The following is a 72089-nucleotide window of genomic DNA, read 5'->3' as shown; positions in this document are numbered from 1 at the left end:
CCAATGTGAAACTTCGATTACTTTAAGTGGGGGCAGGGGTATTTAGAAATAATGATCATAGGGGGCGAAGACGTACCTGAGCTGCCGAAACCATTGGTTAAGTAACTGCATTTTCCCAAGAAGATTTTTGTTTCTTGACTAATTCTGTACTTGCAAACGGGGAGGAAGGGGAGGGGGAGGGGATATACTGACCACGCCCGATTCTACTATAAACTATCATTTCGAATCTTTCTTGAGAAAATCAATTCCATACGGTATCACCAAATGGGAAGACATTTGTCAAAATGGTTGAACATTTCAAACAAAAACATGCCCGGATTTACTGTTACCCCATATAAGGAGTTGCTGACGACACACAAAGGAGGAAAATACGTAGGAATGATGATCATTCAGCGTGATCTAGCCCATTCTTGCTTTTAAAAAAGACATCTGAGGATCGAAAGTGTTTTTTGATAACAATCTAGCGTCATCTCCGTCAATCGCATCTCTACACAGAAATACGTTTTTCTACAACTGTTGAATTACGTAGCATTGAGGTGGAGTGTGTCTTTTTGTTTTTGAATTACGTATTCTATTGCGTAAATCTGTCTATTTTTGCACCCAAAATTTGAATCGTCTGTGAATCTTCGGAAACGTTATTCTTGAGATTTCCTTTCACTAAACAGGTAAGCATTGTAGTCCTGCGTACAGGATGTACGAATGGCAGAACAAATAGATATTCAGTTGCTAATCACAATTACGATCAATGCAGACAATGAGGACAAGATAAGCTTTATTTCTTTGAGACAAGTAATCCGGTAAATATAAAACAGCTGATCGTCAAAACAATGAGGTCAACTATTATAAACAATAACATTTGAAGTCTGGGTGCGGTCGTGCCAATTTCTAGGTTATACATTTATGGCATGATAACCCCAAAAGAAAATAATGTTAGCATGTCATTTCGATTGCGTTATTAACTGCCCTAATCGAAATGGTTGGGCCGCAATTGGCGCATGTGCCAGTAACTGTGTACTCTGATATGGTGCGTCAAAGCGTGAGTCAGACACTGACGCAATCGTACGTCAAGCAACGGGTATGACAAAGTACAACGACAATGATTATTTTAGACCCAAACATGAACTCTTTGATCGATACTATTCATTACAGATTAATGTGATATATAGATAAATTAGAAAACATTCTGGCACTATAGTAAAGCAGAAAAAAGCAGCCCAATCTAATTAATTAAGTTTAAGGAACTTCTTAATGCCCTTTGACTAACTCTATGTGACGTAATCAAGCTGGCACGCCCAGCCTACACAGCACGTGCAAACAAAATAAGATGAACTTTCTACTCATTAAAACTGAAACATTGAAGAAGGAAAAAATGAGACGAACGTGAGCCCTTGGAGTATAAGCAAACAAGAAACATTAATTCTATTAATTTGGAGCAGGTATACTCTATGTGGAGAGGAAAGAAATATGAACGAAGTTGGCAGGTTAACCAGATGAAGTTTCGAGACATGGCCGAAACTAATGTATACACATTCGCTGAGTAATTTCCTAACCGCATCGACTTTCAAGAGTAGGGACATCGTTATTATTATCCAGGTATACTTACATCAAAACATGATAATAACATTTTTGCAGGAAATTATGAAAAGTATATTTCATGTACAGTATCTACTACTAGTCATTATGTTTCATAAAATGAATTAATGTTTTATGACACAAAATTCTCAGTCTCGATAGAAAAAAGTTGTGCCCGTTTTTGTTTTACATTTCACGCGCATGTTTAAAATTAATAATTAACTTAAGTTGTTCTGTACGAATTCTTTTCACTGGACGATAATTATCAATTCAGTTAAATTGAATATATTATAGGCCTATTATAAATACACGTTCTATTTGATTATGTGAGCATTCTTATGCAAACAAAACTCTATAAAGAAACCCTTGTCATGGAGAACAAAAAAAAATAAAAATAAATAAAGAATGTGGTTTTATAGGTCTGTAAAGTGTGCTTAATTTTTACATGTTAATGCTTTAAGTGACGTCCTTTTATTTTGCATATCAAATGCAAAGTCCAAGTGTTATTGGCTTTACAAATCAAGCGTAATGCATGCAAGCGTGAAAGAACTGTGCTCAAAATTGTTACAAGGCGTTTGCATTTTATATATTCAGTTTCTTCCTCAGGACTAATGTTTCGTTTTTTTTTAAATATTGTATCTTTATTGCTAGAAATGCAAGGTACACTATATAATAACGCAATGAAATATATCGGGTATGTTTGAATAAATGCAAAACCATGTATGAGGTGCATGCCATGGTGTGTAATACAACGTTAATACTCTGTAAGGTAGCAGCTATCATGATCAAATATAGATTGGCTTTGAACGAATTGAAAGTGTGCAGACGACCAGAATGACTCGAGCATTAATGTATCGACTAAATTTGGCGGGATTAAGAGGTCAAGGTAAAATCAAATTATGCACATTTTTACATTAATCGACACTTTGTTTCATCGACTCATGCCGGCTTTCTCATAATGATAAAGAAAATATCCATTAATAAGTAAGAACAATCTTTAACAATTCAATTTACAAAGAAAGTAGTAAAAATTAATGTGTGCGTTCAATATATTTTTAAGGGGTACGGATTTGTATAAGTTTAATGAATATTCAACGATTGTATTTACAAACTACAATGACAACTTTTTAAAACGTAAAAAGACCCTCGTACATAATGGTTTTCAATGTGTCTAAACTAAAAACTTAATTATATTAATGACAAAAGTAGAGAAAACGAATTACACTGTGTATATGATTTCTTGTGGCAATAGGTGCCTTTATAACAAGAGGACTTTCTGATCGAGTGTTAGCTTGGACTGTTCTTTTCCCTATTTGAAATGTTGCTTCGTACTTTTTAATACCTTTTGTTCTTCCTTGCATAAATACATGTGGTACTAGTTATATCTTTGAATTGATAAATAGAAAAAAATCAGATAACTTGACTAACAAACATGCACTATCTTCTGAAACAATTGGCAAGGTAGTTGGGATGGGGTGGGGGAGCCGTTCACATATTATAAGTGGCGAGGTAAGTTCATGCTCTACACGTTACCTTTGGATGACCGTTGATTAATCTCCCGAGCAGGGAGTATTGTCTCTCAGTTTCTAGCTTTCACAACGATAACAACATGCAAGATAACACGAACTAGGGAATCGAAAGTTAATCATCATCATCTTTACTCGTCGGGAAAAAAAATAACTTTTTTCATTCTTCTTCTTCAGAGAGAGATGGAGGGAGAAAAGATCGAGGGTAGCGAAAAATCTGCCAACTATGCTAATTACTGAGGGAATAAACATACTCTCTACGAGGGATTGTGCCCTTTTGCTTTTGATGCAAATTTAGAAATTAGGGGATTTCTCCATCTTGATCTCTATGTCTCGAATAGGGACAATTATAGAAATAGCTTGATATGTGAAAGTTGTATTCTGTTTTGTTATGACATACTAATGTATTTCTGGGTATCCGTCGAGAGCCCCTTATTTGCTGAGGTTTGAAAACGAATCTTGTTCTGTTTAGCAACGAATACAGACGCACTAAAGTTGTTCGTCTTGCACGCATCGGAGTAAATTGCAAGAATAAACAGAAAGCCGAAATGAGACAATATTAGCGGAAGCTATAAAGTAACAAAACTGCTTCTGTTTCTTTTCCATTCTTAGATAAGCAGAATTTTTATTCTTTAATTTTTATTATTTTAATGTCATCTACATACAATACCTAACATGAATATCGTCGGCGTATCCAGGGTGACGAAATAGTCCTCCCCTTTTGAAGAAAAAGGGGGAGTGGATAATGTGTACAACAACAAAAAAAATCTCCTAATAATAATGTTTTACTCCAACCGCCCACTAAAAATATGCCTCGGAGGGTTGACGAGATTACCGACAATCATGTTTCAGGGAAAAAAGATTCCGGCCCCCTCTTTGACAATCGTGAATCCCACTACTGGAGTATATCATGAAAAGAGATCTAGACCTAAAAACACTTTTTAGTACTTCTCCTTCAATAACTGTTGTTCCCATTTATCTCTTTTTAAACGCCTTACTATACCTTACTCTGTTGTATGTCAGTACTCTTCCCCCGCTTGCAATTAATGTTGTCATTCTGTGGTACAATGTAAGGATAAAAGCAAACGATTCTATTGTGTCTGTCATCTTATAATTTATTTTTTATTTCATTTCGTTGTCTCATATTACGGTTTGCCGTCAATCGGACAACAAATCATTTTCTTTCTCTGGTTTTCAAAAGTGTCTCTTTTTTGCCATTTCCCCTCTTCCCGTCACCATTTACGTCACCCTAATCCTCCATTTTCTATCCTCCTCCCCTTGTCTTTCTGCCTTTCTATTTCTCTCATCACTTTCCTCTTTCGCTCTTCAGCAACAATTGTCTTTTTGAGCTGCAGACGAGGAGAAGTATTGGATTAACACTTTAATGAAATGCGACGTGAGTTTCGGTTGTAGACGGCGGGAGTAAAGCGATACAGGTGCGTTATCGTGCGCTGTCCACGCTCTCTCCCATGGGCGCCCACGATTTGAGCGACAACAAAAACGGGAAAGTCATGTCATTAATGTTCGTCATTTCTTGCTCCCCTAAGTTTCATTGTTTTAAAAAGAGTGTGTTTTATTCAAATTTGTTCTTTAAAATTGATGAAGATTTGGAGCATGTCTGTCTTATCTGGCATTCTTTTTTATTTTGCATTTGTAGGCCTATCCTTGTGAGCCTATGCGAAAGAAAGCCGATTCTTTCATAACAGCAAAGTAGCTACAATTAGTATGGCCACGATCAGTTTTGAACAGCATGAAGATGACAGATGATAATCCATTGCTGTAGGATGAATATTTCTTTCAAAGTTGCATATCAAAATCAATTGTCTCACTGAGAGGTTTCCGAGAGCGTTTAGTATGATTATGAACGTGATGAAACGCGCATAAATCAAACTGGTACAGCAAGCAAGTTCAAGTTCTTGACATTTGCATTTACGTACTATTTTTAGCACTGTCACCTTGTTACGTTTGCACTTGAACCCTAACTCGTACCCCTCCTCTCGAATGACTCGGTTTATGATATCAGTTCGTACCAGGTGACTTGATAGGGCCGAGTCGTTTATATGACGAAATGAAATCAGGTGTAACGAACACCTGGCGAAAGTTTGTCGCTTGTTCTGACCTTTTCGATCACAATTTATATCACGTCTCCATTGATAAAATGAAAAAATGGAATGAATGTGACGAAAACAAGGTGTTTTTTAAACTCTGTGTTCAAAATATTGATCGGTGAATTGGCAACGACAGACATCCCCTGAGACTGGACAGTCGCTCATGATAATGATCTCTAATGGATTCCGGAACTGGCTTTTTCCTTTCAATAGCTTCTTCTTGTCCGTCATCGGCGTAATTCGACACCAAGATAGGCAACGTCGAAGATGGTCTCAGTCCAGCGTGCCCAGAAACCTTCCGATGATTTCAGGTTCAGTGGCGAGTACAAACAAGTGGCTACGACGAACTGAAGTTTTCAATCAATCGCTGCGGGCTGCCCGTGACGTACGGGGGTAACTGAACCGTGTCCAGTGTCGAAATGACATGTCGTCTGCTACGTTTTGAGCCAGCGAAGAAATAAACAAGATGGTCGACTTCTGATAGATCTTGGGTCCGTGGACAGCAATTTCAAAATGGAGGTGGCACAGTGACCTATATCGTAGGCCTATATAGCAATGTCAAACACTCGCATAACATTAGATTGATGTGATAATGTATAGACAAACAGATATAGGCAAAGTAACGTCCGTGACATCCATTCTAAATTTTGTTTTTCATGCTACATGTAACATAATTTTTTGCATTATGCGAGTGTGTGTTTATCTTCTGATTTTAAGTTTTATCTACTATAGTGAGAAAACAAACACGATTTCTTGCTCAAGGATGAACCAAATGTTAATAGTGTAATAGCACATTCTATGAAATAATAATATCTGTTCATTCGAAAAAGAAAAATAGCATATTTTATCATCATGTGTTTGAATGTCGTCATGCAACACGCCCAGTTTATTTAGGCATGCTGAATACCAAATATTACCATAGAGCGATTTAGGGAATCTATTTCAAAGGTAGTATTTCATTCTCGGCTTGCAAACGGGTGAGGGCGGTTCTAGAAGAATATTGGGGTGACTTGGAGTTCTCGCATTAATCGACTCCATGTAACTTCCTCAAAGAGAGAGAGAGAGAGAGAGAGAGAGAGAGAGGGAGAGAGAGAGAGAGAGAGAGAGAGGGGGGGGGGGGTAGGATCCGCTCGACACTACGCCAGTGTGTATTGCCTCCAACCATGATATTATTTAATGTGTTCCATTGGTATTGCAAGGCGAAAGTATACAAGAAATTACTATGATGTCTGTCCATCCTTCCTTTTCTCCCGCGAAATTTAGGATGAATTTCTGGGTATATCTTACGGAGGACAGACGGGAAGGTATTGGCAGCGTGTCAATCAACAGAAACCCCTGCTGAACCTCCTATCAATGCCTATATACCCTTTACCCCCCCCCCTCTCTTCTCTCTCTGTCTCTCTGTCTCTCTGTGTCTCTCTCTGTGTCTCTCTCTATCTCTCTCTCTTCGGTCTGTCAAGACCTCCCTTCTTTCCAAGCTACTCACGGCAATTCTGGCATCGATTCAACTTGGTGACGTAAATTCAATCAGGTCCCCGGCTAAGTCTTTCGTTGCCAAAGTCATGTCAAAAGTACATTCAAGCTCATACACATTACAAGGGTCTGGGCTCAAAAGGGTTAATGGATGTACGCGTGTACAGTGTACACACCTTCCACGGCCCTCAGAGAGCTATGGCGTCACAATAGTTTCGTTTCTCTTCGTTTTCAACTCATTTTCAACTCCCAATACTAGTATTTGTTGGTGTAATGTTAAGAAGGAAGGCGCAGGGAATGAATTTGAGCTTGCAAATGGAATATTAACCTGATTTCAAGGTCGTCAAACATTCAAACGTTATCCACTTGAAGAAAAAATGAACGTCAAAGATTTACTTCAATCAACGGTTAGTTTTTTAAATTTCACTTAAAAGACAACATTACCTCACAAGATATCACGGCTTAAGCAAATAATTCAATTTCAACGAAACAGTTTTAGTCTCGTATGCCATCTTTACTGATTTTCCAAAATAACTTAAATATATTTTACTGATGGCGAGACTGATATTCTGACGTAATGTCGTTTGATGCATCCTACTAAGTCCAAGGATACATTCATTTAAGACTATTGCATGGGTGTTAGTTGAAAATATTTTACGCTTCAAGATACGGTGTCGCGATAAAGCTCCAAACATGCTAAAAGTAAATATCGAAGTTTAGGGAAAAAATCAGGGGACTGCTCAGCAATGGAATCCTTGATTTAGAAGTTCATCTAAAAATGGAAACGTTTCATCTTAAATGACGTAGAGAGCTGTCAGTATTTTCTTCCTTCAATCATGAACCTAATACAATACTTGAACGGTAAAATTGACCCCCTTCCCGCTCGCATCGATATCAAAAATATATTTTCTTCTTCAACTCTTATCCGACAGTAAGAAAGTGGTACATATGAATTACAAACTTTTTTGTCGTTTAACCACTATTGATCATGTTTTTATATTAATTTTATTGGTATTACCATTTATTACCATGAAACAGTTATGCATAAATTATATACATCACGGTACATGTTCAATTTGCGTCCAATTGTTGGATTACTTAAATTATATTATTTGACTGTAGTTCCGTATCAGTATCCAGAACTCGATATTAATATCCAAAAATATAATTACTCATCCAAAGCTCCAAGCCTCTGGTCATATTGAGCAGATATGCAAGGATTGTATAATGTACAAGGAAATATGGCGTGTATATTAAAGTAGAAACATTAACCACTGGTAGACAGTATACGCGCCGATGTAACTCAATCATCATGATAATACCATCATTACATTACAGCGGTTGGTTATAACATGAATATTTGCCCCAACATCTTAAATAATATTTGAGTAATGGTCGATAATGGCCAAATAAATTGGCGATTGCAGACAAAATCAACAAAAGCTGTTTGTTTCAAATCCCCCGCTCAAAATCTCAGGTCAAATTTTTGCTCTACAAATGGAAATAAACTTATAACTTGGCACCATTGTCCGTTTTCCATAATTTCCATTTTCTCAAAATCTCAGGTCAAAATTATTTGATATAATTATACAAACAGAAATAAACTTATAATTTGGCACCATTGTCCGTTTTCCATAATTTCCATTTCTCAAAATCCCAGGTCAAATGATTTGATATAATTATACAAACAGAAATAACTTATAATTTGGCATCTTTTTCCGTTTTCCATGATGATAAGGGTGTGTAGCTTCATAAACCAAATTCAAAGAAATATTCCTTCTGGAAGCTAACCAAAACCCAAACTGAAGATTAAGGCCTTAAGATGATGTCTTCTCCCTGCAGTTTGTAACATCAAATTAATGGAGATGGGGAACCGATGAGTGAAGTTGGGAATAGGCAAGAGGAGAAGGGGGGGGGGGGACATATCGTCGATGCCCCCATCACAAGCCTCTTATGGTTCTGCTCAACATTTTTTATCAAGATAATTATTACTCCGTTTTAACGCGTGACCATGAACTGAGGTCTCTTCCCTCTTCATTGAATTAAAGCGGAAAACAGTTCTTGAAAGAAAAAGGAAACAAGATTGGTTTTAAAATACACACACGCGGATTTTATCAATAGGGAAACTCGGTGGGAGATCAATTTTAAGTAATTTAGTTTAAGACGAATTCCATCAGAGCAAGCTAGCTCTTAGGGTAGGTATATCCGCCTTCGAGTTTAGATCGATCAGGCTCTATTAATTATTGTCCTTGTCATGACGAATTTTTCTCCTTTTATTTCTCTTTTCCGTCAAGTCAAAAAGCTCAACCCTTCCAATATGACCTATGTCATGTATTAATAAATTTCTTTAAAAATGATAAATTTACATTCAAATTGACAAATTTCATAAATTTAGCAACACTAGTTCGAAATATATTTGTCGCTGATGATTCTTTTAATACAAATTTTAGACATAACAGATTTTTAAATACAATTTAGACCCTTTTTTTTTTTTTTTTTTACCCGAGCCGAAATCGATGCTGAAGAGATGTAAATGCAATAACTTGAAGAGTGTCTCAATGCTGCACTGCTAAAGCCAGTGAGGGTAATTATGCTGTATTATTGTAGAGCGCTTAGAGACTTCTGACAAAGTAAGTGTTAGGCGCTATATAAGCACTGTAATTATTATTATTATTATTAATGAACGATACTGACATTTTCAGAATGTTTTCGCTACCTATTGTGATGAAAGAATATTATTATCTCGCAAAAAACACAAATAAAACCCTTTCAAAATAATCATTTCAATATTCATTATGCTTAGGTTAACATTATTTAAAAGGTGTGAATAGTTGTGTTCTGTTGTTCTTGTACGTTGTCAGAAGCGCACAATAAGTTTACCGTCGTTACGGGTTCCAGGTACGGTGTTTTATAAGAGACAAACTCATGTGAACTTTTAGCTTGATTGTATGCTATATGACGTAACGTTACTAGGGCGACGAACATCTAACGCTCTATGTTTGCAGTCGACTTCCTGCTTATCTTTCTACTCTCTCTCTCTCTCTCTCTTTCTCTCTCTCCCTCTCTCTCTCTCTCTCTCTCTTCTGCTCTCCCCTCTATCCTTCCCATCTCTCTCTCTCTCTCTCTCTCTGATCTCTCCTTTTCTCCCTCTCCTCTCTCTCCTCCTCTGATTTTCCTCACATAATGTACATTACTTTTTCATAGCATCGTGATTAAAATATCCTTCTACTTTTAATTATCACAATGCAATCAATAATTCACATGTTCATTATTTCTTATTTTAATATAAGCCTACATGTAGCTTTCTATTCCAGTTTTCTGTTTCTCCTCCTTTCATTCACACTGTCCCAGATCCATCACCACGTAAAATACATCGAAGTCCTTCTAGGCCAAGAGAGCCTTGTCGTCACCAAAAATGAATCATAATGTGGACATATTCTTGAAATTGGCCCAAACTCATAAATGCACCTTGAACTATAAACAGAAAATGTTAGAGTACACCTTTGACGAAATGAATCGCCCTCGGGCAGATCCGTTATCGTGTTTCATTATTTTATAGGAGAATATTAATTTTGATCACAATTTCAAATGATCTTATCACATCATACGTTTTCAGCATTTGACAAGCCAGGACCACACCCTACCCACTTATACGATGCATATTCACCGAATCATGCAAACACAGCCTAGAACGTTAAAATCTACAGTCATGACATATCGGGAGAAAGTTTGTGATAGCTGAGTTATGAACAAATACATGGTGGAAAATAACTAAGTGATAGGTAGTCTCAAACAGCGGGCACGTTTATGTGTGCTGTGATAGCTCTTCACAAAGCAGCAATTTATTTTCGTTCACTATGTTTTAAATTGGTCCAAACATTAGAATTAAATGTAGCCAGTTTGGTTTCCCTCAAAATATAGTACAAGTATCTGAACTTAACCCCCGCCCCCCCCCCCATCATCGATGTTCATTTGAACCTTGGCTACGCCGATGATGGTCCAGTTACAAGCTGTGAAGTGATTGCAGATGAGTTTATATCATCAGGGAGACCGCGGAAGACAACTAAATGATCTTGAAAGTTGGACCAATGCCCACCTTGGTCTGATGACAAGAGATCTTACTTGGAGCTCGAATTAGGGCAAAGAAAGATAACGTGCACCATCACCTGTGGTTTTCTCCACCCACTTGCCACTTCCAAAATCAGCTGTCCGTTATCTTTGCTCGTTAATTTACCAAACCGAAATTACTCACTTTAAATCTATGGTATTAATTTAATGTGTTATGGCTCATGCGACATTTAGCATGTTTAGGACGCTCCAAATGATGCGCTTCATCCAAGTAGCTGACATTCGAAGATGAGAAGAAATATAAAGGAAATTAACAAGGGAAGGATCGGATAAAACACGAGAGCACCGAGATTAAAAAATCATGTTTGTAATTATTCATTAGTATACAATTCTCACATGCAGCGATGAGTGCCTAAATGCAATCATGTATTCATTCATTGATATAAATCTATAGACCTAAAATGCAAATTGATCCGTTGATGGGCAACGATTGTAAGGATCAGAAGTACATTCAAATATTATGGGTAATAGTTAAATGAATGGTATATGGGGTAGCTTGACGAGGCCAAGAGTGAAAGCTATTTTAAAGCTATTATGCATTATACTTGTCGGATTCCTTGTTTTGTTTCATTATAGATATTGCGTTTTAAGTATTTGCATCTAATTATCCAAAGCTCAAAATAGTACTGCCCTTTTCTATTTGTTTTCTTCATCTTTCACACTGTAGCACGTGCTTGGCCAACCTTTCCGTTCCGCCTATATATAAAAGAAAAACCTTTTTACTTCTTTCTCAAAATATCCTTTATTCTCTCCAGCTCAATGACATCGCAAAACTCTAATTGGAATCCAGTTTCCTCTATAGGTGCATAAGAACGGGTATAACTCGGAGCAAAGCCAGAACGTTAATTTAGCTTGATTTAAAATGAGGGAATGCAAAGCTTCAGCTCACGTTTCCCGCAATTTTGAGAGTGTAGATTCAAGTTGGTTTGTTGAAGAGGGGAGGATGTGTAGTTAATGTAGGTCCAGTCGGTTGATTTCCTGCCTGTTAGACTGGGCTTGATGTATAGACTTGGGAGGCTAAGATGCTAAGGTGATGCTGCCAGCACGTTTCTATTTTCAAAGACAAAATCTGGCTCTGATTTCGTCTTAAATTGAGTTTGTGATAACTTGAATAGTACTAAATACAGAAGTCCTAAAAGCTTGTGGGGTATATGATGCTAAGGTGATTTCTCATTTTCTTCAAGAAAAAACTATAATATCAATAAAGAATGTCAAGTCCAAGTTGAAATCCTATTTCATTACCAATGATTGGCACACGAATATGGCATTTATTCGGAATATAGTTTACCTTTATAGATAGATGGCGCAATACAAATTATTTATACCTTATTATTATTATTATTACTATTATTACTATCATTATTATTATTTAATCATTTTGGTGGTAATCTTTTGCTCTAATACATACTAAGAACTCAAGGTGTGTAGTAGTGTACTGCTATCTACTAAACTTATATCGCATAATCAATGCATGATAGATTAATACAGGCGCAATCTTTGCTCTATATATTTGACAATTCTGCGTAGTCATCAGTCTATGGTATACAAATCGAATGAGTATTTCTGACGTCTTTATTGTATTTGTGTATTCCTAGCAGCCTAATGCCATCTTGAAATAGAAGCTCGATCATACATTAATATATAGACATGTTTTCCAGTTGTTATTTGTTTGTGTGGCAACTGAAGGAAGGCAATGAATACATTCTTTTAATTTAGAGCTTGATGTCAACGTTTAAATAAACGCATTTCATGATCATCTCTCGAAGCGGGACACGAGCTCATATCAAATGCTTTCATATCAATAACACGATACATGAATGTTGCATCGGAGCGTAGCATCGGCTATCACGTGACTCGAATGACGTCGACAAACACCCACTCCCAGCATCCTTTTCGTGCCTCGGTGAGCGATGACAGTTTTCTAGGCTCTTTTCGTATTTCCTTATAGTTCCAGATTGAGCTGAAATTGAGCAGGCTTAACCTAAAACATCACCCAGATCATATTTCGCACTCTAACGAAGATGTTTTCATCACCGCCACATTTATTGCTGACTGTTTCAGCCCTCTTACACTTTTTCCCTCTCCTTTACTTTTACTATTTTGAGAAAAGACGGCTTCATTCATTTTGAGAAGTTTTGATGACGTCATTCGTAAAGAACGCAAACTAAATGACAAGGTACATGACTAAATGCACTGATTGGAGACGAATATCTTTGGATTCTAAGAAAGAAAGGAAATGCTGAATTATATAAGGGAAAATGTCAAATTCTACATGTAAAAAGATTAGTGGCAACAAACATAGGCCTATAATTCTCATGAAAATCATGAAATTAGAAATATAATTGCAGAACAAAATAATAATTTAAAAAAAAATGATTGTATAGCAAAATTTTACCCGTATATAATTCGACCCCGTTGGAGGTTGACAAAAGCCAATAACTATATCCATTAGATAAAAATAAAATATATTTTTACAAAGAGTCAATGGAGCAACTCTATTATTTGCTTGATGTTGATTATATTATTTCACAATAATGTATTTAGGTCAAAGCAAAGGCAAATTTCTAAATTTTAAGGAAAATAAAAATCATTAAAAACTTGAACCCTCAAACGGGTTACATATTCTGCAATCATCGCTAGTTGATAAAAGCTATAAGTTTTGTACCAAAAGTAAATAGCAATGTTTACCGAATTCTTACTCAAAAAAAGAAAACAACAAGACTTGATCTGTGTCGCTATACCTTCTGACAATTAGTTTTTGTTTCTTAAATGTTAAAGGTAATACATGCATTTAACATTTTGAAAGGGTCGTGTATGTAGTTGAATGGCTCATTAATTTAGCAATGTGAAGATTAACAATTTCAGACAAGTTTCTGAAGGTTTTCACTGTTCACAAAGGAATATCGTTGTTTGTTTTTTTTTACAATAAATTCTGATTGTACTGCGGCATAAATAAACCTACAGACATGTAGATATCAAGATAAGCAGATAAATCATTCCAAATAATATTATTTACTATGGTCGCCAGTGACCAGACATAATCTTCCCCCCCCCCTCACGTTTCGGATTAATTTTCCAACATGTATGCTAAAGAGTTAAACAACACCTTTATAATGGTAATAAAGACAAATTCACAGGCTAACTGAAGCCGGTATGTTTCTCTGAAGTCCTTCTTTCCTGTTTGTATCGATATCAGAGTGCATTGCGGAAGAATATCTTTCAACAATCCGAGGTGAGAATGAAACTAGGAGGGTAGAGAGGTTTGCTCAAAGAAAACATTTTATGTGCTGTTTGTGTCTTCCGTTACCATGGTTAGAAGTAATGAGTTAATTTACGGAATTGTGTAGTTCATCACGTCCACTGGAGCATCCCTTCATAAAGTGAAGAGTAATCCTAAGAATGCTGGCGAAGCTTTAGGACCCATTCTCATTTTTACATTTTCCTCATTTTCTCCTCCTTTCATTCTTTTTTTACTCGGTCTCTCATGTTTGCTACACCTCCCCCCCCCCCCATCTAATATATTCTCTATTACTCTAATTTATTCACTCTGCAATTTATTACTGTTAAACTTTCCTATACACCGCCCTCCTCCTTTTCCTTCTCATTCTTCTCTTAACTCGTTTGATGTACCCTTTATTGAATTTACAAAATATTTTCAACGACGCCAAACGAAAGCCTTCTTTTTGGTATTTCTCTTACACTGGGATATGTCTCGAAGCATAGCCCCCCCCCCCCACCTACACACACACACACACACGAAAAAGAAACTACATGTATAAACAAATGTCATGAGACTTCCCTTAAAGAATTTGAGGCATTCAAAGTAAAACAAACGTTTTTCCCCAAGTCAATGAATGATTTTAACAACCACCTCATTATTATCATATTTCTTTCCTTCTTTTTTCTTTCTTTATAAATTCATCCAATTCATCAATACCTCAGTCAGAGTCTTTTTCTTGAACCACTTTCCCGGAGCTCTCTCATCATTATGACACTCAATTCCATTAGTGAACAATTAAAAATGCTTTTAACTGGAGGTAACTCGTTTCATTCTTTTCATCACGGAAACTGCATAACGCATCGACAAATCAGATGAGCTGCATGCATGCAAAACCACAGAAGAAGTAATGAAACTATGAACAAAAATCAGAGGAAATCTTCTTTTTGTCACGACCGTTGCTGACGTCATGTGAAGCATGATTTAATCCCAACCCTTTTCTTTCAGCTAAAGACTGAAGGCCTTCCCAGAGACGCAGTCGTCTTGAATTGCAGACAATCAAAAGAGGCGGGATATTCTTTTTTTTTCTTTCAATACAATCAAAGAAAGAGTAACTGTCTAGGGAATCATCGCCCACACCGTGTTAACATCGAGTCGGAAAAAGGGGTTACTATACCTTTATTTTGTTTTACAAAAACTGAACTGATCCATGGGGAAATTGCAGCCTGAACCTTGCATCTTAATTCATCCAAATTGTGTGGTTGCATCCGTGTAAGAAGAGAGTTCTCAGGTTTCTTGAGGATTGTAATGAGTATTACGAAGGGGTATAATGAGTGCCCCCACCCATGTACATCAACAGGTCTGCCCCTCCCCGAATCCCCCGGGGATGAGGAAGTAAGACATCAGAAAGAGAGTATCAGGCAGATAAATGGGAGATGGAATATTGTCTATAGCCTATAGTTCTATGCCATGTTTATCGGTCTTTCACAAGTTGGATGAGAAAACAATCTGGGAAAAGGCGCGAAACGAGATCAACAAATTATCGGGTTACTATGGTGATCAGTAATATCAACACCTGATAACCTGCCACTGAGAAACGATGAAACATTGCCAATTTATGTTTCTCCTATAACGTTTGTTACTTTCTTAAAGAGATTATGTTCGGGGGCGATTTTCCCTCTCACCTTGGTATCTTCTGTCCTGTTCGTCTTGCCAGCGCCCCCTCGTCTTTTGCTAAACAAAAATGAAATGCAGATGACAAACAACATTTCCTCAATTCAAAGTGAAAGTCATTCGGAAAAAAAGGGTCGAAAACGTTTCCATGTGTGAAGTGGCTGCACATGTAGGAAACGGTGCGCTCATGTTGTCATAATAAACCCACCAGACTCAACATGTTTTTCGGAATTATGGGAAACAAATGTTTCTTTTTTGGAAGGAGGAGGGGCGGGTTGATAAGGCATGTAATGCGGGAAGTGTGAACCGAAAGTGCTCTATCATTCACGATGATTGCAACCTTCTATTATCCTCATGTAAGTTGTAAGATGTCGTCCAGACTGGGTGCCGCTGGGAAAAAATACCTGTGTTGCCAACTTTACATGCACGTAGACAAAATGTACAAGAAAAAACCCTCCATGGATAACCATCCGCATAATAATGTCCGTAGAAAATTAACCAGTACACAACGTACCCCCCCCCCCCCAGCTTTTCTTTTTGCCGCCCCTGACACGTTTGGCCCCGTCATCATCTAAATCAACCAACACTGTAGGCCTAATGGCTGTTGTTGTTGTTTTCTTCTTTAAAATGTCCAACATGAGGGTAATCATCTATCCGACAAGTTTAGCGCAATAATTGTAGGCCGAACTCGATTGATTTTTGCTCAATTCATACATAATGCAGTAGAAGATGATCGTGATTTAGCCAAACATAATCCAAGCCAGCGCCATATATTTACAAATAGTTGGTCAGACACATAGTTACCCTCATGTTGGGCTCCAGCCCCCCCCCCCCGAAATTTTTGATAGTGGGGACTGTGGAGTGTGGCTATATAAAACGACTAGATTGTTTGAATTTTTCCTTACTAGATAACAGCCCCTAGCATCAACTATCCTTCCTCTGGAAAACATTAAAGGTAAAGACCAGTTATGGTCATGCGATTGCATTGTGAAAGAAACGTTGTGGAATCGATCAGAAAAGGTTGATCATCTAGCATCTAGCATCTGCAAGGTTCTGGAATCGTCAAAATGATAAGAAATTTGGCCCATTCTTCGTAAAGTTACAAGCACTATACACAGAAAGATGTATATGGGACTACCCTATATCTCTCACAGACCATGAGAGAAACAAATTTACCAAATATATGAATTAGTAGGCGGTTTCCCGGCAAATTTTTTATCATCACGTATTAGTCAAAACATATTCTTTCACATGATTGGTAATTAGAGCTTCCATTTCATTTTTTGAAATTGGGGCGTTTCCAATTCTGGTCTTTACCTTTAACCTCTCGGACAACAACAAATCGATTACTATTATTGATCATTTTAAAAGGCAACCAGTACGTTCCTTGTCAATGGAAAGATATAAAATGACAAATGTGATTTTTATTAAAAGTTTAATGAGGGTAACTGAGAGAAATTATACGTTTGAGACTCCATCATCAAGATGAAATTCTTGGTAACCCCTTTGAACTGTTGAAGAGTGTTTCCACTTAAGCCTCTACAGATTGAGATGTTAATTAACTTAATGAAGAGAGGCGGGTTACTCTATCGGATTGTCACAAAGCCAAGATGCGTTGGCATGGCTACCGACTATTTTTTCTTCATTTTCTCATTAACTAAACAAACATTGGATGCCACTCAGAGATGTAAGAGGGGGATAATGCAGCTGGTAAAGGAAGAGCCAAAATTTAGTTCGGAAAAATAATAAAAACAGGAGAAGAAAGTAGACTTGATATTATTATGTGGATGGAACAGAAGAAAGGTGTTTTTGGCAAAAACAAGATTCAAGCCGAGGTTGTCAATATTAATCAACGGTTGATTCGATCACTTTCATTTATTGGAATTCTTAGTTTGAATGGTAATTTTAAAAAAAATACCAAAATGGTTGAACGATGAACTATACCATTAATAATTCTTAAAAGATTTAACTTGATGTTAATGCTGTTTATAACAGGTGAAGTATGATTTTCGTGATGAAAGCAGGGATAGTGAGATGAGGGTGAGGATTCGAATAAAACTGTTTGTAATGCTTTGTAATGCTACTATGAGGCCGAACTCACAATATTGTGCGCCAACTTGTCACTTCCGCTCAGCTTTAGCAGGTTAGGATCATGGCATTGTGTAATGTGACCAATTCTTCATATCAGTGAATCTCTTCAGTTATTGTTATGTTACACCATCTCGTACACCTTACACCGAACCTGGCATCAGCTGTACTCACCTGGGAAAGTGCACCATTATTTAACACCGAACTTGAAATCACTACTCAAAACTTACCTTTCCCCCAGTGATCTATGTGATCTACTTCCTGTGAGACTGTAAATTTGTGTCCTCTTTTCATAAATTTGTATTTGTAAGCGCTATGGTACTTATTGTTTTTAGCGCTCCTAAATATTCTATATTATTATTATTATTATTATTATTATTACCAGTCGTATTCATCACCGACTATTCACCATTTCTAACACCTAACACCGAACCTAAAATCGGTCGTACTCACTATTCACCAAGTTCATTTCCCTTGTGAAACCGTGAACTCTTACGCAGCGCATCCTCCTCCTTTGAAAGTGCATGTGGCTGCTTCCAATTTACCAATCGTCCTTCGCCACCAGAGACTAGATCCATATCCCGTCACCAATCCGGGATGAGTTAATGTCAACACTACCCAGAAACATCCCACCGAGTTCCCACTGCCCATATTTTACTGCTCATTCGTGATAAAGCATGCTGATATGCCATCAGTTCGCTTCGATGCTGAAGAAAGAGGAGAAGAATGAACGGCGCTGTCTTCTCTAGACAACTACTGGTTATTTTGGCAGGGAATCTGGGTTATGGACAACGATGATTTGGACAATTTTAGCGCTGATTTTAAATACCTGTAGCTCTAGATAATCCCTTCTTTTTAAACCTGATGTTTGTGTCAATAATAATTTCATCCGTCAATAAATTTGAATTACGGAGCTCATCTTGACAATGCGAATTTCCTGTGTAAGAAATGAGAATGCAGCGTAGGTAGTAAGAACAAAGCATGTCAAAATAATCACTTTTGATGTTCTGCGGATATCTGCGGATGCAAAACAAGTTTGACAAGGGAGGGATTGTATCAATGTGTTTTAAGTCAACCAGTAATAATGATTCAGTAAACTCAAAGTGCTGAGCTCATGACAAATAGTGCGACTCCTCCTTCACAATATTCAATGTTTCTCTTGAAACAATTTGGGTTCTCTTTGCGCCTCGGTCCGTCATTTGTTTCAAATAATGCCTCCCAAAGATTTGAATCTTCCAACTTGCACTTTACACCCGATCAGTGATTCAGCTTAATATCGGAGGAAATTAAAAGTGCGTTCCATCCGGGATATATTCAGACCTCCAAATTAAGGTCTCAATTAACAATGATCATTTGTAATTGGGAAAAGGCGACGGCCAATTCTTTCAAGCGATCTTTGTAATTGTAACCTCAGGTTTGTGATCAGTATGTGTCTGTCAACAAGTTACAGTGATGGAAAACAAACTTTCTCTGGCGATGAAGACAACATGATTCGGCAGAATTCCTTTTGAATGAAATTAATAAAATGAATTATTTTCAATTTGAGCTTTTGCATGATGTAACGAATTTCTTTTATCGGTAGATTACTTCACTGAAACGATTTGTTTTCAATTGGTGCCTAAAACTTGTATGGTCATAGTTCTGTCATAAAATAGTTACTAAAAATGTTTATCACCTTGGCGATAATGACCATGGAATTGAACCTGTGAATATTTTAGAAACTTCAGCTGATTATATATCTGTGACTGGTGAGTTGTAGATGTAGAAATAACTATAATCCTCTCCCTCCAGATTGGATTGGTCCTTCCTAATGTGTTGTTGTCAGGTATAATACTCCATCGGTCTTAGGCATCTTTGGTCTTACTCCAACGTATCTACTTCCCCTGTATTAAGTGCCGTTTGGTGGTTGGGTAAGTGTTAGAGTTAGGGATGGGTTAGGGGTAATTAGGTTTGCTCTTAACGTTGTTCCTTGACTCTACCGGCGCACTATGCGAAAAGGACCAGCGGGATATAGAACCAAAGGCCCCAAGGACAAATGATTTCATAGGACCAATGAGGTGTCATCGGTTTAAGCATAGTTCAAGCAGAAGTAATGGCTATGTTTCAGTAACCTTGACAAGGCGCATGGATTAAAAGAAGAGATGACTTCCATATTTGTGATGATGGGAAATACCGGAGACGAAAAGGAAAAACGTCTTGTCATAAGAAGGTCATCATCTGGAAGATTTTGAGGTCGGTGTCTTTGACGTCATAAGAATGATGTGATGAATCCATGCGAAAAAGGACACCGAAACCTGAAATGTTGCATTTTATAGTTTTGAAGTTTATCATTATTATTATTATCATGCACTATTTTGTTTTTCTAAAAGGGAGGTGGGGGCGACCCCCTTGCATATTTTTAAGTGTAAGGCGTCCTCCAGGGGAATCTGACCCTATAGTTGGCCCACATGAGGATCTTGTATTTCAAGTACTTGTAAACACACGTCTCATTACGATTTACCTATAGACACCTTCCACTGTATTCAATGTGATGCTAGGAGCGTAGAAAAATATAGAGAAAACTTCTTATTATGGAATGTTTTGCATTAAAGCCCGTCTGTACTAGTTTGGCCTGGGGAATTAGACCACCCTGCAAGGTGACTAACAGGTGGTTATCTCATCAAATCAGCTCTCAATTAACATAAGAAAAAGGGGATCATGGGGGACCAATAGGCACCGAATAGGTATTGTTTGATATATAGAGGGCGCAAGTAGCTATAAGTAGTACAATGGGGCTTTAAAGAGCATTTCGAAGCCTGTGACTTTATGTAGTTTTATCTCATTCTTTACTCATTTTGGCTTTCTTTTCCGAAATATTACCAGTGGAAGTCGGAAGGCACGATCTTCTGGTATTAATTTTGATACTGGGCTTTCAAACTGGGGTATAATGCGTAAGCCGGTTTCATTCTGTAATTGACATACACCACTGTTAGCTAATCTTAAACTATGTTCGTGAAACTAATCGAATTTTAACAAGAAGAAATGTTAAAAGTTATAATCAGATCTTTTACAAGTTCGATCTATACCAAAAAAAAAAAAAAAAAATAATTCTAACAGTCGATTACACGGATAGTTCATTTGCCCTTTCATTTTGGAAAGTTGTGGCAATCAGGAAATTGGTGGGAAACGAATTCCCCTCGATTGCCAGCTGCAAATACTTGACTGATTTGTCTTTCTGTTTATACATTGTGATGGAATCATTCACAATTACCATGCTCCACATTCATGCATTGTTATGATCATGTAAGCTACTAAAACATGGTTATGCAACATAATTCAGAATACTGTTAGGTTAATTCATACGCGGCTTTGAGACTGTTACAACAAGAGGACTGAATTATTACGAATTGATATCGCTGGTAGATGGCGTAGTGTAGAAGAGATATATATTCCATTCTAAAAAGTACACTTATTGTCATCAGTACGTAAATGGGTACTGTGTATATTCAAGAATGACAGATAAGTTATACATCATGATCAAAGTTATCTAAAAAAAAAGAGTCCTGGATTAAGGGGATAGGTGGCTTTTCTTAACACCTTCCCCCTCTCTCTTCCACTCCTCTCCCCATCTCCACCCCCTCCCCCTCTCTCCCTCTCTTGGCACATAGGTTTGGGCATATTGTCATGATTACCCTCTCATTGAAATTAAGCTGTACATTTATAGGGAAAAAAGGCTGAAAAGCAACAATTTATCTTTTCGGGAGTAGCCTATACAACATTTAAAAATAAATATATTACGACGTCACAGATCCCCCATTACGTTATGTCATAATTAGTTAATCAAACTCCTTAGATATATAGATCTATAAAGGTGAAGGCTTCCCTTCCGCAGACGATCCTAACACAAGCTCAAAATAATATTTGTAACGGTATACCCATCCCTTTGGCAATCGTCATGTGACCCGAGCGAGACAAGCATCTCAACGGGAATACGAGAACAAGGGCGGAGGATGTTCGTGCGATGACATCATAATGGATGATATATGACAATGGGTTATTATCTTGTCTGTTGTCCCCTTGAGATGAGCATCTACCTCGTAAAACATACACAAGGTCACCTTCATAGCCGCAGACTCATCTGAATCACAAGGCAAGAACAGACGTCCTAAGTTAGAGTGAAGCACCGCACTGTTATTGACTAACATGACTAAGGACTGCCTCTATGGTATTTCAGCTCATGAATTCGATATCGATTTTAGCTCAAGTTCTTCATTTGGCATAATGAAAGTAGTGTAATTGGCCAATTGGTAAATGACAACAATTGCGCTGACCATATAAATAAAATATATAATGGCAAATGATTATCGTAAACGATAAAGAGAGGAGGAGGGGAAAGAACGAGAAGATAGGGAGAGAGAGGGAGAGAGAGAGAGAGAGGGGAGGAGAGGGAGAGAGAGAGAGAGAGATAGAGAGGGGAGGAGAGGGAGAGAGAGAGATAGAGAGGGGAGGAGAGGGAGAGAGAGAGAGAGAGAGAGATAGAGAGAGAGAGAGAGAGAGAGAGGGACAGAGGGACAGAGGGGAGACAGGGAGATGGGGGAGATGGGAGAAAGTATGTGGGGGGGGGGGGGTAATGAAGGAGACAGTGTTGTTGAAAAGATATTGAGAGGGGAGTAAAGAGATTGATTAGAAGAAAGAATCATCATCATCATTAGAAATGGAATAAAAATAGGGGTAGAGAAAAATGATAATAGAAGAATAAAGGGAGTGTGATAGAAATAATGGGAAAGACGAAATTTTTAGAGATAGGAAGGGATAATTAAAAAACATGCAGTACAGACATAGAAAGTCAGACAAAGAACAGACATACGACATTCTAATCGGTAAGAAAGAAATGGAAACAAACTACAGACCAAGAAAGAGCTTATCGTTGTCACGTGTTGATGACATCATTATTGGGAATGTTCATTCGGTCGTAGATGATTTCGTCTGAGGTTTGTTTTGTTTTATAATGTTATTACCTTCACCTTTAGAGTTGATTAAAACCATATTTTTTTCGGAGCTGATGATTCGTCATCTTAGAACGTACGTGATGATTTGAAGAATTATCTAAGAGCGCCAAAGCGTAAAGGAATTCGAAGTTTTCTGAATGATAATGATATTTAATTTTCATCATAATAGTTCTCTGTTTAAGTCCAAATTTCCCCGAAAGAAGTAGCATCATGTTTTTAAACCCCAACATCTAGCATCACTAGATAAGATATGTGATATTCATAGGCCTACCGTCCTAACCTTTCCCCGTCTGTTACCCCTCCCCCTCAAAACTACCCCTAACCTATCACGTAATTGTATGATAATTAATTCCCGGACTTTTCTTTAAAAAAGAATCTATTTCAATCATTGAACTGTTAGATGTGAATATTTGGATAGTATTCAAAATCACATGTAATAACATTAGAAAAGGAGGAATTTTAAAAAGTTTTCAGACTATAGAAGTACATTAACCTCAACAAGGAAGTGATAAAGATCGCCTCCACGTCCATATTGGATTGTCTCATTTAAAAATCACAGTCTTTATTCCTGATGGCGTGCTAAATCCCATAACCTTTCACAAATTTTGCTTCATCATGATCACCTCAGACATAGATATCAATGTCACAATTTACAGGGCGTAGTATGGTATCTTTAAGATCATCTTTATTGGAAAAATACGAATGTCAATGGCCGGGAAAGTGCGTTTTCTTCCTACTATACGTAGTTCGTACGTGGGCGACACCAGATGCGTGATTTAGTAAAGATCCTTTGGCTTTCCTAGATGTTAATTTATATTTTCTCCTTTTTAATTCTATAAACATAACGTTACACTTTGGTTCACATTTTTGTAATTTATCACAAGAAATTAAAACAAGGTTAAAGTCTGCTGTGCAAACAAAGAAGTAACCAATCGAAGAATTGACAAATCTAGAACTGCGAGATGACTAATTATGTTCGTGAAGAGATTAACTTCAATTTAAAATTAACAAAATATACAATTAAGGTTAGATTTTCATTACATTGAATACATAATAATGGTAGGAACTGCGTCGAATTTCATTTAAAGCCCGTCTGCATTAGTTTGGCAAGGGGGATTAGACCTTCCTGCAAGGTCACTGACAGGTGGTTATCTCATCAAATCAGCTTTCAATTAACATACGAAAAAAGGGATCATGGGGAACCAACAGGGACCGATTAGGCATTGTTTGCTATATAGAGGGCGCAACTAGCTATAAGTAGTGCAGTGGGGCTTTAAACAAATTAAAATACCAAAAGAAGACGCTCATTTCTCGACCTACACATTAACAAGGCCAAATATATGACTTCATACGAGTAACGATATAGGCCTTGGATGGCTCCTTGACCTTCAATCATACATTCTTCCTTCCTTGAAAAAAAACAAGAAAGAGTGACAAAAATTAATAGAAGAGGGTAGTTCGAGATGAGATGCGGATATCAGCAGTTTAAGGCCTTAATGATGTCAGAATTACCTTGGAACTTGATACTTCTTTGGGCGGTCACTCCTTGTGTCAAAGTCTATGAAGACCTGACCAAAATGTGATTTAAGGTGTCGTCTGGACGGTGTACGAGGATGATCCAAACATAAACTATCAAGGGGCTTCGTCCCAACTGCCTTGTTAAACCAGAGCCATCCCTTATTAAACAAACGGAACGCGCGAAGACAAGTTTGATGATCATTGTCGTTTAATTAGGTTACTCAGCTATCCCAGAACATCTTCAATAAAATCGACATCATGAACTATCAAAACAAATATACAGTTTCTGGATTAAAGGCGATTAAAATGAAAATTCATCTTTCTTTTTCTTTCTTTCCTCGTTGTTTCATTCTATTTTCTTTCTTTCTTCATTTATTTATCTATGTATTTAATAGAGTACAATTTTTAGTTCGTGTGTGTGTTTTATTATTATCATTTTTTTGTTGGGAGAAGGGAATTCGGGTGTGAGGGGAGCTTCAGCCCCCATAGCCCCCCCCCCCCCGACCGTAAGCGAGTAAAATAAATGAAATATACTTATTAGGGCACTATTCTGACCAAAACAAGCATGAATTTGGTAGTACGAAATAAAAAGCTTACCTTATAAGCAGTTTGTTACATTATAGCCAAGTATTTTTTTAAAAGAAAGAATCTTAGCTTTTAAACTCTATAAAGGTACTCTGGATCTCTAACAATATTTAGGAAATGTATTCGTGTTTTTTTTTCTCCTGGTCACCGTGCACATGACAAGATCATGAGTTCGCAGAGTAATATACCGTCCCTCTTGACATTTGAAATTCTACCACAATATGGGACAAAATTATATATCATAGTAGTTGAATCCATATGCACGAACCCTGATGACGATATTATGATGACGTAATCATTCGTTCCTAATTATCATTAAAGATAACAACTTTGTGTGGTGACTATAGTGAAGGGGAAGGGGAGCTAGAGAGAGAGAGAGAGAGAGAGAGAGAGAGAGAGAGAGAGAGACAGATATAATAGCAAAGAGAGAGTGGAGACGAGGTGGTGAAGAAGAAAGACAGTTAACAAAGAGAAACACACTGACAAATTGATAGAGAGAGAGAGAGAGAGAGCATGGACCTACTACGAAGATCCATGGAGAGAGAGAGAGAGAGAGAGAGAGAGAGACCAAGAATAAAAAGAACGGTAGGTGGAATTTCTAATATTATGTATTATAAACATAGCTTATATACCAATGTTTATACAATAGACCGGTTCACTAACATATTCATATTTTATGCATATTTTTCAAAGAAGGTTGTTCTTGAAAACCTGAAGGCTTTTTTTGCGCTTGCCCGTCATAGCAACAAATAATGTACTGGATTCCAAGTATTGTTAATAATAGGCTAATGAATGCCTCGCCACTAAGTCACGCTGGTCACCGGGAAAGAAAAATCCTTAAATTTGAATATGTTAGCAAACTGGTCTACATTGTATGTCAACAGTACACACACATACACAGATCCAAATTTTGCAGACAGACAGAGAGAGGCATCGTAGGTCGCCTGTAGGGTGTGAATCTTGACATGCTTGAAGAATGAAGCAGCGAAAACAGAAAATGGATTAAGTCATCAAAATATGTTCAGTGCTTATATCTATTACATCTTATTTATTAATGCCATGCCATACGGGTCAGTGCGAACTAAAAAAAGGCACAATTTATCGAATCAGCGTACCACGCTGAGACTTATCTTTCGTTTAAATCAACTTTCCTGTTCCATTGAGACTTCATGGATTTAGCTTAGCTAATAATAATTTGGTAATAATTTGTCGAAATGAGCGATAAACGCTGCGGCGTAGAAACATGAGTCTGCTAAAATTCGAAAACGTTGACGGGGTATTTGAGCACGTTTCTAGTTTTACTTGATCCATGCTTTTTTAAAAGGAAATTTTATGTTTTATGGCATAACGTTACCAGGGCAATGAATATAGCAGAACTTTGTCAGCCGTGTAACAACACATGGATTTGTAAAAATAAGTACCCCCGTCGTCATAATCATCATTTCCAAGATCATTAAATGAAGTACAGGCCTTCTAGTTATAACTGTCAATAAGCTGGCATGAGTTATTGAAAATTAGGATTCTTTAAAGCACGTTGGCGCATTCATATTTCAGATATAGAAGATATAGTATCACTTCAATACAGCGTTACAACTTACAATTTTTTGGTATGTATTTTCCATGGTCCTCTGTTAATGTTCTTTTATGTAGCTCACTGACCACTGGTGTTACATAAATAGAGTGCGTCGAAATGACAGTTTCGTCTGCACAGCTGGGTGTTTTCATGCACGCGTCTAACTACGGCGCGTCACAACGTCTACCGTGATTGGTCAATAGTTTCCGCTGCAGGGGGTCGCGGAGTGGCGTAATTTCAATGCACACACAATTTCGTGGATGATCAACATTCTCTCGAACACTAACTGTGATCAATTTCCCTTGTTAAACCTTGTGTGCGAATAACCTTCAACATTAACTACGGGCTGGCGCTAAAAATAGCCTCATCGATCTAAGAATAAGAAACGGTCGGCAAATGACAAAAATGCCCTAGACTACAGACGTGTCTGTGACAATTATTTACGATGGCAGCTTTTAATTAGCCACAATACAAACAACTCATGAAACTATGACAACTGACATTTAGCTCACGAGGAGTGGGCGATCTTACCGTCTCAGATTTGTGTTTGTTTTAAATCTTAGAAAGTGACGGCGATTAATGATTAAGCTACTTCAAATTTGGAGTACCGGCATAATGACTACAACGAAGCAAACTCCGTACCCTTTTCTAGCAAATATCTTTACAGTAACTGAAAAGATATGCTTAGCTCTACTAGAAAGAAAGGAAATCATTTACCATAACTGAGATTAAGATGAAGAAAGCGGAGGTAAGCGCAGCAGACTGAGAAGAAAACAAAATCATAAAGTTCTTTTTGAGGACATTCATAAAGTCTTTTTGGTGGTATTTTACTAAACTTAGAATGGTATGTTGGATTAAGACATTTCCGCATTCGAATTACATGAACTAAATGGATGTCAACAGTTACAAATTTAGTGCAACGAAAAATTACTGGCGAAAATCATTGTGGTTGGCTAACTTGTATTGCTGTGTTTTCCTTCAAGAAAATCTTTTTTTTCAGGTCATGAGTAGAGAAAACTAACAGGAAAAAAGTTTTTCTCGCACCATATGTTTCATATATTTCATGTTCTCATCCTTCTTAACAGAGTCACACGAGGACACTCCCAGTGGCACCAGTCACTTCCACAAACAGCCATATACCTCTTCGATGCTCTCTTTCATCATCTGATTTATTCACACAAACAACGGTCACAACTTTAAAGTGCAGATGAGCAGCGAAATGGGCTAATAGATACCAAGGTGTCAGAAAGCCGCCGGCTCGGGGAAAGTCTTCGCAACTTCATTCATTAGCGATTATTACGTAACCAACCGCACCGGCTATTCGTCAATGCTGTGAACTATTATCGAAGTTATGTCTATGATTTTAATTGAACGAGGCTGGTGATAGGGGCAATTACCAGCCTTAATGGCTGCTTAAGGGAAAGCCGCACTTCCTGGCAATTCATCAATATTAAGCTCCCTACGAAGGGCACTCGTAATGCGTGGGAGGATTTGAGTAAACATGAATGTTTGTACTAATAACCATTTAATTCATCAATCGTTATGAAAGAAAAAGAAGTCAGTTATATTAAGGGATTATGCAATAATGTAATTAACCCCTATGGCGCGTTCGGAGAAGTTTGTGCGATGACATAAAAGGATCTACTTACATCGATTCTCCTTCAGAGTTGTTTATTCCTATTCACAATCAAAAAATGATATTTGTTTACAAGTGTTGGCACACCTGTCTGTCATGTATGTCCTTGGGTATTTGAAGAAGGAAAAAATAGGTAAGTTGTGAATGTTTTCCCTCTTTCAGTTCTTATTAATATTTTATTAAGCCATTTTGACAGACTCCCAACCCTTATTACGCAACTTCCAGTGTGTATTTTTAATATGTACAAAATTCGAGATGTCTAAATCTAAAGCATTACAAAAAAAGATTAAACAAAACCAATCAATCACTGAAATCCACGAATAAGCTTAATAATAATAATAATAGCTCACATTTATAATGCGCCTAATACTTTGTTTCTAGGCGCGGAACATATTATTACCCCGGTCATCGGATTCAGGCTTAACCGCACACAAGGTATGCACATTCTCCACTCCCTGGGGAGCATTCCAGCCAGTCGCCATTTTACAAGCGCCATTGCTAATCAAACCACAGCTTTCGCATCCTATCGGGTACACATTTTAACACCCGAGTGGAGAGTGGCAAATGTAGATCAATTAATCTGTATATCCCAACAATCAAACACTATTTACATACCCATCATTTAATCAATCCGTTCCGGCATGTCGATCAAACACTCATCATACAAACAACTCCTCCAAAACCACCAACATCATCATCACCACCGAAAATTCGTCCTCATCATCACCATCATCACAACCACCACCACCACCTACGCCACTAATATTTCACTAGGAGCACTTTGGATGGCCCAAACAAAGTTATTAGTAACCTTATTTGCAGGTATAATTACAGTAACTGTTCCTCGTCGGTTACGTCAGACCGGGCCTCTAGATAGCGCTCTTCTTCAATTATTATATAAAAAGACCTTTTACCCATTTTTCTTTTTAAATCGAGAACGAAAGTATGCTACCAGACAAGCATCATGCTGTCTGACCGTGGTCAATCTTGACCAGGAAACGGACACTAGTAATGGCCAGAGTCATAGATATTCAAAGGTCTCTTTTGACAGGAAATGCCTTGATTTAAGTGGACGGTATGTTTTGCAAAAGTTTGGATTACAACATTGAATCAAGAACGTTTTCATGAAAGATGGCTTTATTACGCTATTAAAAGGTTCTATGCAGGAAAGAAAGTGTAAACTTATATATATTCAAAAAGTCTTCCCTCATATACTTTGATTTGAAATATTTGTTTCAGCAAACTGTACCAAATTTTATCTTCCCTATTATTTGTTCTATTATAAACGTTTCAAACCATCTTAATATGAAATATACTAAAAATATATTGTAGCTCGCTCTGTTCGAGAGTGTTGAACAAAGAACGTCACACTATCAACAATGCATCGTGTCTTCACTTTCGTACCAAGTTTACTTTATGTAGAGCATAGCCTTAGCTTTTCATCAATATTTTAGTACATAGAATTCCTGTGTATAGTCACAATCTACCGCTACAGGTACCACCATCCATTAATATCACTATACCATCACCAACACAACAGAACTATCTCCACTACCATCATCACATCTTTGGCAACTTGCACAATCACTGAAGCTGACAGCACATCTACCAGCATCACCATTACAACCACCACCTCGACAGCTACTACCAATACTAACACCATCATCATCTTCCTTCCTCAGTTTGTCATCTTCGTCTTCATCCCTACTCTACACATTCCCATCTTCAGCACCACACCTTATTTCCCAATAGGTGTAGTTCTCAAGCTCTTTTTTTTCTTTCACATTAACCCAATTGAAATTACATCCAATTAAAAAGAAAATCATTTCAATTGTATGATCCTTGTTTTACTTCTTACATATTATATGTTCAGAGCCAGTTGGGCAATAATCCTGTGTCAACGTATATGAGTTAATGCCCTTCTGGCTCCAAACAGACGATACGTTTATTGTAATAGGTTCCCATTCATTTCTAAAACTACAGTTTGATAAAATATCAATGCACATCAACAATTTTTCATTTCACCTGTATGAGCATTTAATGCACAGAAATATCTATATACAAATGTAAGTATACACAGAGCAGCAATTGATTCTATAGCTTGATACCACATTTAACTGCATCTTGTAATATCATAACAAATAAAGCGATTGTGACTTTATGATTGATACAAAGATAATTTGTATTTATCATGTTTTATATGACAGGGCCTTTGAATGTTTTTTTGAAACAGATATATGGCGCCATACAAATGCTGTTCATCATCATCATCATCCAAATCAATTTCAAGCCCCTATATTAATCAAAAGTCACTGCATGATCCAATGATTAGAGAGTATGTGTGTAATCCAGATACCGGTATATCATAACTCCTCATAATTAGATAGGGGACCAGGTACATTTGATAAACAATAACAGATTGATATAATGTATACAGTTAGAGCATCCGTTCATTAACTTCATTTAATAAAGAAACAAAGTTGAACATTACAGATTATTCAGCATAGTTAGGGAATACTAAATGGAGTATATTAGTTAAACCCGTTGATTACCAGGCAAAACAAACCTGAAACCCTAAATGGCCAAGATTTAGAATAATACTGTACGAGACTCAATGCTGTGTGTCTCCTAATCTTTAACTAGCTCTCTCTCTCAAAAATCCCTCTCTCCTCTCTCTGTTTCTCTCAAATCTTCCTATGTTCTTCGCTCTCTCTCTCTCTCTCTCTCTCTCTCTCTCTCTCTCTCTCTCTCTCTCTCTCAATGATTGGCACCACTACAAGAGCAGTGTCCAGATGCCAGATAGATTTCCTGACAATTTCTCAAGGCCATAATGAATATAAAACATTTCTCTTTTCAAGTTCACAGGAAAATTGCGGTTAAAATGGGACATCCCAGGTTCCTTAATACTGCTAAAAAAAGAATGATTACAAAACAATTCAAAGTGAAAACTAGGGCTGTCTTTGCACTTTGAATTTAACAGATCTTAAAGGTAAACAAACAATAGTCAGAGGCACCCCTAAAATAACTTTGTAGTTTTCCAACGTATTTAACACACTAGAACTTTTTAAGTTAAAACATATCCCCTCCCCCCCCTGCCCCTCCTCCCAAAATATTTTAGAAATATTTTAAAAATAAATAATAAAAATGAATAAATAAATGAATACAAAATGGGGGGGGGGGGGAGGGAATACTTGTTTCATCCATTTCAGTTTATTTGGCGTTAATGTAGCACGAATCTTAAACTGAGATATCTAAAGCATTTCTTCCATCTATTTTTTGTTGCAAATTGCTTTATCACAGTTACTGTATGATGTGATGGCTTATCTTTTGTACTGGTTGCTCTCTCTATGACTCTCAGAAAGCAAAAATCATAGATGAAGCTGTAATGATATACATCTGAATGCTTCTTTATATCTTTTAATCTGAGTACAGTACAGTTAAGCTATGGGTTTAACTATTATATCCACTGCAATAAACATCAGATTAAAATGTAAATGAAACAACTTTGTTTATCAACAACTTTGTTAATCAATAAATGTTTGCAATTTGATAGTTAAAATCACTATCATCATTCTATCCTCTTCTACTGATCAGCCCCTCTCCCTTGGCTCTGGGAAAGCACTGATGTAAGACCAATTTTTTTAGAAATGTCTGTACCTTTGTGCGTCCCGACACTTCTTAACTAATTGCCTACAGGAACCGGTTGGATCCTGTATTGAGGCTATGGGAATGAGAGAATTCAGAAGTAAACATGTTAAAGGGGAATTAACCTCCAACTACATATTAATTTAAGTTTGTAGGCCATTTAAAACATTATCTGAGAAATATAAAACCTCATACATTTGACGAAAGGGAGGACGTAACTCTTCTTCAGAATCCTTCGTCTTTCTCAGCACTGAGAATTTTTGGACGTCGCCATTGTGTTTGCACACGGCCCGTTCTGTGACGTATCGCATGAAGTCGAACGTTCCCTTTTAAGTGTGTTTGGTGGTTCCAACTATCATCTTCAATGAACAGAAACGACATCTGCATCTTGATGGCACTTGCATCATTTCTTAAAATTGAGCTTTTAATGATTATAAGCGGTCATCTCCAACAAGTAGAAAAGAGTTGCATACTGGTGCATTCGCAATGCTTACATAAAGATAATTTTCACTGAATGGTGTTAAAAGCAGCATCCTTCTTTCAGAAGCACAATTGTTGGTTCAATGAATAAATGTTCGAAGTGGCATCGTAAAGCAACTCAAGCTTTTTGAAAGAGAGGTTGCGAGGAGCAGTGTCAACTTCTTGTCTCTTTCTCTTCTTTTTACCATCATATTTTGTCTTTTCTCTTCGTTTTAATATCTTTTCATCTTAAGTTCTCAGAAGCACAGCGATGGTTTCTCCTCTGTTTTCCATCTGTTTACTACAATACTCTTTTCTTCTCTTTCCATCACCTTCTCTTTTTCTTCTTCAATTTACTGTCCTCCCTTCTTTTCTTGTTCATCAGATTCCTTGGATCACAGATACTGAAGGCATTCTATTGCATCTCTTCTGTTTACTGTGCTCTCTCCACTGGGTCTCAGTAGCAATATTACTGGTTCCTTGTTTGCATAAAAAACAAGACATGAAGCACAGTGACAGTTTATCCCCTCTTTCTTCATCTTTTTACTATCATCTCCTCTCTTTCTTCTTCTGTTTACTGCCGTCCTCTCTTCTTCTCTTGTTCATCGGATTCCTTGGATCGTAGATGGAGAATGTATCGGCATCTTTCATGTTAGCATCCTTGACCTTGCCATCATGATCCTCAAACTGAAGACTGTGGACCAACCTGCAGAAACAAAGAAAACAGGAGAGAGAGGGAGAGAGGGAGGGAGGGAGGGAGAGAGAGAGAAAGAGAGAGAGAGAGAGAGAGAGAGAGAGAGAGAGAGAGAGAGAAAGAATATTATGATTACTATGATAATGATAATTCTGTTGGTTCATGTAAATAAGTGAAGTACAATGGCTCAATGTTAAAGCAGGGATCATGTGACCAGTAGGTATCAGGTTCAAAACCAGGTTTATGACTTAGTGCCATATGAGAAAGAATTAATCCTCAATCAAATATTATTATTAAGTCCCTCCAAAACAAATTAACAAAAGGAGATCCACTTGTACTTGTACATGTACATGTACGTGCACCTGTTATCATCAACTTGGAGATAAAGCACATGACTGATTACAGGATTCATGGCATTCAAGAGGCCTGTCCTCATCAGACAGAAGTTGCAAAATAACCGCTATTTTCAGACTCAAAATTGCGTCTTCACTAGACCAATACGCTCATCACAAACTAGCACAAATTAGCCCACTTTTTCCCAAATAGCAGGCTATATTGGAAAGAAGACCAAGATTTATCTTTCGGTTAGTTAAAATAGCAGGTTATTTTGCAACTTTGGTCTGATGAGGACAGGCCTAAGTCTTCCTACTTATTCCTACACCTGGGTTGGGAGAGAGAATATAGATGAATCCTGGGCCATGATTCATACTGTCAATCTGCAAATTTCTGTGTTCTATGTAAGGTCAATGAAATGTCTGTAAAAAAAAGCTTGACATATCAAACACTCCACCACCTGAAATCAGTGATAACATTCTCCATGCCAGGAACTACTTTTGTTATGCCTACTGCTAAACATGATAGCAAAAACATTCAATTTCTACTTCTGTTCTATATATGGGGGAGTACGTGTATGGTTCAGGCAGTTCTTCGAGTTCATCTCACTGTCTCTGCAGATCAAGCTATCGATACTGCTATGTTTTTCTTTCCTTGTTTTCTTTCTACACAAAACTGAGGTGCATTCAACTTGAGTTCCATCACACGAGCACAGTTCTAAGCTAAATAAAAGCAAAATGGTTGAGGTAAGGTTACTATAAAAAACGCTCTCATTTCACAAGCACCACAAGGGGAAGACTTCCTTCCACAGGATGAGTGGTGTAACTTTCACCACAAGCTGTCCCGACCCAGTTTCCTCTTCAAATTCACTGAACAAACTCAGCGTACCAAATTAAAGGGACATTCTTCTTCCTCCTCCCGACTCTGGATCATCGGTTCATGACACTATCTCATTCACCTGTGTTGTTTCCAAACTTTTATCTTTTGTGACCTGTCACTGTCAAAATACAAAATATTTTTGATGATGATGATATCATACCCACACATCCATCATGCCCATGTCCCTTTGTTGAGATAAATCACAGAATATCTTATCTATAACAGGTAACTTTTATTCATGAAAGTACATTTAACCCTCTTCTCAACCTTACAAGTCAGTAACACAAATGACATCTTCCATTTTGGTTCAAACGGGTGAAAATGGATAGCCAATGCACAGCGATGTTACACAGTTGCTTTGTTAGAGTTGGAGATAACGATTAATCTTGGGTGTAATGGGGTAGGTGCCAAACGATTGTGGTCTCGTGATGCTGCGTTCCATGGGGGGAACATTTGCCCCCATAATGACGTCAAGCCTCTCTCGTACAGGTACAACAATTTGCTAATCTGACTAACATCTACGTTTAATACAAATTAAAATGAGCAGATAACGCATGGTACAAGCCCATCAGTGTCTTACACAAAGAGAGAGAAAGACCTAGGGGGTGTTTCACAAAGACTAAGATCAACTCAAGTTGAGGTTGAACTATGGCAGGCGAATTATGCCCTTAAAAATTCTTGAACCAGATGTAAAATTGGATGAAAGAACCTTATATTATAAATTATGATCTTTAGATTTTAAAAAAATTCAATAATAAAGTATCCAAAAATTTGAATTCTGTAGATTTGTGACGTCCCTCGAGAGACCAATAGTGAGAGCGACCAGTGGCATGAATGGCCTGCCATACTTCAAGTTTAACTAAAGTCGATCTTAGTCTTTGTGAAACACCCCCAAGGTGTGTAAGGAACCTGTAGAAGATGTGTTTAAGATGGATGAAAGAGTAGAATTTCTATAACAATAAACAAAATGTATTGAAATCAAGAATAACTGGCACCATTCCACTTCTGAAGTGGTGGTTCTTTTTTATAAAACAAGCAGAGCTGCAGTACATACAGTTCATGTGAAAGTACAAAGCCACTATCATCTTAAAGAGAAGGTTGAGTTCTGGGAAGAGGTGAAAAATAATTTGTGAGCATTACTCATTCTTATTATGCAAGTGTGGAAGAACATCAGTTAAGACATGTTGCCTGAAAAGCATGGCTCTTCAAATGCCTTCATATTCTAAATATGCATGTAACATCGTAAAAATCAGGGGGCCGGCTTTTTACGCCACATGTTCGTGTAGTCCCATATACATCTTTCTGTGCAAGTGCTTTTTACCAACTTTACCAAGACTTGGGCAAATTTCTTATCATTTTGATGATTCCAGAACCTTGCAATACACACAAATTCTTATATGCTAGATGACCAACCTTTTCTGGTCGGTTCCATACCGTTTCTTTCACAATGCAATCGCATGACCAGAACTCAACTTCATCTTTAACCGGAATTGTCAGCCAAATCAAGGCTGATGTAAATCATAATTTGTTTTTCTTTTACAGGGATAAATATAAGTGATCTCAGTCAATAAAAAAAGGAAAACAAAGAGAAAACAAAACAATCATTGATTCTGACCAAAGTCATACAGGGCCAAGGCATGGCAAGTTGATTTCATCCCCTGTAGCATTCAGACAGACAATAGTTTTACCTGCAAACAAAAATTCAAGTGGTTCTGTTCTCCCTCTCCCTTCTCTCTCACCTGAAATCAATCAGAGTCGTAACACTCGGTAATTATGCTGTCAGACAGCAAATCAATTAGTAGACTTAAGAAGGCCCTGGTCCTAAACGGCATCAGGAAATAGCAGTTAGGAGAACCAGACCTAGACCTTAGGTTTGTCTACCTGTCAAGGTCATGAGGTCAATGAACTTATGACCCTAAATAGAAAACAACAACACAGAGGTGTTTTGGTTGGGTTCGTTGACTGGTACATCTTCACTTCTTCTCTTTGGATATGGGTTGAGAATTTATTGGCACTAGAACCTGCCCTAAATTACAAGTTTTGTCTTTTGAGAGCCAGACGGGAGTTAAGTCTCTCTTAAATCAAAGTATGTAAGCTAACATCTTTCTGGCTCACAACAGATGATTATTGATCTTATTGCCTATTAACATACTAAAATGGTGCATAGCTATACAACTGTATCGTTTTTATTTAAAAAAATGGAAACTGTGTTAATTAAAAAATAGCAAGACATAATATGAGGGTGATTAACACGAGCTGCAGGGGTTCATGTAAAGTCAAAGATGATGAAATAGTAATAATAATAATACAATATTTATAAAGCGCATAATAAACTAAAGTGTCTCTATGCGCTGGGAATGACTTGAGATTCCCCCCATCCCTCCATCCCTAAAAGTCATATAAATGATAGTGATTAATAAATGAGTTATAGCAAGGACATCACCCCCCAAAAAATCATGTTCATCAAATGAGAAAACTTTAATTTGAATTCCAAGAAAAGTTTGTTTCGCAAACTTCCAGCAATGAATTGAATACAAGGCTAACAAACTGTAAGACTAGTCATGCATTCATGTTTATACTTCATTTGCATAGTACAGGTATGATAAACAGATAAGAATTTAAAAGTGTGACATGGGTAATGACACCCTTCCCTTCAAAATTGTGTTTCATTGCTTGTCTGTGGGAACATTTTGTTGGTGTTTGAAAGTATTTTCTCATGACATGCAAGTTGTAAGGAAATGTAAAACAGGGCAAGTAAACACACAAACTCAGGGTAATAATTTGCAGATTACGAGCGTTTTTAAAATGTGTTATACTAATTACTAAACATCATACATTTTAATGACTTCCAAAAAAGAAGACTTTCCAGGCCACATTTCCTTTTCATCACTAAACTGTAGTTTGCAAGGAATCTCTTGCAAACAGTATAAAGTACACAAGCCATTCGGTGCCAACTACAACACTGTACAACTGATATGATTTCTGGAACTGAATGAATATTCTTAGGCATTCCCAGGCCCTGAACCTTTCAGTCAAGGTACCGGTATATCAATATCAAGGTCTTACAGTGTACGTTATGTATAGGATGTCGATGGACTTGACCAAAACAGAGGCACTACGGAGGTCAAAGCATATTTCACAAATGGATGAAATTTGTAAACAATATTTTTGTCAGAATCTCAGCAATTACATTTATTGTTTGTTTCTCCTGATAGAGTAAATATTATAATGTAGCACAGTATCTAAATTACTAAAAATTGGACAAAGGTGGAACTTTAATTGTAGAAAATGGTTTTCTTCATATGGCATTACTTACATGTACATGTTTTGATCCTACAAACCAGCAGTCTTCATATGCAAAATACAAAACATTACGAATATGGCTGAACCTGAAAACAGAGATGTTTATTAATTATATACAGGTGTTCTTTATGAACAGGTTACATAAGAACAAATTTAAATAGAGACCCGACTCAGGGTGGGGGGGGGGGATGTCCTTCTATATCCTACAGGTGCTAGGTGGAGCAACAATATACATCTCTATTTTAAAGCAGCTTATGAAAAATGAGAGGGTAAAAAAAGAAGTACATGTACTTCATGAGGTCAACTGGTGCCAGTTTGAAAAATAAGATAAATATAGAAGAAAATATATTCATGACGTGAACTGATGTTGGATTTCCAAGTCTAACAATCAAGAAAAGCTAAAGATTCCAACCAGATGAATGAAACGCTATCCACGATACTAGTCTAATATTCCAAGTAACTATATATAATCAATGTGTTGACAGAAGATCTTGAGCTTTGATGAAAGCTACCATACTTTGGGCTTTTGCACTTTTGCACTGAAAGGTTAATATCTGGTCCTTGTTACGTACATGTAGTTGGTAGAGTCTGATGTCAATATGACTCCTTATATGGTGATTATGGACTTTCTTCATTCTTGTATGTAAATTTATTTGAATAAAGTTTTAAAAGCTGTACTTTTGTGTTTTTCATTGTTTAAATAGGGTTAACCACAAGGCAATGCACCATTGGCCCAACATTTCCTTGAAATTAGAAGAAGAAAAAAAATACCCTGCCCCCCCCCCCCCCCCCGAAAAAAAAAAATTAAAAAATTAAAAAGTATAAATTAATTAAAGTTATAGAAAGCATTCAACAAGATAAATTTAATAGATTTACATTTGTTTGCATTGTTGCTTCATTTTCTCAAATCCTTTAAAAAAAGTCTTGAAAAACTGATTGTACATGTATGTGAACATAAATTTGCTTTAAAGCCATTAATTGTGTAAGTTCACCATGTGACTGCTATAACAGGTATACCTCAAATAACCCTAGAGGGTCGGATTGATTAAGATTATAGACCCGGGAATCTTAAGCTCAGTTTGTCAGCGCTAGCCCGGCCCTCCATCACTTTAAACTGATTGACAAAGGAGAAGCCTCTTCCTTTAAATCCATCAACGAGGGAGCCCTCATTCTTTCGGGGCAATTCAGCCTAGATATGGCGTTGAGAGCGACCACGCAACACATTGGCACACCCAGGAGAGTCGTACTGTGAAAGGGCATCTCAGTCGTCTTAAAATAAGAATCTTCAGAGATCCATTGTGAGGTAATTATTTAGCCGTTGTCAGAGCAATGCTAACAAAAGGAGTGAAAAAAATAGGTGAACTTGTATTCTCGGGAGAATGAAGGTATGATGTAATTTTTGTCCTTAATTAGGAGTGAAGGATTCATTAGTGACAGAAAGTTTGGGTAGGAAGGCACATCAAGAAAGTAAAACTGAAAAAACAAACTAATCTTTAATTGATGATTGTCTCTCTCTCTCTCTCCCTCTCTGTCTCTGTTTCTGTCTCCCTCTCTCGTTCTAAGATTGCTTAGAATAGGAAAGATGAATGTAAATTTGTAACCACTTTGATCATAACTATCCTGAAATTTTCAACTCCTAACAAGTGGTTTCCCTACACTTAGAGACATAGAAAAAGCATACTGTACATTCATCAAATGAAATTTTCAAATTATTTGCAGAATTAAGGTGTTTATAAGAGTTGTGAAAGGTAACATAACACATTACCAGAAATATTCTAAAAATGGTTACTACATGTACATAGGATTTCCTTAAAAAAAAAGAAACATGAAATGTAGCCCCTAGGTAGCGGTTTTACTCATTAATCATGCCTCTGAGGGGTGCATAGAATTCATGCTAACCACAGTAAACCAAGATACTTTTCAACAATTTCATGAAACTGATCATCACTCCTGACAATTAATGCTATTCGGTGAAGAGCACTGAGAAATCTGAGCCTTTGTGGTCTGCTCATCACAGTTTGTTGCATGATTTACATCGAGGAAGTGGGTACTCCTTCGCCATTGTATTCCATTTTCCAACTAAGCTACACTTTCATTTTCAAATAGATTTTTCTCCATTGTTTAATTGCTGCTTTAGGTTTGAACCCTGCGGCTGATCGGAGGGGGGGGGGGGGGGATAGGAGACATCACCCCCCCCCCTCTTGCCAAAATCTGCCAACATATATACCTTATTTTGTGAGTGCTCCCTTGCAAAATCTAAGGTTTTGTGCCTGAAATATTGGGCAAGGGCTATTATATTCTGTCTTTGTTTCACAATGTGCACCTCTCTTCCAGTCATATTTTGGAAATATAATTCAAATTACTGATTTTCCCTTAAATATAATTTTTATTATCGATATAATCAGCACATATTTTGTTGCTAACCATGACACCGATCCAGATAAAACTGCTCTATTACTTTATTCTGAACCTACTGGTTTATACTCAAAGCTTTGGACTTACCTGGCTTTGAAAGGGTTGCCGATGAAAGTTCACAAGGAAATACTGAAACACTGATCAAACAGAGTGGCCGAATCTATTATAGTCATTTCCTATCATTACAAACAACAACTACACCTCAAAATATACATGTGTATGGCGATTAGATCAAAACTAACCCATGATTTTGACAGATTAAACTTTGTTTCCATGTATTGTTGTCAAGGACTCAAAGTGTGTTTTATGATAAGATCATTTAATTCACGCATGATATTTTTTTATTTCTCTACCTATTTAAGTCCCACTTTAAACAAGATATCCCCTTTCAGTTAGGAATTAGGTTATGGTAACACATAAAATGAATGAAACAAGTTATTTCATTCTCTGTAATATCTTGGCTAATGCCTTATTACAAGTACCTATTTCCTGAATGAGCTTCCTGTACTAGAAAGATCCAACCCTAACAAGTTACCTACTGACTTGAAAGCTAACCCCTATACAGGAATAACAGTTCTAAAGCGGTTGCTTTCACTCATTATACAAGACAAATAAAGCAAGCAATATTACCAAAAGAGGTGTTAACTATCATAAGAAGAATTGGTCAAATTACAACATATTGGTCCTACACACTATGTGTCCCAAACATCAGTGGTCCTGTTTAGTTCACTGGTCCTATGCACCATATAATGACCATATGCATCATTGGTACTTTATATCATTGGTCCTACATACAATGTACTTGTCATTTTTCATAAGTTTCCTTGGTAATATGCACCATTGGTCCTGTGCACTGAGCATCATTGGTCCTGCACATCACTGGTCCCATATATCATTGCTCCTGTACTAAAATTAATAATTTCCATATCAAACAATGTTAGGAGCTAGGCATTAAACCCAACCATAAGCCCTCACCCTAACCCCCCTGACTGAGGATAAATGAGAAACAGCTATGTTAGCATACATGTGGGACTATTGTGCTAAGGACCATTGAAATAATAAATTTGAATACCTGGCAGGTCCAAAATAGACAAGTTAGAAAAGAGAGGTTTTGAAACGAAAACATGACTACATGAAGAATTACAAAGCTAAAAGACCTGTCAAGTACACATTGCAGTTTAGTGCTCATATCAGATGTGCATGTATAGTGGAGCATTTCATTTGCTTCAATAATTGATCAAGAGATGGCAGTATTTCCTCAAAATCTACTGCCAATGCTCTAAACAAAAATGAATATAATCCATATCAAGGTCTTCACTGCACTTCCGAATGGTGAATGGGGCCATGATATTAAAGCTCTTTATTCACACTAAAAAACAAAATGCAATTGTAGCGAGAAGGACAAGATTCTTAAATGGTGTTACCTTCATATTTAGGGCACAAACAGATAGAAGATGAGAAGAAATGAAAGATAATCAAGAATGGATTAAAAAGAAGATATAAATATAAAGTGTCAGGTAGTGAAGAAGACGAAAGATGGAGTGGGTGGGGCTGCAGAAAGACTCTTCAAACACTTCTTGTGTCATCCCTAATAAAAGACACCCTTGTAGGTTTCTAGATACAATTAAGGTTGAAGATACATCTACATGTAATTCAGTTCTGCAAAACTATAGTTTTGATCCAGACCATGTCATGCTTCTCAAAAGTCTGTGGGTGTAGACTAGTATCCCAAGCATCCCTCGTACTTACTCCTCGATCCGATCCAAAGGGAGCTAGGAAGAGAGTCTGATTAACATGTGTCTCTATGGGATCCAATGCTAAGCCACCTGCATGAACTTTTGTATCCATGTGCTACAGATCCTTTCCTAATGAGATCGTCTCTCTCTCCCTTCCCTCCCTCCTCCTCTGTCTATGGGCGCGTTCATGCTTGATTTTGACGGCCAGAATCAGGCATCTGTTACGCGTTTAGTTTAAAACACGGTTGCGTCTTAGCTCACTTTTGTAGAATCACTGAAAAACGGCGATCACGATCGCCGATTGTAAACTCACAAAAAGATGCGTTTACAATTTGTAAACGCGTTTAAATGGGGTCAACGCACTGACCTCTAGTGGGTCTACGTAGCATGCACAGTGAAGGTTTGCGAATCCAGCTGGAAGACCAACTAAGGCCACACACGGAGAATTGCCTGGGGAGCCAGAGAAGTAAGCATGAACACTACATCGTGGAACTGCGATCACGATGAGCGTTTACGATGAGCGTTTCAGATCGCTCATTCTGCCTTCAAAATTTAAGCATGAACGCAGCCTATGTCTCTCTTTCCCAACCTCCCTTCCTTGCTGTCTTCTCCCCCCTCTCTCTCTCTCTACTTGCCTCCCATCTCTGTCTCTCTCTCCCTCCCTCCCTTCCTTGCTCTCTTCTATCTCCTTCCTTCCCCCTCTCTCTCTCTTCCTCCTTCCCCTTCTCTTTCTCTATCTCCCTCCCTCTCTGCCTCCTTTGTCTCTGTCTCTCTATTTCTCTTTCTTGTTTTTTCTCTCTTTTTGTTGTTATTCTCTCTCTTTCACTCACTCTCTCTCTCTCTCTTTCCCTCTCCCCATCCCATCTCTCTCCTTCTTTCTCTCCCTGAGCAGAGAAACGAAAACTGTTGCACATGGAGAAACTCATGTGTCATTGCCCAGAGTTCAAAAGGTTCCCACCACCATTCCCCTATGGCATACATTACATGCACGTTTTAATGAACCCGAGGTGCAGGCTCCCTTTACCTCACACATGGATGTGAGAGAGTTCTGTGGTTCTGAGCAAAGGGCCTTGGATCTGAGAGATCCAGGTTCCAAAACCTAGGCAGTGAGTACCATTGCACTAGGCTTAGGTAAATGTAAAAATCCTCAATTTTCTCATCGGTGCTTTTGATCTTAAAGCTGTGAGTCCATTATACCTCAGTCACACTGCTATACTGACTCCTAACCAAATGATTTTGGGCCATGGGGGTAATATCATGTTATGTTTGTTTATGCTTGCAATACACTGTTTTGCTCTGTTTACTTGGCAGTACAGGCAGAGAGCATCAATACCTGTTACTTGCTTGGAATTTCCAGAATGCCGTAATAAGAAAAAAAAGGTAAAACAATAGCACCATATCAACTTAATAAAAGACAAAGACATGTACAACTGCAGATGTAGTTATTTGTTGAACTGTAACCTGTCACGACTCTGCACTCCAGTACCCTTTGAAAAGTTCCAAGGAAATTAAATTAAAAACGGGAACAATGCAATGTATCACCTATCAACCGTAGTCCAAAGCAAATAAACTTCTTCCTATTTTTTGGACAAGGAGTGCTCACTAACAATACTTCAAAAATCATGAAGTAGAATACAATAACTCCTGACATTTAAATGCAATACGTTATTACTAAACCTTTAGATAGAAGAGTCAAAAACTTTTGATCATCTGTGAACTGGTCTACTTGGATCAATCACAACTCTTCTTTAGACGAATTGCCCCACATAGCGTTGATTGGTACAAGTACAAGTAGGTCCATGGTTGATAATAGAGGATGAGATGAGCTGTTGAGTGATGATTCTCTCTAGGCGGGTCTTCATCATCTCGAGATTGCCAAATAGCCCGCTATTTCTGATTTGGGAAATAATCCCGAAGTTACAACTCGCGTCTTCATCAGCTCGAGATTCGACCTCGAAACTTGAAACTCGACCTTGAGAAATTAGCTCGAGATATTTTGCTCAGCATTAGCGCATAGTGCGAGTCTTGGTGAAGACGCACAGGACAAAAAGCTGGATATTTCGCCAAATAGTGGGATATTTTTCAAACTATAACAAGATATCTTGGGATGACAATCCCGACCAAATATCCTTCTAATTGCTACTTCTGTCTGATGAAGACGCAAATTAGCTGGATAGTTTGCGATCGGAATGGTTCAAATAGCTAGATATTTGGCAATCTCGAGATAGTGAAGACAGGCCTATTCTCTCTCTAGGTAGAATGACCTGAGGGCATGTATACCTCAAGATTCTCCCAGGAGACAGGTAACTTTACCCTACAACTTCCCTTCTACATTACAGCTACTGCTATTTTGATCGTAATTAGTGAGTGAGGTTAGTTACTAAAAGACCATATCATCATTATCGACTTTCAAATAAAAAACTTTATTCAGCTAAGAAATGGCTTAAAGTCTATATAGTGAAATATAAATCAAGGAAAATGAACAGAGTTCTGGTAAAGACTCAAGAAATTTGAATTTATATCTGAAGGTAAACATTGGCTCAACACACAATGTCACCCTCCAGTGTGGGTTTCTTCAGAACATGTACATGTAGCTACACTTCATGTTTTTTTTAAAGAGTTTAAAGAAGAGATGGAAACTAATGACTGCAAGTTATTTGCATAAAAGTAAACATTTTCAAAAGTTTCAAATTTAGGAGTACCATCAGAACAAAAACTCAAAACCTTTGAATCTTACCACAGGGATAAAAACAAAGGACTTACACAATCCATGTGTATTTGGAAGTTCTTAGCACATTAACCAATTTAGTAATATTTCCAGTCATCGCTTTTCTTTACATGTAGTTAACTTGAAAATACTTGAGTCATGAATGGCTGGTGTTATAAGAACTCAAATTAAGACAAGTCAGGTTTTTTTGTAGCCGACTTGAGATAGATTTCACTCAACTCTGTACTCAATTACAACACTACTATTTTGCCGATTTGCTGTTTTAGAATGGTCATTAAGAGAATCAGAGCTCAAACAAAACTACAAACATCACACAACAGACCAGTTACAGGTAGTCCAGTCATTTCTGGAACGGCTAGTATTTCAGGATACAGTCAAAGGGTCAGAGACGAGTTGCCATGACGCAGCTAGATTTCTAAGTGTTTCTCAGATGGTCTTTTCGGCGGGATTAGAAGTACAAGATTAAGTGAGAATTATGACAGATTCCTGACTGATCACACCTCCCCAGAGCTCTGCAGAAGTGCATCTAATGACGGAGGGTTTTCAGGAGGATATTTTAGACCATCTCGTTGGGAATTAAGCTATTAAAAACAGGTGCTTGCCTCTCTAAATTTATCCTCAATATTTATCTATATATCTTTCCTCTTTGAAATAAACAGTTGATTGATTCTCTGTCCTACTTGGTTACTTGGTTTTCCATTTCAAGATTTTCATACGGTGTACCAGAACATCTTTCCCTTTTCCTCCCTTTTCTTCTTATTTCCCCTCTTTGCCTCCACCTTTTATCCAGAATTATTTTTGCATTCCCACAAAGCCTGTTTCAGATTTGCAGCTGTGAACCGTGGTGGTTTTTCTTTATGATATCCTTCTTACATATCTGGTGAAATTTGACTAACTTCATATCAAGTTGGTGGTTGTAATTGTAGCCATACCTTGAAACCTGTAAGAAATTTGTGAACAATTGTGACTACATGTACATGTATGTGTACTACACCTTTAAGCTCTGACGGATGAGTCAAACAAAAGACACACCAGCCTTAATCTGAGACAGTCGTAAGATAACCAGAGACAATCAGATCATTCTGTGAAGCATAACTTAATCATTGTCATACTGATATCACCAGGGTCTTTGTGTACACATCTTCAGCCCCCGTGGCCCTGCGGAGCTGGCTAGCTAGCCCCCGTAGGAAAGCAATAAAGGAAACGAGCTGTCCTGGGACCGACCTGAACAGGGTAGAGGAAGGAAGAGATTAATCAACATCTCACATCCTCCCGTCCGCCTTCTAGACAATGCCTCAGACGCTAGCACACAATCAGATGGTAGCTAGGGGGTGTGTTCAGACATGAAGAAACTACAAAGTGAATTGAATAAATAATCAAGAAAGAGACTCGGATGTTAGTATAAAATAAGATGGTAGCTAGGGTGTGTTCACAAAAGATGGGATTACAACGTAAAATTGACTCTGAAAAGTAGAGTTTAATTTCCTTGAGGCCATGCCTCCAACACAAGAACAGAATCAATCTACAGCTGAAATGAGCACTATTTGAGGTTTTGATGGGTAACAGCATTTTAGAATTCTGAAGAACTGTTTACCCTGAAATAAACAAAGAAAAAAGGTCTATTTCCCTATTTGAGTTTTTTAAAATTTGGTCCAGAAGAGTACTAAATGTACCTGATGTGGCAAGCTTGATTGTGATTCATATTCATATCATAACTTGACAACTTACCAGATCAAATAAGGTGGGGGGTAAGGGTACATTTCAAAGTCCCAAATCCATCAAATCCATTTCAGATGACAATGGTCGGGATAGGGTTAAGACTATTTCCGCTAATAAGTGTCACAGGACACTTTTGATTTCATCTTCCCAGATCCCTCTCCATCCGCTCACAAATCAACCTGGTAATCTCCTGCATTATGTTCTTAAATCTTCTTTGTCAGGGGCTCTGCGCGGGGATGAGATCTCTGCCATTCATTCATTCACCCACGCTCCAGAGTGTTCCGCTGGTCGCCATGGCATTATAAAAGTCATCCGTAGCGGGGGTGTTTGGTTTCAGGACGTGAGGTAAGATGTATTCTGGTGGAATCGCTCGCGCTGCATGAGCAGGGCTATGTTTAATTTCCACAACATGACGGGGCGGGGACCCCTAGAGAGCCAGGTGTCAGGGGTACGGCAAGGATTGGAAAGAGGTGGGAGGGGTAATAACATGTGAGAGGCAGGGGAATGAGGGGAAGGAAGAGGTACAACGAGAGAAGCAATGGGAGGGGCAATGGGAGGTGTAACAACCAGGGGCATGGGAAGGATTTGAAAGAGGTGGGAGGGGTAACAACTTTTGAGGGAGGCAGGGGAATTGGAAAGGGTGCAAGGAGAGAGGAAAATTTGCTCAGGATGGTGATGAAGCCAGGTGACAATAAGTGACATGCTAACGATTTACAGAGATGGGAGGGGGTAGTGAATCATTGCAGAAGGCAAGGAAATGGGACAAGGTAGAGGAGGACAGGAGTGCAATGGGAGGGACATTGAGTGATGTAATGATCAGGGGCTTTTTTCTGACCAGGATGCCAACAAAACCCAGCACTTACAACTATCCACATGGCTGGATTATGACCTAAATTAGAAGAGTTTTGCATAAGAAAGTGTTAAGATCTCATGATATACCGGTAGCATATTATTCCAAACTCAGTTTGCAATCTCATCATACAGTATGCAGTGGATTTTAATAAGAAATGCTGTACTCAAAAAGCATGCAGTATAGGAAGTTTGAAAGAAATTATTCAACACTGCAGTTTGCATACTATACTATCCATCAAGTTATGAATTACAGATTGTGAAAATCTTGGCAAAACTACAATTTTTTGCCGGCACGTATGCCACTCAATCGGGCAATTTACGAGAAAATCCAGAGCGGATTATGACTCCTCCTGAGCGAAACCATCTGTGAGGAGACAGTCTCTACGAGTCATCTCAACAAACATGGATAAAACAAATCAATGAGAGTGAGTCAATATGCATTTGATATCCCCTCCATCTCCCACCCCAAAAACACAACCAGTGGAAGAGGAAACACTCTCCACTTGTTATACGACGGGAAATGAGCACCCCCTCTAGAGACGGACCAGAATTAGGAGCAGACGGACGGGATTAGACAAATATGGCCGTCTCGGGCGCAAGGCACAACCGAAGAGTCTTCATGTGCCAATAGAGGGATGTGTGTAGGAGTATTTATAGGTGTGAGGTGGGAATGACTGAGCAGAATCGCGCTGAAATTTGATTCCAAATACAAGGATTAAAAATCAAGTCCAATTTCTCTTTCATTGCGATTCTATAAGTTAGATTGGACAGAATGCACTACAGCGAAAGGTCAAAAGGGTGTTAGTTACCTCATTCCTTCACAGCACACACGGTAATTGGTAAATTAGGGATTTGAAATGTATCCTTGGTTCGGTATTGTTAAGAATGTTCAAGTTGATGATGAGTATGCACTAAAAAGCGGTAAGCCACTCCTTTTTTGACATAGACGGAACTCTATTTCAGTGACCATAATACGTTTGTTTCCTATCCCTGAAATGTTTCTTTCATTAACCCTATTGTGTCAATCATTATTGTTTCCACATCCCCATCACCTTATAAATAAACATACAGGTATCAAATGTGCTATGATGTACTTTTGTACTTTTGGACTCTTTTTTTTAAAGCTACATGTACAATAATATAGTGAGAGTCATCACAAGTGAAAGTCAGATTAAGCCTAACTATAAATATAAGTTAGTAATCATAAACAATCCCAAGGATCATGAACAAAAATTGTCATTATCAGTGATACCACAATCGTTCTCACATAACATTGACTAATAGTACAACATTCCTTATTATTTAAAAGTTACTGTAATTCTTTGGAATAAAATCTCACTCTGGTTCACTATGAGCCTTTGGTGTTCTTTCTCCTTCCCTATAACAGTATTCATTCATTTTCTTTTCATTAGAAAACAAATCTTGAATTTGATACAATCCTTCAGTTCTTTTTGTTCTGGTTTTTAGCTTATTTTTGTGCATTTTTTCTTTTTGCTGAAAAAAGATTTTGCTTGACACAAATTTGAAATCTCAAATAGCTGCGCCGAGGGCATACAGGTATTTTGGTTTTCTTCCTGATCAATTAGACAAGTCAATTAACCCACAGACATTTCCCACCGTTTACAAGAAGTTCTGCATTTCCGCTGTCTGCCACTATGTTTCCCCTGAAACATCTGTGAGTTAATAAGGACTGACTGGTCAATTTACTAGCTGGACAGGTATCTATACAGGTAAGACGGTCAACCAAGGTCAAACCCAACGTCTGTCAAAAAAGAAGAACTTAATTTGACGAGAAAGTGTCAAAATATTTCCTAAATGGAACACATAATTACAGGCATATCCCTAATGCAATGATCTGAAATATGATACGACTGGATCAAGCAATATATACAGCTATTGAAGGGCTTCTAAACATTGTAATAAGTTCATTTGTATGAAAGCAAAAAAATAAGTTAAACAGAATGGTGAAAGTTTGAAATGAATCGATCCAATATAAGAAAGTTATGAATGTTTCTAATATGAGATCACTAAGTCTATGCGAATCTCAATTTGGCAGTTTGGTCAGTGGATCGTGATGTAGTCAACGACAACTCCTGTTTGTCTTGAACAAAAATATCATTAATCATTAGTCCAACTTATAGTTGATCTTAGTCTTTGTGAAACACTCCCCAGTTCTTCTATCTCTAGTGGATGCAGCGAAGATGCTTGGAGCCCCCCCCCCCCCACCCCCTACCCCCTCTCATCAAAAGAGCATCGTGTCAACACACAGCATAGAATCTAACTCCCAAATGATACAACAAGAAACATAAATAGAGCAGAGTTTGAAAGATGATAGACAACCAGTCAACCACTTCATAAACCAACGAAACCTTGATGATCTAACAAAAACAACTCCTGGGAAAAAAGATTCCGTCTATGACAGCTGGAATTAAAATTACGATGGCATGGGAATGAAGGAAAGAATAAAAACCTAAGACAAACTATGTCAAGGCCTTTTTGACCATTAAGTACATTACTCATTGTAAAAACTTGATCAGGTGCCAAGACAAGGACCTGATATGAAGTGTGGTCAATTGAGAAATAAAAGAGGTAAGGAAAAAAACAAATATTTTGCTTTCTTCAGAGGAAGTAGTTTAATGTAGTCACTAAAAAGGCAAGTAAGACAGAACAAATTGTCATTAAAAAGACAAGGAAAAACAGATATTTTGTTTTCTTTAGAGCATGTTGAAGAAGACAGTCCCTAGCATGGGAAGAACAATTAAACAAAACAACTTTTTCTAGAGGATGTTTACAAAAATGTCACTGAAAGGAAAGATCGACTTTTTGTGAAACAAAGAAATGATTGCAGATATTTTGAGTTGTTTACTGAAAGTAGCATAATGTATTCAATAAAAAGAAAGAAAGACAAAGCAAACATTATATAACCTTCATATCTTGAACTGTGTTTCATTCTTCTTTGATTTTGATTTTGACTCTTTTCTTACCTCATAATCAAAATCAGAATCAAAATCAAAGAAGAATGAAACACAGTTCAAGATATGAAGGTTATATAAAGATATTACTACTGGCTAGAAAAAAATGTAAAGATATAATGGAAAGACCTAAAAAGAATATTTAAAAAAAGACAAGTTAGTAGTTTTGAAAATTCACAGAATGGCACAAAATTTCAGACATGATGGAACAAATAATCGATCAGCACCTTGCCACATGATTAAGATGACAAAGAAGCACATCCCATAAGGGACAATCACTCAAGCAATACATAGACAAAATAAAACCAAGACTAAGCCCCATTCACACGCAACATGGTAAACCACCTCAAAATACAACTACAGCAAAATTGTGTTGGGGAAATGAAAGGCAAGAGGCAATATTCGGGAAGTAGTCAACTGGATTAAACACTTGACTGGGGTGCATAGGTCAAGGGTTTGAGCCCTGGTGTAGCACTGGTATCCTTTGCCAAGATATAATAATCTACACTTGCCACTCTCTAACCAGGTGTTAAACGGTACTTTTTGCCCAGTGTTTTGTGCAAAAGCACACATGTGGCAAATGAGCGACCATCTCGAGAGGCGCAGAAAGCAACCGAAATGTTAGCGCGGTTAACCCCCGTGTCTGAATGAGCCTTCAGGATTCCACATGACAAGTGTAAAGCTGTCCTGGATGACCTAAAGAATGGGGTCATATGGAACCTGAGTCAGACAAAGAGTTCCTATTGACCTACATTCTGTTCCTAATTACCTGATTTTACTTTCTAATTACATGAGAAATCAGACAAGCTAATCGCTCCGTGAAAGAATCACTATCTTATTCTGAGTTCCTGTCATGATACAGGAGAGGGAGAGTGGGAAACTTTGATTTTATGATCAAAGAAGTTCTAGAATCGAAAGATGTTGATCAACAGCACACAAATAAAAACAATAGACAAACAAATCACTTCTTTTTCTTCAAATCAATATTTGATTTGGAGGCGCGATAGCTCAGTCGGTAGAGCAGTGGTCTCGTAATCCGATGACCCGGGTTCGAAACCCAAGTTGATGCGCTAGTGCCCTTTGGTTCGGCATTAATCCTCATTACCAGGTCCCTCGGAGAGGTCATAAAGCGGTCGGCCGTCTGGTTGCTTACTAACAAGCATTATTTCATTCTTATTTCATGAAATGATTTATAATCTGTTCAGAACCATGCAGACATTAACCCATCTACGTGTATTTCAACACAGAATTAATGCCCTTCTGGCTTCAAACTGACAATATGAGAGGTACAGTCAGGAGGGATGCTCACTGAAAAGAGAACGGTACAGAGCACAAACATGCAATAAAACTTTAATTGTTTAGTTCTTTTGTTTTTTGCAAGGTAGCAAGGTAAGCTCAAATGATGGGGAGTGTACTAGAAGCAGGACATGTCTTTTTAACTATCATCATTACATTACATTTAACAAGAATTGCTCATGCTCGCCGTTTTGATAGGTTGTACCTATTGTCTTCATAATGCAATCAGGAGATTCTGAAGTTATTTGTTCCTTATACATTGTTATATCAAACTCCTGACCATGCGATACTTATACAACTGATATAAACTTACCAATTCTCTCCTTCCTCTTCCTCTCCTTCCTCCTTCTTCTCTTCTTCCCCTTCCCTGTATTCACCTTCTTCCTTCTCTTCATTTTCCTTCTCTTTATCCTCCTTCTCTGGTTCTGGTTTCTTATTCAAGATGGCCGAATGCAGTTTATTCTGGAACTTAGCCAACATTGCCAATGTCTGCAAAGGAATGAAATCAATTTCATTCTATTCTAATTTCAGTCGGTTTCATTTAACAACAGACGCGTCATCAGTGGTGAAAACACTGTTTTACATGAGGGCCATGCACAATCAACTACATTACATAAAAATCATGTAAGTAATGTACTATACAAAAGCATGATAAAGAAAGACATAACTACCAATTCATCATTTAGAATGTTAGTTTGTCATGCTCTATGTTCCCCAGAAATCAAGTCAAATCAAATAATACTTAGAGACTTTAGATACAATTCTTGAAAAGGCAAAATAGCTCAGTGGTAGAGAAGTGGTCTCGTAACTGGCAGGACCTGTATTCAAAACCAAGTGGATTTGCTAGTGCAAATTGATAAGGCATTAATCCTCATTACCAAGTCCCTTGTAAAGAACTTAAAGCCGCTGGTCCCTGGTTGCATTATAAAGTTTTCTTAGCAGTCAGATAAAATAAACCATCGATCCAACCAACATCCCTTCAAGGCAGGCTCATTTATGCCTTGTTAATTTATAGTCCACATTCATTTCATTTCTAGATTATAAAGACCTATCAAGGATAAACAAAGGGGATAAGTTCATATTCAAGTTAGAGTTCAAGTTCAAGTTCAATTCACTTGCTGATAAATGTAACCATATTTCCTGCTTGTGCATTTCTTGGCATATGTCAAAATGACTGAAGCTTTTTCGAGAGTACTTGTATTACATTGCCAGATGTGAATGATGTAAAGTTGTTTTTGTAGGATGTGTGAGGCAGGAAGGTCAAGTTCATGTTGAATGGTTCAATATACTCTACAGTTCTTCCCTACTAGAATAAGTTTGGCACGTTAAATTTTAAGGCTGCACTTGCCTGTAAATGTGACTGCTCTTTCTGCAAAAGCATTTCTTGGCATACATGCTTGTTGACGTGAATTCAGGCTTATTAAAAACAGTTTTATATTTATTATATCATTGCCGATGAACTTTACGTGTGATGTCTTGTGTACAGAATTAAAGTTCATACTGAAGGATTCATTGCACTCAACAACTCTTCCCTATTAGACTTGTGGGGCGTTGCAAGAAAGTTGCAATCAATTGCAAATCCCCTGAATCAAGCGTAAGTCTTGCGATTAAAAATTGCAAATTTGCAATTTATCGCAACTCAACTTTCTTGCAAGGCCCCATTAGTAAGAGAGAAAGAGAGAGGGGGGGGGGGGGGAGGATAAAAGCTAGATCTAGTTTACTTAATTTAATTGTTAAAACTGTAATTCAAACAAAATCCTGGGACATTTAGGAGACTAGTAGGGCGTTGCAAGAAAGTTGAGTTGCAATCAATAGCATTTATTTTGAATGTGTTACAATAACTAACAGTTTTCACCCCAGCCCTTCTCATTTCAGACAAATGTTTGATTTCTCATTCCTATGACCCAACGCTGAATTGCATTCCCCCGGCAACGTCACTGAATTCTTGAGCCATTGAATACTACTGCAGAGGCAATTGGGTTGTTGTCTATAGAAAAAGTGTGCTATACCGAGATCAAATTATATTCAAGGAGTTTATGCATGCTCCTCACCGACGATGCCATATTTTAGTCACTACCAATCTTTCCCTCCCCTGCCCTTTCTCACTTCAATGTTCATGTCTTTACAAGATATCAAATTAAATCAAATCAAATGATTGAATTCCACTATGATACAACACATACATTCACACACATAAAAGTCAATGATATATCATTATTGTAAATAATAGTGTTGGCATCATTAAGAGCACATATTGAGATACAAAGTTCAAATGAATTGATTGGAGACTCCTTTGAAAGTCATCTTCTCTTGAAATGGCAAGCCATTATCTATCACATACATGTAAGTGAAAATGAATGAATATAAAACATTTGTGTAAAAGAAATAAGGTTACTTAATAAGTTCTAGAAGTAGTTCAATTTTTCTCTATACTCGCCTCTTGTTCCCTTGTAGATCCCTTCTTGGTCATTGTCTTCTTCTTGGCCTTAAACTTCTTCTTCTGAGCATGAAACTCTTCCAGTTCATCTCCCTGGCCTGAAGTTTCCTCTGAAAATAATTGAATGAAGCAATCTTTACCCTAGGTATCCCACCAAAGTATGCCCCTCCTGACCCAGGTGTAGTACGTCAAAGAGTAAGCAAATGAGTATCTTAAGAAATGAGTATTGTAAGAAACCTTCTCAAATTTGAGTAAGAAATACTGTCAAACCTGTCTATAGTGACTGCCCAAGGGAAAGACAAAAAGTGGTCTTTGCAGACAGGTTCCTTTAGTACATGTTCAATGAGAAACCATTTTCAAGGGAAACAAAAAATGTGGTCTTTGTAGACAGGTGGTCACTAAAGCAGGCTTGACTGTACTTACAATCAGTATAACTTCCCAGCTCTGAATGTCTCATTTGCTTTAATATTTAACTCTGCTTTCTCTAAAACCTATAATGTACCATCTATCATTGGAGTATAGAGCGATTTGAAGGAAAAAAAGAACAATGATTGATTTAACATTCAATGAACACACCACCAACCAAATGAGGGGATAATTTAAATGTCAGATAATACCTTCAAATAGAGACAACCCTTCAAATATCCTTGCTTTTCTTTGACCTAATATTCTTTGTTAATATCATTCTGTTCTTTGTTAATATATCTAACATGAGTTGCTTCACAAATCGACTTGAGATTACAAACACAAATGACCAGGGTCTGATAATATTTAGGTAAAAATAAACTGAAGAATTACAAATAAATGAAAAAGAAAGTATCTCTAGTTTGTTCAATAGATATATTATCTTTGCACATGATTAGAAAAACATTTACTTCCCACTGTGTAATTTGAAACTAAATAGCTTTCTGTTGATTTAACACACATAGATGCAGTTGGAAAACACTTAAAAAGCTCAATTCAATAAGAAAATGAGTTTCCGGCTCTTGGAAGACTTCCAGCATCATACATATCATATAATTGACTCAAACATTACACGCAGATCCCAACTTGATAAAAAAAGCGGAAATGTGAGAACCTAATTTTTCCTCATGATAAAACGAAAGCAAATTATATGCAGTCTATACATGTAACCCGCATCGCCCTAAATCAACCCAAACACCACAGACTGGATGGACAAAATGATTACTGTCAATGCATTGATGATGCTATCAATTACTTCTAAATCCTACCTTCTTTGGTTTCTTCTTCCTGTTCTACTTTTGCCTGTTCTTGCTGTGATTCCTGTTTTAGCTTCCGTTTTCTCCCTTCTCTTAATTCTTCCTTCAGTTTTCTCGACTCTTCTTGCAGCTCTTCCCTGCAGAAAGTAAAATAAGACCAAAACATGCTATCATTTCATTTCATTCAAATTAAGAAAACGCATCTAAAAATAACCTCTTTTTCAGACACAAGTTGAAAAGCAAGTCTGGCTTTGAGAATTTTAATTTTATGTTCTTTATTTATCTACATTGTTCTTCCTTGTGTGATTTGAACTAGAAGTTATAGATAGATGATACAATATCATAATAATTACCATTATCAAATATACATCCCAGAGGGATAAATTAAAATGGCGACAAATTACTATTATTACCCTGGCTTCCGCCCATCTGTCCTAAAGCATTACAAGTATTCCAGAAATAAATTCCTACCAGGTACCTATTTAGAAGTTTCGTAGTCGAGTGATTTAAGCACTTGACTTGAAATTCAAAAGGTCGTGGTTTCGATCGCCGACACGGCACTTATGTCCTTTGGCAAGGCATTAATCTACATTTGCCATTCAATACCCAGGAGAGAAATGAAGACCTGGTAGGATGACAAAAGCAGGGTAATAATATCTGTAAAGCACTTAAAGACGGTATTCTGTATTAAAGCCCCACTGCACTACTTATAGCTACTTGCGCCCTCTATATAACAAACAATGCATAATCGGTGACCATTGGTCCCCTATGATCCTCTTTTTCTTATGTTAATTGAGAGTTGATTTGATGAGAAAACCACCTGTCCAGTGACCTTGCAGGGTCGTCTAATCCCCTCCTGTACACTAGTACAGATGGGCTTTAAAGCGCTATATAATCCAAATTTTTATTATCATTATTTACTACAAACACAAAAGAATCTGACTTGCTTTCTTGACAATGGTTTCTCTTCCTTCGGTGAGTCCTTTACCGTCTCCTTTGACTTCTTTGTCTCCTTAATGAGTTTGGATCGAATCTTGTCCGCCATTTCTTTCTTCTTCTCTCTTATATTCCTCTCATACTCCTCTTCTTCACCATCCTCGTCATCTTCATCATTCTCCTCATCTGACGGTTTCTCCTCTCTGAAAATTTCAGTAGTAAAAGAAATATAAAATGGGGATAATTATGAGAAATAAGCAGACATTTCTGGGAATGGTTAAATCAAGAGAAATGATGGCACAGGTCTAATACCTCAGAGGGTGAGTATGACATTTTTTCTTCTTGATGGATACCATAAAGATAACTGGTGCAAAAATGTGGTACGTAACACTTCATTTATATGTACTTTCAAAATTATGACTGACGACAACATTTCTTTAATCGGGATAGTCCGTGCTTTCCAGTATGCCATACCAGAACTATGGAACAATCTTCCAGAGTCTCTAAAACGTTGTCCTTCACTACATCAGTTTAAATCCGACTTAAAAACATATCTGTTTCGATCATGCCAGTTTTAAATTTAAATTTATATAGTAAACATGTGAATTTTGTAATTGATTTGATAATTGTAATTGCTAAACGGTGAAAGCTCAATATTCTTCATGTCTTTCTCTCTTCTCTCTCTCTCTCTCTCTCTCTCTCTCGTATCTAAGCGCATAGAGACAATTTTGTAATATGCGCTATATAAGAATTGAACATTATTATTATTATTATTATTATTATTATTACAGATACAAGAAACTTATGGATTCAGGTTTGAGCTTTAATGCGCATCAATGGTCTTCTTGCTTCAAAACAATGCAAAGAAGCAATTTCTAAACCCCAACCTTGTGATATTAATAGGGGATATAAAATGAATATAGCAACAACCAGAGAATGAATTTCTGACAATTCGAACTGGACCCCAAAAAAGTTACATTGTAATTTCTGAATGATTACTGCTACAAGATTTACCCATATATCATTTGCCATAATCAATGCAATACATAAGTTAATTATCAACACAAAAGATTTTATATGAATTACCATTTGTCATTTTCGGAACATTTAATCTAATTTGAAGTTATGCATAAAAACATACTTATTCAATTATTTATATTGTTTCCAAGTATCTTTCAAATAATTTTTTCCCCTCCATATTTGTAATAATTATTATGCCTATATTGTAAAACAAAATATTTGTGTACCATGTGAATTACATTTTCTAATAAATATAAATACAACGCAACTACAAATACTTTACAACTCCTATATTCCTGTTGATACTTACTTCTCTATCTCTACAGCTGGGGTTGAGCTAAGCTTGGGATCCTTGACCAAATCATGCATACTCTTGCTCTTGTTCTTCATAGACGAGCTGGCGATCACTGTTTCCTCCTCATCCTCCTCCGCCTCTTCTCCAAATGAAAGTAGGCTGAAGTTTCTGATGATAGACAGAAGGAATAAAGGGGTTTCATTTTCACAAGATGAAAGGTTTTTTCATATGTTCTGCCTGGTTATCCTCCTTTGCTTCTACTTCAGTTGGGAGGAAACTGAGGTATCTGATGATAGAGAGAAGGATTAAATTGAAAGAACTTTCTGATGATAGACAGAAGGAATAAATGGTTTCATTTTCACACAATGAAACTTTTTCATAAGCTCTTCTCCAAATGATAATAGACAGAAGAATTGAATTGCGTTTATATTAAAGACTGGCTAGCTACAACTTCATCTTCTTCACAATCTTCTGCTTTGTCTGCAAACGATAGAAGGGTGAAGTTTCTGATAATGGACAGAAGGAAGAAATTTGTAAAAATTTGTGTTGCTTTCAAACAAAATTACTTTGTGGTTACTCTTTTTTAAACCAGTATCCTCATTCTCCTCAGCTTCCTTTCCAAATGAGAACATTATAGAATTCCAATAACAGTCAGAAGGAATGAATAGTTTCAATTCCAGATTATCAAAGTGTTCAAGCTTTCTGCTTTGTTATCATCCTCTACTAACCGTACTCTATGTCCTCAAATAAGAGCAGGCTCACAACTCTAATTAATGACCACATATGGTCGTCATGATACAAATAGGGCAATATAATGCTAATTGTCAACCTTTTTACTCAATGGCCTGAGAAAAACATCAAATAGTGAGTACTGAAGCAATAATTATACCAATTGATTTTTTCTTATTACATCTTTTTGAAAATGTAAACACAGGACAGAAATTATATATTCTCCAGACTTACTTTGTTGCCTTTGATTTACTCTTGGACTTCTTTTCTTCCTTCTCCTGTTTCTTCTTCAGCTGACGAGGAATGATATCATCAAATGGATTGGCAAGGACCTGACAAAATAAAATCAAGAGTAAACAAACCTTTTCTTCCTTTTCAAGCTCTCATTTCAATTATGGTGAGGGATGTTGCCAAAACTAAAAGAGTGGATATAAAAGTCTCAGTAATTACAGTAAAATATCCGATCAATGGCGCACTCTTTGAAAAAAGTGTCCTCACATAAAACATTCCTAGGGCATCCAGTAATTAATGAACATTTATGCATGATTGGGAATTAATAAAATGCCTGAAAGTATTTAAGCATAATAAATATCAGTAACTCCTCGAAAGAGGAAAATGCAGACTGAACTAAATAATGGTGATGAGAATGAATGTACCGGTAAAGGGAAGTATTCTCTCTAGAGGTGTCGTGGTCGAGTGGATACGTCACCAGACTGTCGATCACAAGGTCCACGGTTCGAGTCCCGTCGTGGCACAAATTTCCTTTGACAAGACATTGATCTACATTTGCCACACTCCACCCAGGTGAAGTAAATGGGTACCTTGTAGGAATTTATTCCTTGAAACGCAGCGCGCGTAACAGCTGCACTGCTGAGGGTAATTATGCTGCCTTATTGTAGAGCACTTAGAGACTTCTGATAAAGTAAGTGTTAGATGTAAGCAAATATAACTAGACGTAATACTTGTTTGGAACAAGTATAGGTGGGCTGGTCAACTTAAATTTGAAAACAAAAAAGAGCAAAATTAAGCAAGATACTGCTTGAAAATTCTTAAAAAACACTATCATGTAGATTCATTACGTGAACGAAATTCACCTTCTATAGTCATAACACGCAAATTATGAAATTTCTGACATGAAGCCTTTAATCAAAATTTTCACTCTGATGACGTCATCAAAATGAAAAAGGGTTACTATTGAACTTGTAGAGAATTATCTTAGCTACAACATATTGAAATTTTGAAGAAAATCAATCAATATATACAGAGATACAATCAATTTTCCATAAATATGCTGACGTCATAATATGCAAATTCGTATTTTGAGTTCCAAGGCCATTAAGATGATGTCACGATACACTTAATGGCCAAATGAGACATGAAATCATATTTCTGACTCATACTCTTTTCAAATATTAAAACAGAATTGGGGTCCAGGTGCATCCCAAAGAGCTATAATGGATTGTGTATAGGCATTTTTTTGCCCATGTATGTTATGTATTACAAGAGCTCGCGCGCACTGACATTTATCTTGAATTTACGCTCATCTTGTTAATAATGGTCATAAAGAGATAAACATGGTATCAAATTCCTTGAAAAAATATGAGAAATATCATGAAAGAAAAAAAAATGGCGATTCTATGATTTGTAATGGTGTTACGCGCGAAAACGCGCGCGCGATTTTTTTTTTTTATAAAATGCTTAATATGACCTGAAACGTATGCAAAATAAATTTTAGACGATTTTGAGCATTTACAAATTTTGCGAAAGCACTGACGCGCGGACGTACGCGCACGCGCACGTTTTTTGACCTGAAATTAACCGGACTGATATTGACCTTGATCATGATAAATATGAAGAGAAATACTTTTTGGTTCAGAAAATTTCACAAAATGGCGCCTAGATGACGTCATCAGTCAAGGTCAAGGTTGAAAACCTTACCGTGTCTTGTCCATATGCCTATACATATGTGTGCCAAATATCAAAGCATTTGATTGAACCATTTCAAAGTTATCTTGCTAACAAAAAAGTGGGTCAAAATAAGAAAAATAAATAAATAAATAAATAAATAATAAAGGCAATTTTAACAAAAATATAAGGTGGTCTGTATTAGATACAGCCCACCTGATTATTTAAAAAAATGTTTTGTTTACCTGGGTGGATTTAATCTTGGGTGGATAGACTGGTCTGTCATCTGCTCCAATGTCTACTTCACCTAGCTTGGCAGCATTGTATAAGGTATCACCTGCAATCTAATAAAGTAGAACGAAAGAACAGCAAATCTTGTATGAAAAATAATTAGATCATTTGTTCTTTTATTTCTTTATGAAGTTTCTTTTGACAGTATGCTGCAATATCCCAGTAAAGCAAAGAAACAAATTAATCCAAAGACTTGCTAATCAGATCAATGGATGATACTGATTGGCTATATTCATATGTTTTGTATCTCCTACGGTTGTTTCATTATTTCTTCTTCACTTGTTTATTTTTGTCAACCGCTGCAAGACTTTTTCTGTTCTTATAATAATAGGCTAGATACATATAATAACTGAAGTGACGACAACTACCAAATGGATTTCAGAATTGTTTTCTAAAATTGAAATCTAAAATAAACGACTTTTTAAAAACTTTGTGTTGTGTACCGGGTATTCTTAACCTCAATTTTTTGTCATGAATATTAAACCCAGCCACGAATTGGAATAGCGTACCGCATGCGTAATACTCCTGAAAGTAAAGCAGATATATGCATTTGCAGTTTACTAAAATGGAAGATAGCTACGCCCAATAAAAAAATGCAACCTACTGAATTCACACTTAAGCTTAATTTCCATAGGCTTAATAAAATAACCGCCCGGTTCCTGTAGGCAATGAGTTGACAAAGAACCATAGCATCAAAACTCCAATTTTTTATCCTTCAAATTTAATCAATGAAACTGCTACCTAAACTTATGTAGGCATTAATGAAAATATTTCATCTCTGTTTCAGTCAAGAAATATGATCAATGGAAGCAACGAAATCTGCTAAAAATAAAAACTCATGTCACCATACCTTGCCAAATATGGTGTGCTTGCCCTGTATATGCTCGCAAGGACCAAGAGTAATGAAGAATTGGCTGCTGTTGTCATGGGGACCAGCATTAGCCATAGCAATTAGGCCCCTCCTCACAAATCTCAACCTGGAGTGAAATTCATCCTATGGGTAAAAGAAAAGGGTGAATAAATCAAAGCTTGATTGAAATTTTAATTTGACCTCTTTGGATTTTGATCATTTGAAAAAAAAGTGAAGTGCATCTACCGTATATGAAAATAAATATGATAGATAAATGTTATTACTTGTAACATGTAAAGCACTTATAAATAATATTATTATTACTATTCTTATTGTTTTTGTTGTTGTGGTTATCATTTTATCATTATTATGATTATGATGAAGATGATGATGCAGATGATGATTACTACTGCTACTTATACTACTACTACTACTACTAATACTACCACTACCACCACTACCACTACCACTACCACTACCACTCACAACCACTACTACTACTACCACTACTACCAATACCACCATCACCACCACCACCACCACCACCACCACCACTACCACCACCTCTACCGCTACCACTACTACCACCACCACCACCACTACTTTTTGTAACTCACTCTGAAAGGGTGACCATAGATTGACTCTCCTCCTTCACCTGTCCCTGTAGGGTCCCCTCCCTGAGCCATGAAGTTCCTGATGATGCGATGGAAGATGGTGCCATCGTAGTAGCCCTCCATGCAGAGCTGGATAAAGTTCCTGCATGCCTTGGGCGCCTCCTTGGTCCACAGCTCTATGTCCAAATCCCCACATGATGTCTTCAGGAGAACCTGATCAACCAGTATTGGGAGAAAAAATGTTTGCAGTGAAATGCTAAGCAGAGCTTAGAATAATCAGTTGTGTTTCAAAATTGAACTTTTTAAAAATCAAACTCCTTTAGATGTGTCGTGTATTAAGGGAGTGCTTTTTGTTGCCACTTAACCCTATAGCCTGGGGGGGGGGGGGGGGCTTTAGAAGCCCCCCTCTACATTTTTTGTGATAATTTTTTATGCAAAAGAATCTTGCGCTGACTTTTTTTCTTTTGAGTCTTGCGCATCTTTTGATTCTTTTTCTTTGAAAATCGGACCTACTGTTACAAAGTCACATGACCTTTTGTCTTTGCATGTCAGCCCCAAAATCAATCATTTTCTTGATTTGTGTACAAAACATATGAAAATCTCATTTTTCCAAAACAGAGATCAAACATTGGTTAGACTGATTTGGTCTTGTTTATAGTGAAGGTGTTTATTTTGGGATTCAAAATATAGTAAGAAATCAAATAAAACAACAAAAACAATAAAATACACAAGTTAAAAAAACAAAGAAATACATAGTCTATATAGCATAAGAAATTATTAAAAACAATAGATAACACAAGGAATAAAGTGGCTCTTCCAATTTTTGTTGGTATTATTATCCCTATTGGTCTATGAGTATGACTCTCTATGCTTTGCTGGAGTGCAACGAACAGAGTTGACAAAACACTTAACCCCCTTTCGTTGACGATCAGCCGTGCTAAGCTCAAAGAAAGACTTGATGCATGGCTGATCGGCAACGAAACGGAGTTAAGTGACAGTCAACTCTGTTTCTTGCTACAGCAGGCAGCCAGTGAAAACGAATTTGTTTAATCAAATTATGGAAATGCAAGCATTACTTAAATAAACAGAACTTTGTTATTCCTGATTCATTTTTCCTGATTGAGTTGTCATATGAAAAGGCAAAAGAAGAACTTTCTAGAAATGTGATTTTCTCTTTGAAATTCAGATAGATCTACCGCCCGCCAAATGACTTTTGGGTGCCCTCTTCAAATTGTTTTTAATCACTCACTCATGTCATGCGTGAATCATACGAGTTGCATCAAATGAAAGAGGAGGATCTAAGCTTTACAAATATGTGTCATTTATTAATTATAATTGTGATTAAGTTATGATAAAACATTGATAATTCTCGGTTTCGTTTTTCCTGGGACGCACTGTATACCGACGTTAGTCGGCGTTACACAATTAGACAGGTATGGGACTACACATCAATATCCACCACACAGCTCAGAACAGACCCAATTTCATACAAATGCTCAAAATGAATTCAAAATATATTCTTAATGTTTATGATATTACCTTTCCATTCGTTGGGGGCTCTTGGATGTATATATTACTCATTATGAAACCAAAATATTGGAAACTATTGCAAATTAATAAGGCTTTTCCATTCCCCACCAGATCCTTGTAGAAGATTCCGACTATCTTGTATTCTAATAGTATGGTATCTTTGAGTATCATTTGTCATTAATAAAAATCTCTGTCGAGTTTCTCTCTCGTTACCGAAAACTAATACTCCCATATTTAGCAGGCACGGATCCACGGTGAGGGGGGGGGGGGGGGGGGGGGGGGGGGGGGCGGAGGGTGCGGCCCGACGGGCCCGGACCCCCTGGCAAAAAACAGATTAAAAAAAGATGGTAATGTTACTTTCCTTTTGTACACAAAAAATAAATATTGGCCCCGCCCCCAACACCCGACCCCCACACCCGACCTGGCCCTGGCAAAAAACAAAAAACAGAAAAATTTAGAGGGGGGTGTTTAAATAAGTAGTATACACACAAATATCGGTCGGCGCGTTTGTTATATTTCCGGGGCAAAATGAAGGAAAAAAAATAGTACTCACCCCCCCCCCTCTTGAACTTGAAAGCCCAATAACACATAACAGATTTAATTGCTTTCTCAAATCTGAGATTGGTATTAAATCAATGAAGTATAGGGACAAATTGGTAGATCTCCCCCCCCCCCCCCTTCATTTTCACCCTAAGAAAAGAAAAACATGCAATGTACTGTAGATTTTGACTTACAAACTATTCAAGTAGCTCGGGAAATCATCTGTAATTTCGTTCAAATGATTAAATAAAGAAATGAAATAAAATGATAATAATAACATGAACCACATATATCTGCTACTTGCTAGGTGACTCTGTTTATACATAATTGTTTTAACTTACTTTGATTTGACAAGCTCACAAATTATTGACGAGCTTAACAATAAATCTATTTTAAAGCACATATGACTTACTATTTTACTTATGTTTTATTTCGAATAGATTGGATAATGAAGACTATGGTTTAATTTAACCGTGGTGTACTGTACATACAGCCAAGTTTTACAGCATGAGCACAATGGTTCAACTTTGAATACACCATAGGTAGACACTTTGAACTAAAATTTAGTCTCTAGTTTTAGTGTAAAATTCATATATTGGCACCAAGATTAACGGCGATATGAATATTCATTATTCCCTACGTCACAGACGTGCGGCGTGCGTACTCTGTCATATACACATGTCAAAGACGTTTAAATATAATTACTAGACGGAAAGCAGCACGCGCGGAAACCATGCAGACGAATGGGATTAGGCTCCGCCTCTTTTGGATCATTTGAAGACAAAATAAGCACCCGAGGCGGCTTTTTGATTGGATAAGAGCCTCATGAATATGTATTTTATCGATAGTATCGTTTAAGAAACCGGATGATATATTTGACCTCATGCGCGTCACTTTAATTATGCAGATTTATGCACGACGCTACTACACTCGCACAAACTGAGAAGAGTTAGTTCATTGAGAATGGGTGAGTACTTGATTGAAATATGAGTAGATTAAGTGAATTTAGTCATCAATTTTAAAAAAGCTGCAATAGTCTTCGTGATGTACGGTAATTTCGTTACATTGTGAGACCGTTCTCAACAGATTTTTGGGGAAAAGACTAGGAAATTATTGCTCTTGAAATTGAACTTTGATTTTCATCGTCATGAAGTAGTTTGACTGCGGTTTGCCATCATTTCACCCTAGTAGTACTCCAGTTAGGGGCCCGGCCGTTCCGGCAGGCCCACCCCGGGGAATTTCGGTGCTCATCTGCATCAAGATCAAACTTTCTAATCAAGTTTTATTTCAGATTTGATCGTCATCATGAATCTAATTCACCAATCATCGATTTAATTTAAATCTAGATTTAACGTTACACCTTACAATAATCTCTGAAGCATGATTTTTTTGATAATCCAAGTGGATTAATTCTTGTTAAAATCTTTAGTAGATGTTGACTCTGATGGCTTTACTTATCAGTGCCATCCGTTCGCTCAGTTGCATCCGTGTCAACTTTATTTAGATCTAGACCAAAATTATCTGTGACCATTGATAATCAAACAACTCCAAATCCTATTTCATTTAGATGTAAACCTGGAACTTATTAATAAAAAGTATTAAAAAAACACATCAACACTAGGATTTGTTTATTTAATAATTAGATTTTGTGTGGGTCCAGCATGCTTGTCAAGTTATCATTTAGAGTCTAGACCTTGACCTTACTACTAGATCTAGATCTAGACCCCTATCAGTGGCGTACGCAGGATTTTTTCAAGGGGGAGGGGTTAACATTTTGAAATCGGACCAACAATTTCGCAACGACTCAGCCAGCCACTAAATAAGCATGGGGAGGGGGGTTAGGTCATCCATTTGGATTTTTTTTGTATTAAAAAAAAAAAAAAAAAAAAAAAAAGGGGGGGGGGGGTTTCCAGAAAAACATACACATAAAAAAAAAATGAAGGTAGGGGGGGGGCTAACCCCAACCCCCCCCCCCCCCCCCCTGCGTACGCTTCTGACTCCTGTTATTACTTTTAATATATTAGAGATTTTTTTTTCTCTGAATTGTGCAGTTCATGTTGATAAATCTATTTGTTTGTGTAAGAGAAGACCCCTTGTCCACAATTATGTTTACTTATGAAGTCTACTTCTTCTTGTCTTAATAAACCAATTCTACTTGAGACTACTTTATATTTATAGGCCATATAAAGCACTTTTTGAGGCACACGTTAAATCTTCCATTTGATTTTACTTTGTACTGTGGTCCATTAATTGGAATGTTGATTTCCACACTATATCAAAATTAAGGCCAACCATGACATGAAAAATAGCTTTTATGCTAGATCTATTTTTATTTTGTTAAGGAGAAATGGACGCCTTGATTGTCGTATTGATTTTGTTTTCTTTTGTTCCAACAGATGGAAACTGATGAAGAGCTGGAAGGAGTTAAATGATGAGTAGACATTACAACATTTCTTATATTTTCAAGATGAAGCTGAAAGTCCCATGCAGGTAAAATTTTCAGGATATTTAGCACACAAATATTAAACCACCACCTATTAATTCACTAAAAAGGAAATGGAACTAAGTGTATGTTTCAAGTGTGTATAGTGGAGGGAATATTTTATTCTAGTTCTTCCCTTTCTTTGTTTACAAAGGGATTTGTCCTTATTTACAGGAGGTCCTGTGTGTAGAAGAACGATGTCCAGTAATGCACATTCAAAGCACTACATAATAATGATAATGATCATACATGTAGGGTATACACAGGACCCCTCATTACTTTTTTTTTGTAAGTGGTCCTTTCACTTCTTGAGCAATGAAGATGAAGAAGAACACAACATAAGATTAACGAAAGTCTGTTTATACGATGAATTATGGTTGATATGTATCTATTATTATCACTTTTTAATTGAAGTACCTACATTGCTTTCTCTTATGTAGGATGATGCTTCTCTACAGTGGATGATGAAAGCATGCTGATTACAAACCCAGGAGAGGAATAAAGAACAGATATTGACAGAATCATATCTAGAGATGTGGGCCTACTGCACTTCATACAAGCAAGTGTGCTAATATACCATGTAGGTACCCCCAATAAACTATTGTAGAACACATTTATCATGCAGAAAGTTATAGATCTGACAATTATATTTTTCATTGTCCATTGACTTGTAAAAGAATACTTGACTGAATATCACAATTGTGATTTAGATTAAAACTAAAATGTCAATATACATGAAATATAAGTCTACATAACGTATGTTTCAATAGCATTATTTCCTGTACATTCTCTGTTCCAAGTTGTTTGGTCATTTTATGTAAACCGAGTACTATTCATTTATGACCACGAGTTTACATTACAAGTACATTGTACATGTACCACTATTACTTATATCATACTTGTCTGATCCAAGCTCCATCAGGCCTATTGTCTTAATGGGATCATCAGAAATAATCTAACATGTGGTCAGTAAATAGTCTTGTAGGAAAAAAAGTTTAGGTTTTCCCACTAGAACCCCAAGTGAATATTAGTCCTTCCTCTTTTTGTCAGAGCAGGTATCAGGTTGTATGTTATTAGTTGTTGTTTATTTTCTTATACACTGTATCTTATTTCATTTTCCATTCAACAGACTTGGGTTATCATCACAGCCCTTTCTTCTGAAAACTAGCCTACAACTTCATCGATGAATGCAGAAGACATCTACATGGGACTACGTCTTAAAGATGCCCCCTCATATAATGAAAGAGGACAGTAGAGATGGTTTTAAACTTGAATATTTACATACTATTTATTTATTATTTGTATTATATGTTTGTAGAATTCCACATTTAAAAAAAGCTAATGAATTTATCATCTTGTCAACTTTCAAATAATTAAACTAATCATCAATGAATAAACATTAATGACATTTTAACAATGTCAACTACCATCTTATAGGATGAAACTGAGTGCTGGGCAGAAAGAAATTTCCTTGAAATTTGAGTGATAAAGATCTCAGTCTATATCAAAGATTGAATCAATCAATGATATTTTAATTATAATTATACATGTTGAAATTCATTTACCTCAGTCTATGGACTTCTGTATTTGAAGTTTTGTAGATTATTACATTATTGCTGCTTCAAGTATTGTATGTAAGAAGGTTTGAAAGACAACCCTCTAAATGCACTAAATATGGAAACTGCTAATCATCATTGCCTGTTGTATCCAAACTGCTAATTTTAATAGAATCATGTTTTGATACTTCCTAGCTTAAGAAAACAGGGGGTGGGGGGGGGGGGGGGGGGGGGCTTGTTATCCTATTCCTGGTGCTGTTTCTAAATGGACCATGTAATAGGTTGCAAAAGTGTAAACAATATTATATTTGTTATTTGTTTATATTAGAAGGACATATTGCTCCGATTGTCTCATTTTCGCTCGCGTGAACATTGCCAGCACAAACCACTGACCTCTACCTCCTGAACGGATCATCGCACATTCCCATTCACTATACGTTACGTACTAAAAGGCTTTATTGTCTGACCGTTCATGAATATTCATGTTTTTGCTAAACTCGGCAAAATGTTTGCTTTTACTAAATGGAAAAATTACGGTGGGGGGTTGGATGAAATGGACATAATGAAATAGGCAGAAGTGATCTATGATAATTCATGCTTTTTATGTTTCGTGTGCTCGACCTATAATCTTCAAATCGCTTGGTAAACTGAGTCCAAAGTTAGACTTGTTTCACATGTGTATTATAGGCAATGACGAGCTTGCAACCTATTTTGAAAAATTACGGTGGGTGAACTTTCAAAAGTCAATGAGACATGAGGGCTCCAATGAAAGAGCTAGTGATAACGTACGTCGGGGTGGATGTGCTTTTCGTTTAAACAAAAAATGAATTTTTAACGATTTAAAAAAAAAACATCCATAGGCTAACATGTTAGGCTGCTGAATCTGACCATGCTCTGACGATAGGGGGCGTTGTGAAATGAGACTAAACGGAGCCATATGTTTAGAAAATGAAAACGTTTTGAATTATAGAATTACTGTTGCTAGAAGTAATGGCAGTATTGATGTGTAAGGGAAGGGGGTGGTTTTCCCAGTGAAATTAACGGTATGCCAATGTCAAATTGATAACAAAGAGAAAACTATTCCTAAAAATAAAATTATAAAGGACATGGGCCTCCCAACTAACTAACCCTGGTACCACTTCAGGGTTTTTTGTTTTTTTTGGAGGGGGGGGGGGGGGCGCCCCAATTCAAAATTTCCAGTGTTAAATTCCATTGTCTTTAAACAAAAAATATGTCAAGATGTTGAAAAACAAAGTTTCACTTTCCGTTTTCAATTCAAATAAAATGATTATCATATCTTCCAATCTCTCTGGTCTCTACATTAAAAATGTTCAAAGCTCCTGCAAAGGCTGCAAAAAGGAAAAGTGAAGATAATCCAAGTGAAATGTGGACAGTAATGGAGTGAATATGGATCAATGGTTGATCGTAGTTGATAACGAGTAAATGTAAATGAATGGTATTACGACTGAAAGTGAGACAGAAAGGAACTGCAACAGGTTGTTCAGTCAAGACAACAAACTGTTAGTTGCATGCAGAAGATAATTTACGAAAGACAGAGAAAGAGAGAGAAAGGGAATCATTAAGGTACGATGAGAGTGGGTGGAGAAAAACCATCCAGTTAGCCACATAATTTGTCTAAAATAAGGAAACTTTATACATTAGCATATTTGAAATGTATAATCATAGCCAGAGAATCATGTTGTTATATGGGTTATAGCATGTTTGATTCAATAAAACAAAAACAGACCCAGTTATTGATAGACTAAAAAGGAAATAAGATCGAGACATTAAGAATATCAGTATTTCTTATTCAATGAAGTTAAGGCCACTCCCCCATATTAAAAAACAACAACAACACAACAACGAGAGGTCCACTTCCCGATGCATTCTGGGTACACCAGCTGTTATACTGGTGATCGATAATACAAGTTCGAGCGCGTATTTCACCTAACGGTGATCGCAACAGAATAATCTACGCTGATTCGCTGAATCACTTGCGTTGCTAGCGCGCAGCGTGATGAATAAATTACCCATAATTCCGTACAGTAGATTATTTGACCTCTCTAATTACGCTGATACGCGTATTGTCTTTTACCATGTAGTGAACATCATTCCAGTACACGTTTCGTGGGGAGCATCCTTCAGAATGCATAATTCATAGGGCTCATGAATTATGCAAGGGGGCTTATTTTGTCTTCTAATGGATCCGGACAAAATGGCGGAGCTTGGGGGGCCTGACACATGTATTCAGTACATGAGTACGTTCGTAAGCATTAGGTCATGTACATTGCTCCGGAATGAAGAGAATCATTATAAAGGACTAATTACTCCGTGAAGCCAGGTACAAGCAGGGAATTGAAAATAGCAAACGTTCCTCGGAGCGGCTATACACTCCCTAATCTAGCTAGTTTTGTAATGATAGTTTATTTAGGATAATGGACATTTAGTAGGCCTATTGTTTAGTTGTTAAATAACATCACTCAGTGTGATTTGATTCGAGATATATCTCATTAATAAAACAGTATAAAGGCTGTATGAGTCTCAAACGAACCATATCGCCACTAATCTTGGTGCCAACACCGTTAAACTATGCTCCAAATTTAGTAATACATTTTGTGTGCCCTATAATGACCCGGGGTTGGATTATTTAGGAGAACAGAAGATTGATATTGTTAAGTTGTTTCATAACATCACTCAGTTTGATTTGATTCGAGATATATCTCATTAATAAACCAGTATAAAGGCTCTATGAGTCTCACACGAACGATCGCCACTAATCTTGGTGCCAACACCGTTAATCAGTATGCTCCAAATTTAGTACTACCTTTTTTGTGCCCTATATGCTAAAGACCCATGCAGGGTTGGATTCTTTAGGAGAATGGAAGATTGATATTGTTGTTTCATAACATCATTCAGTTTGATTTGATTCGAGATATATCTCATTAATAAAACAGTATAAAGGCTGTATGAGTCTCGGACGAACCATCGCCACTAATCTTGGTGCCAACACCGTTAATCTACGCTCCAAATTTAGTAATACATTTTGTGTGCCCTATAATGACCCGGGGTTGGATTATTTAGGAGAACAGAAGATTGATATTGTTAAGTTGTTTCATAACATCTCTCAGTTTGATTTGATTCGAGATATATTTCATTAATAAAACAGTATAAAGGCTCTATGAGTCTCCAAGAACGATCGCCACTAATCTTGGTGCCAACACCGTTAAACTATGCTCCAAATTTAGTACTACCTTTTTTGTGCCCTATATGCTAAAGACCCATGCAGGGTTGGATTCTTTAGGAGAATGGAAGATTGATATTGTTGTTTCATAACATCATTCAGTTTGATTTGATTCGAGATATATCTCATTAATAAAACAGTATAAAGGCTGTATGAGTCTCGGACGAACCATCGCCACTAATCTTGGTGCCAACACCGTTAATCTATGCTCCAAATTTAGTAATACATTTTGTGTGCCCTATAATGATCCGGGGTTGGATTATTTAGGAGAACAGAAGATTGATATTGTTAAGTTGTTCCATAAAATCTTTCAGTTTGATTTGATTCGAGATATATTTCATTAATAAAACAGTATAAAGGCTCTATGAGTCTCCAAGAACGATCGCCACTAATCTTGGTGCCAACACCGTTAAACTATGCTCCAAATTTAGTACTACCTTTTTTGTGCCCTATATGCTAAAGACCCATGCAGGGTTGGATTCTTTAGGAGAATGGGAGATTGATATTGTTGTTTTATAACATCATTCAGTTTGATTTGATTCGAGATATATCTCATTAATAAAACAGTATAAAGGCTCTATGAGTCTTACACGAACGATCGCCACTAATCTTGGTGCCAACACCGTTAAACTATGCTCCAAATTTAGTACTACCTTTTTTGTGCCCTATATGCTAAAGACCCATGCAGGGTTGGATTCTTTAGGAGAATGGAAGATTGATATTGTTGTTTTATAACATCATTCAGTTTGATTTGATTTGAGATATATCTCATTAATAAAACAGTATAAAGGCTCTATGAGTCTCACACGAACGATCGCCACTAATCTTGGTGCCAACACCGTTAATCTATGCTCCAAATTTAGTACTACCTTTTTTGTGCCCTATATGCTAAAGACCCATGCAGGGTTGGATTCTTTAGGAGAATGGAAGATTGATATTGTTGTTTCATAACATCATTCAGTTTGATTTGATTCGAGATATATCTCATTAATAAAACAGTATAAAGGCTCTATGAGTCTCACACGAACGATCGCCACTAATCTTGGTGCCAACACCGTTAAACTATGCTCCAAATTTAGTAATACATGTTGTGTGCCCTATAAAGACCCGGGGTTGGATTATTTAGGAGAATGGAAGATTGATATTGTTAAGTTGTTCCATAAAATCTTTCAGTTTCATTTGATTCGAGATATATCTCATTAATAAAACAGTATAAAGGCTCTATGAGTCTCCAAGAACGATCGCCACTGATCTTGGTGCCAACACCGTTAATCTATGCTCCAAATTTAGTAATACATGTTGTGTGCCCTATAAAGACCCGGGGTT

At 37.1% G+C, this 72089-nt stretch overlaps 1 protein-coding gene and 1 long non-coding RNA gene across 2 annotated transcripts; one reads left to right on the top strand and one right to left on the bottom strand.

The window, feature by feature from the left end:
* Nucleotides 1-31477: 31477 nt before the first annotated feature.
* Nucleotides 31478-63073, bottom strand: LOC105447388 (spliceosome-associated protein CWC27 homolog). Its single transcript, XM_030988407.1, has 11 exons — nt 62954-63073; nt 61418-61627; nt 60801-60944; nt 59905-60003; nt 57989-58086; nt 57041-57193; nt 55722-55913; nt 54787-54911; nt 53555-53664; nt 51431-51606; nt 31478-32896 (listed from the first exon to the last, which is right to left on the bottom strand). Exons 1-11 carry the CDS (start codon nt 62993-62995, stop codon nt 32740-32742), a joined length of 1506 nt encoding a protein of 501 aa, XP_030844267.1. The 5' UTR covers nt 62996-63073; the 3' UTR covers nt 31478-32739.
* Nucleotides 63074-64377: 1304 nt separating this feature from the next.
* On the top strand, nt 64378-67195 carry LOC115925132. Its single transcript, XR_004064554.1, has 4 exons — nt 64378-64451; nt 65881-65974; nt 66407-66546; nt 67096-67195. It is a non-coding gene; the product is annotated as an uncharacterized LOC115925132 (long non-coding RNA).
* Nucleotides 67196-72089: the final 4894 nt, after the last annotated feature.

This window comes from Strongylocentrotus purpuratus, unplaced genomic scaffold (assembly GCF_000002235.5).
Source record: "Strongylocentrotus purpuratus isolate Spur 01 unplaced genomic scaffold, Spur_5.0 spur5_contig_840, whole genome shotgun sequence".
Classification (NCBI taxonomy): domain Eukaryota; kingdom Metazoa; phylum Echinodermata; class Echinoidea; order Camarodonta; family Strongylocentrotidae; genus Strongylocentrotus; species Strongylocentrotus purpuratus.
This window is presented reverse-complemented; position numbering and strand designations above follow the sequence as displayed.

What these genes read in the sequence shown, in the direction of transcription:
- LOC105447388 (XM_030988407.1), bottom strand. Translation starts at nt 62,995, where the DNA reads ATGAGTAATATATACATCCAAGAGCCCCCAACGAATGGAAAG. An exon ending in TCTATGGTCACCCTTTCAGA is followed by an intron (nt 60,945 to 61,417) that starts GTGAGTTACAAA and finishes TTTTACCCATAG; the next exon opens with GATGAATTTCACTCCAGGTT. An exon ending in GAGAAACCATTGTCAAGAAA is followed by an intron (nt 54,912 to 55,721) that starts GCAAGTCAGATT and finishes TACTTTCTGCAG; the next exon opens with GGAAGAGCTGCAAGAAGAGT.